Source organism: Eleutherodactylus coqui, chromosome 13 (genome assembly GCF_035609145.1).
Source record: "Eleutherodactylus coqui strain aEleCoq1 chromosome 13, aEleCoq1.hap1, whole genome shotgun sequence".
Classification (NCBI taxonomy): domain Eukaryota; kingdom Metazoa; phylum Chordata; class Amphibia; order Anura; family Eleutherodactylidae; genus Eleutherodactylus; species Eleutherodactylus coqui.
Window position 1 is genome coordinate 8716178 of NC_089849.1, and position 60948 is coordinate 8777125.

General features: G+C 51.6%; 3 protein-coding genes across 4 annotated transcripts; 2 read left to right on the forward strand and 1 right to left on the reverse strand.

Moving 5' to 3' along the window:
• Positions 1-8479: 8479 nt before the first annotated feature.
• Positions 8480-15548, forward strand: FAM210B (family with sequence similarity 210 member B). Its single transcript, XM_066586026.1, has 3 exons — positions 8480-8738; positions 13778-13941; positions 14977-15548. The coding sequence occupies exons 1-3, from the start codon at positions 8568-8570 to the stop codon at positions 15182-15184; spliced, it is 543 nt and encodes a 180-aa protein (XP_066442123.1). The 5' UTR covers positions 8480-8567; the 3' UTR covers positions 15185-15548.
• A 5783-nt stretch (positions 15549-21331) lies between these two features.
• AURKA (aurora kinase A) lies at positions 21332-43620 on the reverse strand. Its single transcript, XM_066587568.1, has 9 exons — positions 43478-43620; positions 38864-38926; positions 37407-37689; positions 35777-35831; positions 33572-33763; positions 30978-31116; positions 26664-26812; positions 23646-23820; positions 21332-21840 (listed from the first exon to the last, which is right to left on the reverse strand). The coding sequence occupies exons 2-9, from the start codon at positions 38918-38920 to the stop codon at positions 21661-21663; spliced, it is 1230 nt and encodes a 409-aa protein (XP_066443665.1). The 5' UTR covers positions 38921-38926; positions 43478-43620; the 3' UTR covers positions 21332-21660.
• CSTF1 (cleavage stimulation factor subunit 1) lies at positions 27755-60419 on the forward strand. Of its 2 annotated transcripts, none has more exons than XM_066587567.1 (6): positions 27755-27830; positions 45358-45576; positions 47557-47834; positions 48316-48513; positions 56588-56978; positions 59393-60419. In XM_066587567.1, exons 2-6 carry the CDS (start codon positions 45408-45410, stop codon positions 59650-59652), a joined length of 1296 nt encoding a protein of 431 aa, XP_066443664.1. In that variant the 5' UTR covers positions 27755-27830; positions 45358-45407; the 3' UTR covers positions 59653-60419. The 2 variants fall into 2 exon arrangements, with proteins under 2 accessions (XP_066443664.1, XP_066443663.1); XM_066587566.1 differs by lacking the exon at positions 27755-27830 and adding an exon at positions 43796-43831.
• Positions 60420-60948: the final 529 nt, after the last annotated feature.

Consider the following 60948-nt stretch of genomic DNA (forward strand, 5'->3'; position numbering starts at 1 on the left):
GCTTTTCTCATTTTTCTTGCCCAGATGTAGGACTTTGCATTTCTCCTTGTTAAATCCCATTCTGTTAGTCGCCGCCCACTGTGCAAGCTTTTCTAGATCTTTTTGAATCCTCTCCCTCTCTTCTCTAGTGTTAGCTATCCCTCCTAGCTTTGTGTCATCAGCAAATTTGATCAGTTTCCCATTAATTCCCTCCTCCAGATCATTTATAACAATGTTGGCCAACACTGGGCCTAGGACAGAGCCTTGTGGTTCCCCACTTGATACATTCTTCCACTTGGATGTGCAGCCATTTATGACCACTCTTTGAGTACGATCACTTAGCCAGTTGTGAATCCACCTAACAGTTGCCTTGTCGATCCATAATTGGTCATTTTTCCAATGAGTATAGTATGAGATACTTTGTCAAATGCGTTACTAAAGTCATGATATACTATATCCACCGCATTACCCTGATCAACCCAGTTGGTGATTTTGTTATAGAAGATTAGATTAGTCTGACATGACTTGTTTGTTATAAACCCATGCTGGCTCTGGTTAATTACTCCATTTTCATCCAAATACTTGCATACATGCTGTTTAATAATTTGTTCAAAGATCTTTCCCGGTATAGAAGTCAGGCTCACAGGCCTGTAGTTTCCTGGATTCACCTTTTTTCCTTTTTTGAAGATAGGGACAACATTTGTCCTTCTCCAATCTTCTGGGACTTCTCTTGTTCTCCAGGAATTTTCAAAGATTATGGTGAGTGGTTCAGCAATTACCTCCGCTGCTTCCTTGAGTATTCTAGGATGTAATTCATGTGGACCTTGGGACTCGGATTCATGTAGGTTAGCTAAGTGTTCGCTCACCATCTCTCTGCTTAGGGTGGCTTCACACAAGCGTGTTTATGTGTGTACATACGCACAAAAAAAACATGCGTCTATTACAACCACTGCATTCCCTATGGTGTGTTCATGTCTAGAGATGAGCGAATATACTCGTTTCGAGTAATTACTCGATCGAGCACCGCGATTTTCGAGTACTTCCGTACTCGGGTAAAAATATTCGTGGGGCGCCGGGGGCCGGCGTGGCGGAGCGGGGGGTAACAGCGGGGAACAGGGGGGAGCCCTCTCTCTCTCCCTCTCCCCCCCACTCCCCGCTGCAACCCCCCACTCACCCACGGCGCCCCCCGAATCTTTTCACCCGAGTATGGAAGTACTCGGAAATCGCGGCGCTCGGGTGAAAAAGGGGCGTGGCCGAGTAGGTTCGCTCATCTCTATTCATGTCCTTGTTTAACAGGCATGGGCCTGTACAGATAGGGCATGCGTGCACCGTAGGTCCTACACGCGTTGCCTTCACATTTTCTTCCATTTTTTCTCCACATATTTTTTTCAGTTTTTTATTACATTAACATTACCATTACAAAATACAATTTATCCCCAAAAAATAAGTCCTCATGCGGCTGCGAAGACAAAAAAATAAAACGGCTACGTATCCTGGAGGAAACGGCAACAAAAAATGGCTACAAGGGGTTTGAAGTAGCATCCTAAACAATAGTATAATAATATACAATGTAATATTAACCCCTTCCCTCCCCATGGCATAAGAATACGTCATGGGAGCGGGGTACTTCCTGCAAAATGACGTATTCTTACGTCATAGGGATAGCGCGAGATCATAGCAGATCCAGCAGTGGAAGCCGGCTGTCACTAGTAGCCGGCCTCCCGCTGCGACTGCAAGGGGCATCGGAGATGCGCCCACCCGCTGTTAACCCCTTCCCTGCTGCGATCTAAGTAGATTGCAGCAGGGAAAGGCTTCACAGAGGGAGCGCGCTCCCTCTGTGACTTCAGCCGGCTCTCGCGATAACATCACGACAGCCCGGCTGGTTGCTATGGCAACAGGACGCCAGATAGCGACGTCCTGTATTGCCATTGCCTAAGATCGCTATAATAAGCGATAAGGCGTGGCAGGAGAGAAGTCCTGCCATGCCTTATTGTAGCGATCATCAGTGTAAGTCCCTCAGAGGGATAAAAATGCTGTAAAACAAAAAGAAAAATAAAGTACAAAAAATGAAAATGTAAAAAATAAGTTAAAAAAAAAAACTTTTTTCATGCTTTTTCTCATATTAGCATTAAAAAAAATCCCACATATTTGGTATCGACGCGTACAATGAATTCAACATGCTTTTTATCCTGCACGGCAAAAAGCGTTAGCGTTAAAAAAATGCTAAAAAAACTGAGGCAAAATGCTAATTTTTAAAAAATATACGACTTTTGGTATTGTTGTAACCGTGCCGACCCGCAGAAAAAAATGGATTGTGTCATTTATGCTGCATGATTAACTCTTTACAAAAAAAAAAAATCTATGGCAGAATTGATACGTTTTCTCTCCCTACGATTATAAAAAAAATTAATAAGTCCTCATGTCCACGGGGAAAATCAGGCCCGCTGATTCTCCATGGAGAGTCCGTAGCGGGTCCCTCCTGCCCCGCGGACATGAGCGCTGAAAATAAGAATTAATGAGAATTAACTTACCCGCAGGGGGCCGGGCACCTCTTCTCTTCCTCACGCCCGGATCTTCTTTCTTCGGGCGGCGGAAGTACTCGGCATGCCGGCGCCGCGGCACATCCACCGAGCTGAAGCAAGAAGATCCGGCCGTGAGGAAGAGAAGAGGTGCCCGGCCCGCTGCGGGTGAGTTATTCTTATTTTAGGTCTCCCGTGGATCCAGACGGCTTCCATAGGCTTCAATAGAAGCCTGCGGGAGCCGACCCCGCGGGAGACCCGCACGAAAATGGAGCATGTTGCATTTTTTTACATGCTCCATTTTTTTTAAATTCCCTTTTATTGACCATCCGCGGGTATTTATCTACCCGCGGGTGGTCAAGGCATCCCTATGGGGTGCGGATCCGCAGGCGGGAGAAGAGTTAAAATCCGCTGCGGATTTTAATTCTTCTTTTGCCCGTGGACATGAGGCCTAAAAGGTTTTATAATATATATAATATTATATATATAATAATATTATATGATATACTCTATGTACCCAAAAATGGTACCAATAAAAACTACAGTTCGCCACGCAAAAAACAAGCCCTTATACGGCCGCGTCAACGGAAAAATAAAAAAGTTATGGCTTTTGAAAAATGGAGATGAAAAAATACCAAAAATCGTTTGGTCCTCAACGCCAAAATAGGCCGAGTCCTTAAGGGGTTAAACATCACTGCATGCAAACTATTCTATATTACATGGCTGTACAATATTATCCTATTACATGGCTGTTCATTATTATTCTACATATTGCATGGTTATACAGTATTATCCTACACACTATATGGCTGTACAGCATTCTCCAATATTACATGGCTGTTATATATTATATAGCTATACACCATTATCCTATATATTACATAGTTGTACACTATTATCCTATACATTACATGACTGAACACTATTCTGCTATATTGCATGGGTGTACGCTATTATGCAATATATTACATGGTGGTTATGTATTATATGGGTGCACACCATTATCCTATATATTACATGGTTGTACACTATTATGCTATACATTACATGGCTGTACAATATTCTCCTATATTGCATGGCTGTACACTATCATATATATTACATGGCTATATACTATTATCCTATAATATATGGATGTATACTATTCCCATATTACATGGCTGTTATGTATTACATGGCTGAACACTTATCTTATATTACATGGCTATGTACACTATTACTCTATATATTACATGGCTGTATACTATTATCCTATATTACATAGCTGTATACTATTATCGAATATATTGATGTACGATCCGACATCTGATGTGACACACAATGCTACACGGCTGTATACTATTATTCTACATAATACATGGCTGTACAGTATTATCCTATATATTACATGGCTGCACATTATGTTACATGGCTGTACACTATATATTACATGTCTATAGTCTATATATTACATGTCTATAGTCTATATGTTATATGGCTGTATACTATATATTACATGGCTGTAAAGTATTATCCTACATGTTACATGTCTGTACACTATCTATATATTACATGGCTGTATACTATATATTACATGGCTGTATACTATCTATACATTACATGTCTGTACACTATATATCACATGGTTGTACACTATATATTACATGGCTGTACAGTATTATCCTATATATCACATGGCAGTTATATACTACATGAATGTAAACTATATATCACATGGCTGTTATATACTACATCCCTGTGCACTATATATTACATGTATGTACACTATATATTACATGGCTGTACAGTATTATCCTATATATCACATGGCCATTATATACTGCATGTATGTACACTATATATCACATGGCTGTTATATATCACATCCCTGTACACTGTATATTACATGTATGTACACTATATTACATGGCTGTACAGTATTATCCTATATATCACATGGCTGTACACTATATATTACATGGCCGTTCTATACTGCATGTATGTACACTATATATCACATGGCAGTTATATATCATATCCCTGTACACTATACATTACATGGCTGTAATGTAATAATAATAATAAACTTTATTTGTATAGCGCCAACATATTCCGCAGCGCTTACATAGACAGGGGGAACAGAAAGACAAAAGTACAAACATTACAGAACCGCGGTTACATAGTAATCAGTTGATGGAAACAATAGGGGTGAGGGTCCTGCTCCAACGAGCTTACATACTACGAATAGTGGGGTGATACAGAAGGTAAAGGGGCTGGAGATGTGCGCGGTATGGCGGGGTGGAGATGGGCACGGTATGGCGAGGTGGAGATGTGCCCGGTATGGGGGGTGGAGAGTGAGCGATGTTATACACATAGACAATGGTCAGACAATAAGCCGTGTGATGGCAGAATCAGTATGACTGCAGGGGGGGTTTATGATGGCTAGCAGGGATTGCAGTCAGTGGGTCAGGGAGCATGTTATCAGGCGGAGTACAGAGGGGTTTGTTTAGGGAATTCGGTATGCCTCCCTGAAGAGGTGCGTTTTTAGAGCACACCTGAAGTTCTGCGAGTCCTGGATTGCCCGGATAGCCTTTGGTAGTGCGTTCCAGAGGACCGGTGCTGCTCTGGAGAAGTCTTGGAGGCGGGAATGAGAAGTTCGAATTAAAGGGGCGCTCAGTCTGGTTTCATTAGCAGAGCAGAGAGCCCGGGCTGGTTGATGGATTGAGATGAGGGAGGCGATATAGGGGGGCGCTGCACTGTGGATGAGGGATACAATATAGGGTGGCGCTGCATTGTGGATGAGGGAGGCAATATAGGGGGGCGCTGCGCTGTGGAGGGCTTTGTGGATTAGGGTAGTAAGTTTAAATTGAATTCTGTATTTAATGGGCAGCCAGTGCAGTGACCGGCACAGGGCAGAGGCCTCCGAGTAGCGGCTGGACAGGAAGATGAGCCTGGCTGCCGCATTCAGGATGGATTGGAGAGGGTAGAGTCTGGTGCAGGGGAGGCCGATCAGCAACGAGTTGCAATAATCCAGCCGGGAGTGGATGAGGGCAACAATAAGCGTTTTTAGCGTGTCTACAGTGAGAAAAGAGCGGATTCTTGTGATGTTCTTGAGGTGCAGCTGACATGTTCGGGCCAGAGATTGGCTGTAGGGGGCAAAAGAGAGATCAGAGTCAAATATGACCCCAAGGCAGCGGGCGTGCTGGGAGTTATGGTGCCACACACTGAGATGGAGATGTCAGGAGGAGGTCGGTTAGTGGAGGGTGGAAATACCAGCGGGTCCGTTTTAGAGAGGCTTAGTTTTAGGTAGAGAGGACATGGTGTTAGAGACAGCGGACAGACAGTTAGTGATGTTTTGGAGGAAAGTTGCAGAGATGTCACGGGAAGAGGTGTATAGCTGGGTGTCGTCAGCATAGAGGGGGTATTGGAGGCCAAATCTCCTGATGTATGTACACTATATATCACATGGCTGTTATATATTACATCTCTGTACACTATATATTACATGTATGTACACTAGATATTACATGGCTGTACAGTATTATCCTATATATCACATGGCTGTACACTATATATTACATGGCCGTTCTATACTGCATGTATGTACACTATATATCACATGACTGTTATATATCATATCCCTGTACACTATATATTACATGGCTGTAACCTATACATTACATGTCTATACACTATATATCACATGGTTGTACACTATATATTACATGGCTGTACAGTATTCTATATATCACATGGCAGTTATATACTACATGTATGTACACTATATATCACATGGCTGTTATATACTACATCCCTGTACACTATATATTACATGTATGTACACTATATATTACATGGCTGTAAAGTATCATTCCTATATATCACATGGCCGTTATATACTGCATGTATGTACACTATATATCACATAGCTGTTATATATCACATCCCTGTACACTGTATATTACATGACTGTACACTATATATTACATGTATGTACACTATATTACATGGCTGTACAGTATTATCCTATATATCACATGGCTGTACACTATATATTACATGGCCGTTCTATACTGCATGTATGTACACTATATATCACATGGCTGTTATATATCACATCCCTGTACATTGTATATTACATGACTGTACACTATATATTACATGTATGTACACTATATTACATGGCTGTACAGTATTATCCTATATATCACATGGCTGTACACTATATATTACATGGCCGTTCTATACTGCATGTATGTACACTATTTATCACATGGCAGTTATATATCATATCCCTGTACACTATACATTACATGGCTGTACACTATATACTGCCCCCCTGTACGCTATCTATATACTGCCTCCCTGTACGCTATCTATAAACTGCCTCCCTGTACGCTATCTATATACTGGCTCCCTGTATGCTATCTATATACTGCCTCCCTGTACGCTATCTATATACTACCTCCCCGTACACTATCTATATACTGGCTCCCCGTACACTATCTATATACTGCCTCCCTGTAAACTATCTATATACTGCCCCCCTGTACACCATCTATATACTGCCTCCCTTTACACTATCTATATACTGCCTCCCTGTACACTATCTGTATACTGCCTCCCAGTACACCATCTATATACTGCCTCCCTGTACACTATATACTGCCTCCCTGTACACTATATACTGCCTCCCTGTACACTATCTATATACCGCCTCCCTGTACACTATCTATATACCGCCTCCCTGTACACTATCTATATACTGCCCCCCTGTACACCATCTATATACTGCCCCCCTGTACACCATCTATATACTGCCCCCCTGTACACCATCTATATACTGCCCCCCTGTACACCATCTATATACTGCCCCCCTGTACACCATCTATATACTGCCCCCCTGTACACCATCTATATACTGCCCCCCTGTACACCATCTATATACTGCCCCCCTGTACACCATCTATATACTGCCCCCCTGTACACCATCTATATACTGCCCCCCTGTACACCATCTATATACTGCCCCCCTGTACACCATCTATATACTGCCCCCCTGTACACCATCTATATACTGCCCCCCTGTACACCATCTATATACTGCCCCCCTGTACACCATCTATATACTGCCCCCCTGTACACCATCTATATACTGCCCCCCTGTACACCATCTATATACTGCCTCCCTGTACACTATCTATATACTGCCTCCCTGTACACCACCTATATACTGCCCCCCCCCTGTACACTATCTATATACTGCCTTCCTGTACACCATCTATATACTGCCCCCCTGTACACCATCTATATACTGCCTCCCTGTACACCATCTATATACTGCCTCCCTGTACACCATCTATATACTGCCTCCCTGTACACCATCTATATACTGCCTCCCTGTACACCATCTATATACTGCCCCCCTGTACACTATCTATATACTGCCCCCCTGTACTATCTATATACTGCCCCCCTGTACTATCTATATACTGCCCCCCTGTACACCATCTATATACTGCCTCCCTGTACTATCTATATACTGCCCCCCTGTACACCATCTATATACTGCCTCCCTGTACTATCTATATACTGCCCCCTGTACACTATCTATATACTGCCTCCCTGTACACTATCTATATACTGCCCCCCTGTACACTATCTATATACTGCCTCCCTGTACTATCTATATACTGCCCCCCTGTACACTATCTATATACTGCCCCCCTGTACACTATCTATATACTGCCCCCCTGTACACTATCTATATACTGCCCCCCTGTACACTATCTATATACTGCCCCCCTGTACACTATCTATATACTGCCCCCCTGTACACTATCTATATACTGCCCCCCTGTACACTATCTATATACTGCCCCCCTGTACACTATCTATATACTGCCCCCCTGTACACCATCTATATACTGCCCCCCTGTACACTATCTATATACTGCCCCCCTGTACACCATCTATATACTGCCTCCCTGTACTCCGTATCTCGCGGGGCAGCGGCCTGTTATCAGCTCCTCGGGGCGGGGGGAGCTGCTGTGGTTTCTCCTGTATGGAGAGCTGAGGCCGCCGGTTGTTATGCTGCTTCTCCCGGGACTGCTCCTCCGCCGGGCCCCGGTGCTGCGGCCTGGACTCCGCGGCCTGTGTGTGCGGACTGATCTGCTGCAGCGTGTACGAGAGGTCGGGGCTCTGCGGCCTGCTGCTCCCAGCCTCCTGCCGGCCATGGCTGCCCGGACCTACGCATCACAGGTCGGTGTAACATCCCGTCAGCAGCTGGCGACCCCTGACAGCGGGAGGGTGGAGGGCCACGTGAGGGGCCTGACAGGAGGAGGGCAGGGGGAACCCTAACAGGGGGAGAGCGGAGGGTCATATGAGGGGCCTGACAGGAGGAGGGCAGGGGGAACCCTGACAGCGGTAGGGTGGAGGGCCATGTGAGGGGCCTGACAGGAGGAGGGCAGGAGGTTATGTGAAGGGGGAACCCTAACAGGAGGAGGGCAGGGGGTTATGTGAGGGGGGAACCCTAACAGGGGGAGACCTGGGGGTTATGTGAGGCGGGGATCCTAACAGGGGGAGAGCAGTGGGTCATATGAGGGGCCTGACAGGAGGAGGGCAGGAGGTTATGTGAAGGGGGAACCCTAACAGGAGGAGAGCGGAGGGTCATATGAGAGGCCTGACAGGAGGAGGGCAGGAGGTTATGTGAAGGGGGAACCCTAACAGGGGGAGAGCGGAGGGTCATATGAGGGGCCTGACAGGAGGAGGGCAGGGGGTTATGTGAAGGGGGAACACTAACAGGAGGAGGGCAGGGGGTTATGTGAGGGGCCTGACAGGAGGAGGGCAGGGGGTTATGTGAAGGGGGAACCCTAACAGGGGGAGAGCTGGGGGTCATATGAGGGGCCTGACAGGAGGAGGGCAGGGGGTTATGTGAAGGGGGAACCCTAACAGGGGGAGAGCTGGGGGTCATATGAGGGGCCTGACAAGAGGAGGGCAGGGGATTATGTGACGGGGGGAACCCTAACAGGGGAAGAGCAGAGGGTCATATGAGGGGCCTGACAGGAGGAGAGCTGGGGTACTCATATGAGGGGCCTGACAGGAGGAGAGCTGGGGGGTTATGTGAGGGGGGGGCTGACAGGAGGGGGGATATGTGAGGGGGGCCCTGACAGGAGGGGAGTTATGTGAGGGGGAAGGGAGCCCTGACAGGAGGAGAGCGGAGGGTCATATGAGGGGCCTGACAGGAGGGAGGTTATGTGAGGGGAGGGGGGATATGAGGGGCCTGACAGGAGGAGGGCACGGGGTTATGTGACGGGGAACCCTAACAGGGGAAGAGCGGAGGGTCATATGAGGGGCCTGACAGGAGGAGGGCAGGGGGTTATGTGAAGGGGGAACCCTAACAGGGGAAGAGCGGAGGGTCATATGAGGGGCCTGACAGGAGGAGGGCAGGGGGTTATGTGAAGGGGGAACCCTAACAGGGGAAGAGCGGAGGGTTATATGAGGGGCCTGACAGGAGGAGGGCAGGGGGTTATGTGAAGGGGGAACCCTAACAGGGGAAGAGCGGACGGTTATATGATGGGCCTGACAGGAGGAGGGCAGGGGGTTATGTGAAGGGGGAACCCTAACAGGGGAAGAGTGGACGGTTATATGAGGGGCCTGACAGGAGGAGGGCAGGGGGTTATGTGAAGGGGGAACCCTAACAGGGGAAGAGCGGAGGGTTATATGAGGGGCCTGACAGGAGGAGAGCGTGAGGGGTTATGTGAGGGGGGCTGACAGGAGGAGAGCTGGGGGTCATATGAGGGGGGCTGACAGGAGGAGAGCTGGGGGTCATATGAGGGGCCTGACAGGAGGAGAGCGTGGGGGGTTATGTGAGGGGGCCTGGCAGGAGGAGAGCTGGGGGTTATGTGAGGGGTGGCCTGACAGGAGGAGAGCTGGGGGTTATGTGAGGGGTGGCCTGACAGGAGGAGAGCTGGGGGTTATGTGAGGGGGGGCCTGACAGGAGGGGGGATATGTGACGGGGTGCCCTGACAGGAGGGGGGATATGTGAGGGGGTGCCCTGACAAGAGGGGGGATATGTGAGGGGGGGGGGGCTGACAGGAGGGGAGTTATGTGAGGGGGAAGGGAGCCCTGACAGGAGGAGAGCGGAGGGTCATATGAGGGGCCTGACAGGAGGGGGGTTATGTGAGGGGGGGGGCCTGACAGGAGGGGGGTTATGTGAGGGGGGGGGGGGTGACAGGAGGGGGGATATTTGAGGGGAGGCCCTCTCAGGAGGGGAGCCCTGTCAGGAGGAGAGCGTGGGGGTTATATGAGGGGGGGCCCTGACAGGAGGGGATGGGGTTATGTGAGGGGGGGCCTGACAGGAGGAGAGCAGGGGGTGATGTGGGGGGGGGCTGACAGGAGGAGAGCAGAGGGTCATATGAGGGGCCTGACAGGAGGAGGGCAGGGGGTTATGTGAAGGGGGAACCCCAACAGGGGAAGAGCAGAGGGTCATATGAGGGGCCTGACAGGAGGAGAGCGTGGAGGGCTATGTGAGGGGCCTGACAGGAGGAGGGCAGGGAGTTATGTGAAGGGGGAACCCTAACAGGGGGAGAGCAGAGGGTCATATGAGGGGCCTAACAGGGGGAGAGCAGAGGGTCATATGAGGGGCCTGACAGGAAGAGAGCGGAGGGTCATATGAGGGGCCTGACAGGAGGAGAGCGTGGGGGGTTATGTGAGGGGGGGCCTAACAGGAGGAGAGCAGAGGGTCATATGAGGGGCCAGACAGGAGGGGGGTTATGTGAGGGGGGGGGCTGACGGGGGGGGATATGTGAGGGGGGGCCCTGACAGGAGGGGAGTTATGTGAGGGGGAAGGGAACCTGACAGGAGGAGAGCGGAGGGTCATATGAGGGGCCTGACAGGAGGGGGGTTATGTGAGGGGGGGCCCTGACAGGAGGGGGGTTATGTGAGGGGGGGGCCCTGACGGGAGGGGGGATATTTGAGGGGAGGCCCTCTCAGGAGGGGAGCCCTGACAGGGGGAGAGCGGAGGATCATATGAGGGGGCCTGTCAGGAGGAGAGCGTGGGGGTTATATGAGGGGGGGCCCTGACAGGAGGGGATGGGGTTATGTGAGGGGGGGCCTGACAGGAGGAGAGCAAGGGGTGATGTGAGGGTGGGGGCTGACAGGAGGAGAGCGGAGGGTCATATGAGGGGCCTGTCAGGAGGAGAGCGTGGGGGTTATGTGAGGGGGGGGCCTGACAGGAGTAGAGCACGGGTCATATGAGGGAGGGGGGCCTGACAGCAGGAGAGTGGAGGGTCATATGAGGGGCCTAACAGGAGGAGAGTGGGAGGGCGGCTATGTTGGGGAGGGGGGGCCTGACAGGAGGAGAGCAGTGGATGATGTGAGGGGGGCCTGACAGGGAGGAGAGCAGGAGGGTTGTGTGAGAGGGGCGTGGCCTGACAGGAGAGCTAGGGCGATTATGTGATGGGGGGGCCTGACAGGGGAAGATGGGGGGGGGGGGGGGGGTCGGTGATGTGAGGAGGAGCCCTGACAGGAGGAGAGCGGGATGGGGGTTTATGTGAGGGCCCTGACAGGGGGGGGGGGGTATGTGAGGGTCGGCCCTGACAGGAGGAGAGCAGGAGGGTTATGTGAGGAGCCTGACAAGAGGAAAGCCAAAGGGTTATATGAGGAGCCTGACGGGAGGATTGCGGGGTGGGGGTTATGTAAGGGGCTTGATAAGAGGAAAGGAGTTATTAGGCCAGATAAGGGAAAGGGGGGATATGTGAGGGGGGGCCCTGACAGGAGGAGAGCGGAGGGCTATGTTAAAGGAGGAGGGGCTGACAGGAGGAGAGCGGAGGGCTATGTTAAAGGAGGGGGGGCCTGACAGGAGGAGAGCGGAGGGCTATGTTAAAGGAGGGGGGCCTGACAGGAGGAGAGCGGAGGGCTATGTTAAAGGAGGGGGGGCCTGACAGGAGGAGAGCGGAGGGCTATGTTAAAGGAGGGGGGGCCTGACAGGAGGAGAGCGGAGGGCTATGTTAAAAGAGGGGGGCCTGACAGGAGGAGAGCGGGGGCGATTATGTGATGGGGGGGCCTGACAGGGGAGAGCAGGAGGGTTATGTAAGGAGCCTGACCGGAGGAGAGCGGAGGGTTGTTAGAGGGGGGGTCCCTGACAGGAGGAGAGCGGAGGGTTATGTTAGAGGGGGGGTCCCTGACCGGAGGAGAGCGGAGGGTTATGTTAGAGGGGGGGTCCCTGACAGGAGGAGTGGAGGCGATTATGTGATGGGGGGCCTGGCGGGAAGAATGGGTTGTTATGTTAGAGGGGGCCCTGACAGGAGGAGAGCGGGGGGTTATTTCAGGGGGAGGGCCCTGACAGAGGAGAGTGGAGGGGGGGGGTTGATTTGAGGGGCCCAACCGGAGGAGAGCAGGGGTTTTTTGAGGGGGGCGGGGGGGGGGCCTGACAGGAGGAGAGGGGGGGGGTGGAGGGTGATGTGAGTGGGGCCCTAATAAGAGAAGAGCAGGAGGTTATGTGAGGGGCCGACAGAGGAGAGCAGGGGGTTATTTGAGGCAGGGGGCCCTGACAGGAGGACAGCAGAGGGTTATGTGAGGGGGCGTCCTGACAGGAGGAGAGCGGAGGGACGGTTCTGACAGGAGGGGGGCGGGGGGGGGGCTGCAGACCGGATGGTGATGTCCTCATCCATTAGGGCCTGTTCACATGTATCTTCTGTATTACATGTTTTACGGACGCCTCGCGCCGCGGCGATTTGTATCGGTGTGCTCGGGCGGCCGGTTTTCCCGCAGTCGGCCGCAGTGTGGTTGGTGTTGCGGACCGCCATCTCCCATTGGGGTTCATGTATAACCGCCGCCCTGCGGTTGTAGACGCGCTCGCTGCGGTTCTCTGCATGCTGTCAGGTGACATCCGTCCGTCCGTCCGTCCGTCCGTCCGTCCGTCTGGCTGTTTTTTGTTTTTACACATATGAAGAATGCGGTGAATGCCGATGCGCAAAATCAGCAGCATGCGACCAAAACCGCGCCTAATGCGCCCGCAGACACGCAGGGAGATGGTGCCATAGATATATATATTTTTGTCATGGTCCCGTCCGTAATACCCGTCTCATCTTTCGGGGTCTGGCGTGGTGACTGCAGTTGCTCCCCAGTATTAGCAGCCACCCCCTCCCCCACCCGTATCACCCGTCTCCCTCCGGGTGGCTCCTGTTATCTGCGGAGACCAGAGACGCCCTGCATGCCGGACAGGGAAGCGATAAATGGTTGTTATGGCCGCCTGTTCCTCTGCTCTGATTGGTCCGTTGTTCTCGCTTTCTCTGCAGGGCGCTGGCGATCCGACGGGCGTCTCCACGGATGACGACAAGCAGAAACTGGGAAAGACGCAGCAGCTGAAGCGCGTCTTCAAGGAGTACGGCGGCGTGGCGGTGGCGTTCCACGTGGGCATCTCGCTGGTGTCGCTGGGCGTGTTCTATGCGCTGGTCTCCAGGTGAGCGGATCCTCCGGCGCCGGCGGACACCTTGTGGATTTGGGTCATATTCAGCCGCTCTGGGAAAGCTGGGTGGTGACCAACATGACCGCCGCTACAGCAACGGAAGAGCGAGTCTGCCCGGCCGCACTGTTCAGGGGTCCCGGAAAGCTGGATTCTGGCAGCTCGCTACTAATGCTCCTAGTCAGGAAAGCTGGGTGGAGACCCCCATGCGAGCCGTTACGGCAGCCATATTGGTTGTCACCCAGCTTTTCCTGAGCTTTAGGGATTTCTTATATTTTAGGCAGTGATGGACTTTAGCTGCACCAACTGGTCGTACATTGGGGGGACTTGCCATTCAGGAAACTAGGAAAGCCGGGGGCTGTCATATGTGACTTATGATAGCCGCCATCCTGCCACTCGGCTTTCCTAGTCCTGAATGACGTCATTAGCGAATCTCGCAGCCCTTCCTCATGGAGATTCGCCATTCAGGACTCCGGTAAAGTAAAATACACCGACGGGAGCGCAAAACACACAACAATCCGCTTACATAGGAGTGAATCCGGGTTGAGGTCAGTTTCACTCGCGAATATGAAGCCGTTCCTTCGGATGGCGTCGCGCACACGAGCTCCTTGGGACCTTTACTCTAGTAGGCGTCCATCCATGGCCTACTAGAGTAAAGGTTGAGCGGCGTACGTGGTGTGTCAGGAAGGTCACTCAGCTTTCCTAGAGTCCGAAGCAGCAAATCTCGATCTGCAGGAGTCCGGAAGAGTTGGGTGACCGCTGTCTATGTACAGCAGAATCACGCAGGGCAATACCGAGAATAGGGTTCTCCGATAGCCACTGGCAGCCATATTGATTGTCACCCAACTTTCCCAGAGTCCTGAATGGCACTTGTGACAAAAGCTCTCTCCTCTGTAGAGCTGGTGACATCCGCAGTGGCAGCAGTATCAACCTCTGCACTGGTTGCCACCCAGCTTTCCCTGATCTAGATAAGTTGTACGTCTGTGTTGTGCGCCTGAGCCACCCTCTCACCATCTTGTTTCTCCTCCGCAGCGGCCTGGACGTCCCATCGCTGCTCCTCAAGGTCGGCTTCAGTGAAGCTCTGGTCCAGTCCAAGCTGGCGTCCGGCACCAGCACCTTCGTATTGGCGTACGCCGTTCATAAACTGTTCGCGCCCGTGCGGATCAGCATCACGGTGGTGTCTGTCCCCTTCCTCGTCAGGTACTTCAGGAGGATCGGCTTCTTCAAGCCTCCGGCGTAAAGGACTGCGTCCAACCAGGTGACCCGCGGGCCGCGGCCACCATGATAACCCGCGTCTCAGGAAGGTTGCACTAGAATCACCTTAGTTATAATGTATTAACCCTTTAGAAACACTGGAAGAAGGCTGCAGTCATCAATGGGTTAAACCTGAAGATCGGGCAGTAATCTCCTCTTACTCCAGTCACATCCAAAGCTGCATGAAAAATTCTCCTGCGCAGCCCTTCATCCTCCCAACCCACCTGGGAGCTGTAAGCAGCCCGGTGGTGGGCTGTGGCTGTATGCCCTACATCTCCCACAATGCAGTGCGGTGACCCTCCACAAACCCTGAAGCAGCAAAAAATAAAATTGGGTGTATTTACTTAGAATGCCATTTCTTGCCCCGGTCTCTGTAATCTTTGCGCCCTGGTGAGTGCGACAAATGTGCTAGGAGGTGGGCACTGCCGTGCGACAGACTGGGGTTTATGCCCGCTATAAACTGGCCGAGGTCGTAGATTCAATTTACACCGGTGTGTGGCTTCAGTTAGAGTAGATGCGACGGAGCGCCGTGCCCCCTAATGCCGCGGATATGACAGACCACCGCGCCCCGCTATTGTTGCACCCCCCTAGTGCCGCGGATGTGACAGACCACCGCGCCCCGCTATTGCTGCACTCCCTAGTGCCGCAGATATGACAGACCACCGCGCCCCGCTATTGTTGCACCCGCCTAGTGCCGTGGATGTGACAGACCACCGCGCCCCGCTATTGCTGCACTCCCTAGTGCCGCAGATATGACAGACCACCGCGCCCCGCTATTGCTGCACCCCCTAATGCCGCGGATATGACAGACCACCGCGCCCCGCTATTGTTGCACCCCCTAATCCTGCGGATATGACAGACCACCGCGCCCCGCTATTGCTGCACTCCCTAGTGCCGCAGATATGACAGACCACCGCGCCCCGCTATTGTTGCACCCCCCTAGTGCCGTGGATGTGACAGACCACCGCGCCCCGCTATTGTTGCACCCCCCTAGTGCCATGGATGTGACAGACCACCGCGCCCCGCTATTGCTGCACTCCCTAGTGCCGCAGATATGACAGACCACCGCGCCCCGCTATTGCTGCACCCCCTAATGCCGCGGATATGACAGACCACCACGCCCCGCTATTGTTGCACCCCCTAGTGCTCCGAATGTGACAGACCACCGCGCCCCGCTAGTGCTGGGTCGCATTCACATAAAGAAAAGTGGGTGGGGTCTTGTCTAACCAAACCAAAAAGTTGCCATTTTGACACTTGCACCAAAATTGCAACTTTTTCTGTCGCAGTGTCAGACTCCTGTGCCACGTAGTTCATTAGGGCGGACGCGCACATGGCGGGTTTTCCTGCCATGTGTGAGGCCACCGTTGGGTCAGCTGCACCCTTGCCATGTGTGCGAGTTGCGCCCGAGCAGATCGGCTGCAGCTGGCGTCGGATTGCCCGCACTGCCAGGTCCGTGATCTAAACAGAAGAGGCAATCGGTCCTGCCAGCGTGTACCGTGCCACAGGCACACGGATCCACACGTGGCAGCGGCCTCAGGCTGAGCTCACCTGGCAGCATCTGGCATGGATTTTCCCTTAAAAGCGCAGCAGAAATTCTCGGCTAAGGGCAGATCCATCAGATTTAACCCTGTGAAGGGGCGGATCCACAGTAAGGCCGCAGGTCCACGGGCGGATCCACAGTAAGGCCGCAGGTCCACGGGCGGATCCACAGTAAGGCCGCAGGTCCACGGGCGGATCCACAGTAAGGCCGCAGGTCCACGGGCGGATCCACAGTAAGGCCGCAGGTCCACGGGCGGATCCACAGTAAGGCCGCAGGTCCACGGGCGGATCCACAGTAAGGCCGCAGGTCCACGGGCGGATCCCATTCTGCATGCTGATCTCCGCAGCAGGAGACCTGTGGAAACTGTTTGTGGGAAGTCGCATTGCATTGCGTATCTTCTGCGCGGGTGCCCTGTGGCCATTGGGCCTAAGAAGGGACATTCTTACCACGGACCCTCTTCAGACATCCCAGCTGACTCTGTGAGCAGATCCACAGCACTAATGTGTGGCTTTAGGGGGTCACATGGTGGATTAGTGCATCAAAATCACGGCTTTCAACAGTTGATGCTGTTTTAGAGGTAAACGCTATGTGACACAATCCCCCCGTGTGAACCCCCTCTTAGAGGCGAGATCTGTGCTGACCCTCCGCTGGGTCCCACCCTGCGCACACAGTCTGTTTTCCATAGGTTTTGCTGTGACCTCATTGAGTTCAGCGGGGACCTGCGCCAAAGTTCACAGCGCACAGGTTTGCAGTCTGCTGCGGAGAGGGAACGCTAATTAACCCATCACGTCCCACAGACATGGATTTGCATCATACTCAGAGCGGAGGCTCAGCCTTAGATTGACGCAGCAGAATAGGAGACGAATCGTATTTTGGCGTTGTGGATTTTACATCACGTGGGGGGGGGGGGGTTGATCTAAATAAATGTTCACACACGTTTTTCACTCAAAACTTAGCCCGACAGACAGAGCGGAGACATACATCATCAATCAGTCCACTGAGCTCAGGACAGTTTTACGCTAGGTCTTATCTCTCCTTCAACCTGCACATGGAAGGAGATGCAGCACCATTACCCGGTCCTGCGCTCAGTGGACTGATTTACCATGGGTGTCTCCACTCAATTTGGTTTTTCACTTAAAGGCTCAAATTTCTGTGTGAACATTCAGATTGAGAGATGTGTCTCCCCCCCGCATCTGTATGTTATAATGATGTGCCATCCACACTCGTTTCATTCATTAGCCTGAGGCAGGGGGCGACATCCCCGACCGCTCGCTGTGACCTCATGTATTCCTGTTATCCATTACAAGGCCTCATAGCTACAGGCTGACTTGGTTTCTCGCTGAGATCACACATCGCTTTCTGGTGACACCGGACCAAATGGTTGTTTTTTTTCCCCTTTTACCCCATTTAAAGAAGGTGGTTCATGTTTGTGCGAGGTGCGTCTTGTAACGCACCAATCTCATTGTTTTCTCACCTGCATGAAGGCGGCCTTAGTGAAAGTGCAGAATTATTGTGTAACCAATGGTTTTCAATGGTTTCCTTCATATTTGCGACGTCTTCACTCATGCGATGGCGCAAGGATAACAAATCGCGGCATGCTCTTTCCGCGTTTTGCTTTTTTCCCTTATCGCCCACGTTCCCCTATGGCGCCTCCTTTTAATCGCACGCACGAACTTGTGATTTTCATGCAATACATTCTTAACATTAGGAGGGAAAAAAAAAAAAAACCCACAAGCGACACTGATGTTTTTGCAAGAAAAAAAAACAGCGCTGCGTCAAAAATCGTGAAAACAAAGATCTGATTGTCACAAATGTCGCGCAGCGATATCACAATAGTGTAAAACAAACTGCAGTCCGATTCTGAAATGGTTACATTGTTTGAGAGACAGATTTGCATCGGAATTGTGAATGCAGCTCTGGGGGTGACTGGAGTAAAATACAAGATGTCATTCCTGATTGTATGTGTTTGCAGTCCTGCGGGAGGGCAGTTACCATTTCCAGACCCGCCTTCATTCTGGGTAATGATGGGGGGGCTCCTTGGTCAGACCCCCCAGAAACTAACATTCCATTACAGCAGAGGCCACTTTCTGCAGTGGTAAACACTGTATATTTTGGCGCAGATCCGCATCACAATCTGTACCTGCATCACGTGACGCCGATTTCACACCCCTGTACTGCCCCCATGTGGCCGCCTGCAGAGACCTACTGTGCCTTGTCTTTTACAATCTATTAAACAGCCAAACAAGAAAATTGTTGGTTTGCCTTCCGGTCATCGACCAACCTTACAGCCGTAAAATGGCCTTTTCTTTTCTAACCTCAACTACTAATACTCCAGTCACAACCAAAGCTGCCCCCTAGCATCAGAACTGCACATATGGCTAACTGATGCACATGTATTGGGGGAGTCAAAACTAGTCCTTCAGCTGTAGCTCCTGTGTATAGGAGGACTGCTGGCCTGTAGCAGCTGAGACCCCCTGCTGTGTGGTGCTTGTTAGAACCAGCAGGTGGCAGCATGAGAGGAGCAGGGCAGTTTTGTTGCTGCAGCTTTGGATGTGACCAAGTGCTTCATTCCTTATTAAAGCCAGTTATAATCTGGAGTATGTGGCATCTTACTCTGGGGGGCAAATACTTATTCTGGGTCTCTGCACTACTCTAACACATCAGATCGATCACACAGTTCAGCAGCGGCATCCTCACCGTAGGCAAATAAGCTGTACGCCGTAGAGACGTCCGCACAGTCGCTGTGTTCTAACCTTCAGGATCGCAGCCACCACTCCTGCGCCAAACTACACCGACGGCCTCATACAAGAATTGCTTTGATTTACCACTTCAGGCTCATCCACACGGATTTATGCTGCACTTTCACCATTTGTGCACATTTGGTCATTTTTTGGCAGTTTCCATTCACATAAAAAGGGAAAGTTGAAAATAAAATAAAACCCAAAACCGCGCAAGGAACAACATTTGATGCAGCCGTGGAATACATACTGAGATCCCGCTGTGTGCAGTATATGGAGACAGCAGCAGGCTGCACCCACCAGCTCAGGGAAGACTGCAAACTGCATGCAGCGCCTCCATGGGTGAGCTAGTGATAAATGCAGGCTGTGGTGGCGGCCAATGAGGCGGAGAAGTGGAAGCGATTTCTCAGATCCAATTCATAAATCCAGGATGAACCCTTCAGATAAAACGGAAGGTCCGTGTCCTCCTGTCCCCAAACACGGTTTAGGATCTACTAGAGATCTCCTGCATGGAGGCTGGCAGTTTGCCGACGACCATGTACAAGGAGACTAGAGCTATATGATGGCAGCGGGACCCTCCGCCCAGCCGCCTGCTTACATTCATCTGTCCTAGAATCAGGTGACACTAGAGATCCACCCTGTGACTGACGGGCAGCGCCAGCTTCCATCACCCAACAGAACGCTGCAGCATTGCATCTGGGCCGCCTCCAGAAAGTGTCGGTATGGCCCAACATGGAGGTGGCTAGTAGGTTTTACCCCACTAAACCAAGTCACCCCCCAATCGGAAATCCTGTGGTCTGCAGCCGTATAGGCACAGGAAAGCAGCATATCGCTGGGAGAGACTTGGACCAATATCACTTAAAGGGGTTGTTTTTTTTTTTTCAAACCCCCCCCCCCCCGTTCGGCGCGAGACAACCCCGATGCAGGGGTTAAAAAAAAGAACACCGGAGAGTGCTTACCCGCGCTCCGGTGACTTCTTACTTACCTGCTGAAGATGGCCGCCGGGATCCTCTCCCTCGGTGGACCGCAGGGCTTCTGTGCGGTCCATTGCCGATTCCAGCCTCCTGATTGGCTGGAATCGGCACGTGACGGGGCGGAGCTACACGGAGCCGGCATCCTGCACGAGCGGCCCCATTGAGGAAAGACCCGGACTGCGCAAGCGCGGCTAATTTGGCCATTAGACGGCGAAAATTAGTCGGCTCCATGGGAACGAGGACGCCAGCGCAGGGAAGGTAAGTGAATAACTTCTTATAACTTCTGTATGGCTCATAATTAATGCACAATGTACATTACAAAGTGCATTAATATGGCCATACAGAAGTGTATAGACCCACTTGCTGCCGCGGGACAACCCCTTTAATGCTCCCAAGCACCTTGTAGGAGTGAAAGACGACAAGCCCCATAGGAGGCGCTGCGCAGGTTCTGTGGACTGGGACTTGCTGTGATTTTTCTATCGCCCGTGTACAGACTCGGGGTAAAATAGCGGATTTCCGTGCGCCTCACAGAACTTGTGCAATAGAATAGCGCGCGCCGGACAGCATACCCGACGCTGCAGATTTACACTTCACACCACCGACTGCGGATGAGATTTTGAAAGTCTCACTTGATGCTGCAGACTGCGCGGCCCGTGTGGACAAACCCTTCTAGATGTGGTAGAGCAAGTCTGGCAGACAGAAGACCCTCTCGTCCACATGGCTGGCCAATCCCAGGATTAGTGTCCGCAGGCTTTTTTGCCGCAGCAAATCCGCCCTGTGTGAACCCAGCCTTAAAGTTTCACAAGGCCCATCGTGTTCTAGACACACACACACCCCTTTGCAGCCGCTTGCAGTCAGTGAATTGGAACTTATTCAAATCTAAAGAATTATTTTATTATTTAAACTTTGCAAAACTCGCTTTTATGAACATTAAAAAGAGAGAAGACGTTAAAAGAGACAAAACCCAACTGGTATTTACAGGTAGATCAGGACGACCCATTCACAGACTCAAGCAGCTGGAGGACTGCGCCCGCAGCCTCAATAAATACATCCTGGCATCCCTGGGTGGTTATTGCACTGGTCGCCCCGATCCCCGCAGGCTCTTCAGTGTATTCACAGCACCGTACAGGCGATCCAGGGTCCAATGATGTAATGAACACGGATTGGTGTTGGGTACAGAACGCTTTGAAGAGCGCAGTGCCACCTTCACCTACTGCGTCTTGCCCGCATCGCTCGCTGTCTTTGTGGGGTGCTTGGTGGAGTTCTCAACAATCCAGGGGTGATCCAATATGTCCTTCAGAGGCAGCCTGTGGTTGGGGTTGTGCTTCAACAGTTTAGAAATTAGGTCTCTGGCGCCCTCAATCACATAAGGAGGGAACTGGTACTCCACCTGCAGAGAGAATGGTTAGGTTTACCACTGACATGTCAGTGCACCAGGCATTGTAGAATAGAGGACACCCCTCACCCCATCCTAGCACCAGGCAAGTCCCCTTTAGTCATTGCCTATTGCAGGGGTGCCGACGCATCACAGGACCCCCTGCAGAGTCGTAGCGGCAGAACTAAGGTTTGTGTAAAAGCAGCTTTTGATTTCCATTAGTTTGCCTGATCGGCGCAACACGGTGTAAAAAAGCTGTGGATTCCAATTACCGAAGTGCGCCAATTAAAGCCGTGACTAAACCTGCAGCATTTAAGGCAGCTTCCACGGTTCAAACTACAGCAACACAAGTCCGTGCTTATATGTCTTTACATTCTATGGGCAGAGTCACATCGAGACGATGGCGAATACTGCTGAGGAAGGGACTTCAGCCACAGCAGGGAAAAATCCACGCTTTTTGCAGCGACACGTGAACAGATCCGCTATAATCCCAATCACTGACTGAAGGCCTCGCTGCGGATTTTCTGCAACGTGTAAACGCACCCTAAGGCCTCATGTCCACTAGCAAAACTGAATTGCGGATTCCACCGGTGAAATTTTGTCCATAGGAAATCATTGGCATCTGCAGTCAATTAAATTGAATTTTGCACCCGCGGATGGCATTTTAATTGATTTGCGTTTCACGTGCGTAAAAAACCCAGCAGGCTCCATTTTAGGCCTCATGCCCACGGGGAAAGTCAGGCCTGCTACGGATTCTCCATGGAGAATCCGTAGTGGGTCCCTCCTGCCCCGCAGACATGAGGGCTGAAAAGAATAAACTTATCCGCAGGGGACCGGGCAGGTCTTCTCTTCTTCACGGCCAGATCTTTCTTCGGCCGGCGGATGTACTTGGCACGCCGGCAACGTGCCGCGTGCATGCGCCGGGCACATCCGCCAAGCCGAAGCAAGAAGACGCGGCCGTGAAGAAAAGACCTGCCCGGTCTGCTGCGGGTAAGTTATTCATTTTAGGTCTCCTGCAGATCCGGACGGCTTCCATAGGCTTCAATAGAAGCCCACGGGAGCCGTCCCCATGGGAGACCCGCACCTAAATGGAGCATGTCCATTTTTTTTAAATTCCCTTTTATCGACCATCCGGGGGTATTTATCTACCCGCGGGTGGTCAATGCATCCCTATGGGGTGCGGATCCGCGTGCAGGAGAAGAGTTCCAATCCGCTGCGGATTTTAACCCTTCTTCTCCCCATGGACATGAGGCTCTAGTGTGGATTCCGTGCAGATCGGCCACATTGCTATCAATAGGTGGAGATGTTTGCATGAAAAAAAATATATATACATATCATTTAAAGCAAATCCGCGCGGAATCTTGCAGAAATCTGCGCAGATTGTATTTTTCTAGTAGACATGAGGCCTTAAAGGGACCCATCAGCTATAAAGTTCTAGTTTACATGGGGAGTCCTGAGAACTGTCACTCACCGGCTCCACCGGCCCGGCAGTGACTGAGGGGAAACCCTGCAGGATCAGAGAGCCATGGGAGCACCAGACAGCTCCCCGGACTCTGCAGGAACTTAGTTTATGGTGCTTCTAGTTGCCAAGTTCCCTTTAAGGGGGTTGTCTAATAGTTTAGACAAAACGGTTTATAAAGAAGCAGCTGACCGCACCCCCTGATTGGCGGCCAATAAAACAGCCCTTTTGTCGGGGGATGTAGTCGCCGGCTCCCTGCAGCCAGAAGTGAAGAGCAGCAGAGACTGCGACGGGGAAAGAGACTGCCTGCCGACCGGTCCGCCGTCCCTCCATCTGATGGACGGGCGGCCGCTGATGTTACCTTTGAAATTCTGCGGTAAGTTTCCTGATGTGTTTCAGCCTCAAAGGGAGGTTTTCCAACCAAAAACTCGTAGCACAGGACGCCGAGGCTCCACAGGTCCACCTTCTCATCGTGCATCCGACCCTCGATCATCTCCGGCGGCAGGTAGTCCAGGGTGCCGCACAGCGTGGTCCTCCTGAGGAGACAAGTCTACAAGGTCACCGCCAGAAAGGCTGAAGATGGGAGTCGTCACACGCTATGGTAACACGGCCTCAAGTGAAGGCCACTACAATCACGTGCAGGACGCCGTATGCAGCAGTTACCATGGTTACAGGACTATGTAACGCACACTACATGTGATAGATGTACAGACCAGTGTGGCGTCATCTCATCCACATGTACTCCAGAGCTGCACTCACTATATGTAGACATTTACCCTGCAGAATAGCGAGTGCAGCTCTGGAGTAGAATGCATTATACTCAGCCTGTATTTATGAAGCAGCTCCTCGAGTGCAAATCATGAAAGTTCCAACTAAACAAGTGGAGATCTTGGCCTGATGAGTGGATCCGGAGGTTGTAGGCCCTTTAAGCTCCTTACTGTATAATTGGTTCTATATCTGGAGTGCTCCGAGAGCCTGCGGGCGTCGCTCAGGTACTGCAGAACTTCCGGCAGGGAAGATACTTACATTCTTGGTCAGGCTGACCCTCTACAGATATTGACATCCCACCCGTCATCTCCTGAACCCGCATCCCCCTTAATAGATGCACATTACTACCTCATGTCTCAGGACAGACCAGGGTGACCGCTGCAGGCAGGTGGGGCGAGCGCGGCTCTATTACACCCGCTCCTACTTGTGAATGACAGCAAATACAAGGAGGAACTTATGAATAGACCTGGTCCTGACACAAGGACAGTGAAGCAGCGCCACCTAGAGGCTTCAGTTCAAAGTGCAGCAACTTTAAGATTAAGGTTTGCGAGACCAGCGTCACACCGAAGCACATTCGATGCCCTTAACCCCTCGCAGTCCAGCAGCGCCGATCTATCAGCATTGTTTTTACAGACAGGTCATTGTTGCCACCACAGGCCCAAGGCGTCTTAGGCCTCCTGCCCACAGCCGGGTCGGATGCTGCCTGTGACATATCGCAAAAACAGACCCGGCGCCCCCTAGAGACCACATACTCACCTGTCCGAATCTGCCGTGAGCATGTGCAGTGCATAACGCAGTGACTCAGATTCCATGACCGTTCTGCAGTGTGAGCACAGTGGAAGTATCGCAGGACGGACGACTTCCATTGACTAAGGGAAGCAGTCAGTAAGTTTTTTAGAACATGCTGCGATTCTTTGCCCATGAGCGAAGGGGGACCAAAAAAATAAAAAAAATTTGATTTCCGCTCGTGGGCAGGAGAGAATCATTTAACACCGCATGTCTATGGATGGACATTGCTGCAGGTTTGGGGGAAGGGGTTATTCAGAAACTTCATATTCTGGTCATTAACCATTTAGATGCTGCCATCAGTCCTGACAGCAGCATTTAAAGGGAGCTCGTCAGTGTGAACACGACTGCAGGTTGTGGAGCGATACAAGTTATGGGAGAGATTCAGTGCAGCTTGTATGTTTGTAACCCTTCGCTCATCGAGTGGTCCAGTGGGAGGTCCTAGGACTGACTGGGCATAGAGGTACTGTCAAGCATGGCGCGGTCCAGAGGGACGGCCCCAGCGGCACGGTCCAGAGGGCACTGAAGCCTTCCCATAACTGTATAGCAATCCGCTCTCCCACACACCAATACTGCAGACAATGCTTGAGCTGACAGATTCCATGTAAATTGGCCAACAGGGGGAGGAGCCTGCGGTCACCTGAATGGACCACTCACAATGAGGCAGCCAGTTACCATGGTAACCTGGGCTTCGTGAAGGACCCCAGACCGGTCATTGATTTGTTTCTATGCAGCCCTGCCTGTGGTAGGACTTAATAGAATGACTTGTGAAGGCTCCCAAAGCCACCATGGAAGGGCTTAATAGGCAGCCTGTAAATGTACGATGTACTAGAATACTCAGGTACATTGTACATGCGGCCAGATGAGCGCTGGAGCGAGACCCCTGGGGGAACCAAATTATTACATATAACACACGTGATATTGTAAAGAGGTGAACATGAGGCTCTTGGCAGGAAAGGGTTAAAGGGGTTGTAACACAATTGCAAGTTCTTCCCCATCCACAGGGTAATGTATAACCGGCTGGTGGGGGTGCCACCGCTCCGTGTCCCTGAAGAGGGTAGCATGAGGGGAGTGCTGGCCGAGCCGTGTCCCCTCAGGGACCTATTCATTTCAATGGGGCTGCTGGAAATACCCCACGGTGCTGCCCGGGTATCTCTGCAGACCCATTAAAACTGAATGTGTGCCAATATACTCCCATAACCAACGTTCCCATTCAGTCTGAAGCAACCCCAGTGAGGGCAAGGGAGTCATGTCTAAGATCGTGGGGGGGTCTCAGCTGTGAGACCCCTGCACTAATCAGCAAGTTATCCCTCATCTTGCAGATAGGAAATAACTTGCAGTTGGTACTATCCCTTTAAAAGACTTGTTGCTGGAGACATCCGACAGCCAATAAGACCACCAGTGTGAAAACAGGGGCAACAGCTTCAGTAACCAGTCTGGTAGCCAGAGGAGCTGGGCGACCGCCTGCCGGGGTCTGGTCCTCAATGCTGCTTTTTAAGCCAATTCAACATGGAGGACAAAGTTGTGTCAGATGGCGATGTCTGACGTCACGCCTGCGGTTGATGTCCGGATCTACATCGCCGCCCCCAGCGGATCCGTAGAACTGCCGGCATCGCACCGTTCTTGACGCTATGAAGTCAGAACAGAAAGCGATGTCCTGAGATCTGAGTCGTTACTCTGGTAGGTGAAGCCATCGTGTCTATAGAGGGGCAGCTATACTCCTGCCATACAACAGGGGGCGCCAACAGTCCTGAATGTTACACAGATTCAGTTTCACATTCCTGGGGGGGAAAAAAAAAAAAAAGTGGGTGTAGCCGAGTCTGACCTGGAGGACGGGGCGTGCACAGACCAGCCAAAGTCTGCGATCTTCAGCTCCCCGCTGGAGCCCAGGAGGAGGTTCTCCGGCTTTATGTCCCTGTGGATGACCTTCTTGGAGTGACAATACAGGAGAGCGTCCGCCAGCTCCGTGATGTACTGCAAAGAGAGAACATGGCGGTCACCCGGAGCGCTCCTACCCGTCAGTACGGCCGCGGCACACAAGACTATACAAGGCAAAACTATCCGAACCACACAACACGGGGAAATACATCTGTTTAAAAGTAGCGCACATACACTGAGGGGAAATTACCGTACAGGGGGCGCCAATCATGAGGGACGGGGCTCTAATAAAGGGGCCATCAGTGTTTGTGCAGATTGCTGGCCTGCAGCAGGAAGGATCAGTTTCACGCTCCGGAACAAGTTACATGTAGGTTCCTGCACTGTGGAGTCGCACCCTGATAAACCAGACTGTCATTTGTGGTCTCACAGCGTATAAGTTTTATACACACACAGGATAAGGGGAGCTTGGCGCCACCTGCTGTAATAAGTCAGCCTTGCACTCACAATGCAAGTCTTTGAATCGAACCCAGACAAGGATCAACTTGAATTGCAATCAAGGACCGTCCGAAAACTTTACACGCCCCATGAATCACTACAGGTTTTAGCCAAGCGCCTCCAACAGGTGAAGCACATCAGCATTGTGTGATTCATCGTAGAAGCAGCTTGTGGAGCAGGCGTCGTTTTTGAAACTGCATCTTTAAGAGCAATTCAAAAGCACATTGAGAACACTGTAGAAAAACATGTAACCGCCGCCCGCGGGCACCAAGGGGCACCAAATGCAAAGTGGATCAACCCAGAGATAAACGGGACTTTTGTACTTACTGTAAAATCTCAAGTCATGCTCACTGGTGACACCACTGAAGACTGTGGAGGCGGGCACTGAGCAGAAAAAATGTTAGCTCCTCCCACTAGCTCCACCCCTTCTGCAGACATCAAGCTAATCCGTTTGTATGCAAGTAGTGGAAGAAGCCAAGTGAAACTGAAAATTCCATGACACCCCCCCCCCCCCCCCCCCCCCCCGGCTCGCCCCACCGCTGCACCGTCAGAAGTTATGAGGATACCTGCAAAGAGGGGTCACCGGACACCGAGAACTTCATCCTCTCCATTCATGGAGGTGAGGGGTTCTGGTGTTTGGGGAGGCCAATTACTCAAGAGCTCCGGCAGTGTGCGGCCCGGCCTTTGGCTAGACACAGGGTGCACTTTGGTTGCCAGGTCAAGGTCAATCAGCTGAGTGGGCCTCCTTGGCTTCTGTAGTTACAGCCTGCAATGCCAGTCTGTTTGTCCTCATTGGTGGGGTAAACAGGAAGCGCCCAGTGCCCGCTGTATCTGCAGATTTGGGAAGGTAATCTGAAGGCTGGAAAGCCAACAGGTCTGCCTCCTACAGACACCAAGCGAGAACTGGTTAACCTGGTACCTTAGGGGGGCACAGCTGGTGGGAGGAGCCAACACTTTAGCTTACATGGGGTTCTGTCAGGAAAAAAAAAAAAAAAAAAAAAAAAAAAAAAAAAACTCACCTGTGCCGTCGGTGGGGTGGTCACTGGGCAGCTGCTGCTCCTCTTTCTTTCCAGCAGCTGTCAGATTGCAGGGCAGAAACTGGCAGAGTGCTAGCTTATGCCCCTGCTCCAGCCATGCCAGTACTGCCGCCTGGGTCAGTGGTCGGCATGTCACAAGTGACGTGTCGCCCACTGATTGGCCTAGCCGCATCTAACTTCTGCCGTCCTCGGAGAATGGCAATTGCGCATGCGCCCGCTTCACAGTGCGCATGTGCCCTTGCCGTCAACTCTGGACAGCAGAGGTTAGACGCAGCCAGGACGGGGAGAGCGTGCAGGAGCCGCTGGAGCCGACGCCGCACACGGCAGGTAAACAGCAGAGAGAACGGGATTAGGAGAGTTATTTTTTCTCACTTATTTTTACAGGTTTTACCTCTGCAGGGCAGGAGGCATTTTTTTATTGTACTGACAGAACCCCTTTAATGTACTCCTTTTAGTGGCAGCAGCTCCCCTCAGTCTTCAGCTGGTCCCAGTGACAGAGGGGGAAGTGCAGATTAATCTGGAGGTTTAATCAAAATTGAGACTTCAGCATTAGTAGTGTGGTTGAATCACTATGTAATCCGGTTCCTCAGGGCGAGTTCACATGTAGGGCATTTTTTCACTGCAGATTTGGGCACATCCACACCAATGGGGCAGATTTTGAAACGATTTTTGTGCCAATTTCACAATATTTGAATGCACCCTTATAAGGGCTTTTATCATTAACACAAAACCCTGTCCTGCTGGGTGCTGCCCAAAATTAAGCTGTGACCCTGGACACAGCTGGTATTGGCTTCTGGGTAGAAGGTGTCCACTACAGAGGCTGCAGCATCAGTCAGCACTCCTGGCATCAGTGCCCATAGCCTAGGCTCTGTATCCGCAGATGATTTCAGCCTGCACAGCGCTCCTCTCCCCTCCCAGCATCACTGTACATAGAGCGTTGGGCGCAACGGCAACTGAGCAACGCCGCCAGTCACAACCCGAAAGTGACATGACGGCGCAGCACTCTGGCAGCTGCCGATGTGCTCCGGGTACAGCAGTACTGGGAGGAGAGGAGCGCTGGGTGGGCTGAAGTTAGCTGTAGATCTGCAACAGAGCAAGTGAAAACCTGCATTAAGGGGGCCAATTTTGATGAGGTTTTTGCCGCAGCGTTTTCTGCAACATGTGGACGTACCTAGTAGGGTTTTCCATGACTCCAGTATTCATGTGTGTCTTCTGGATAGGTCATCCATAGTAGTTCAGCAGCAGTCTGGGGTGGAGGGTCTGGTTTCAGTACAAGCAGACAGCTTTGTGCATTGCAGTGGCTCAGGTTGGAACTGCAGGCACAACCCTGACTGAGCTCATGCCATCTCGGACCACAGCAACGCACATGAAGCTGTCAGCGGGCCGATAACTGCTAATCATAGGGGCTGCTGAGTGACATACCCCTGGTTAACCATCAGAAGACGCCTTTAAGTTCAGCTTTAACACTTTGCCAATCGCTTACATGGCACAGGTAGTCATGGTGACAGTGTCACTAGGGAAAAGCAGTCATCGCGCATGCTCCCATGGACTGCCTGCATCTATTAGAGGTGTCAGCAGTAGTGGAATGGTTCAGGCCATCAAGTCCATACAACCTTATTCACCCGCCCGGGTATTGCCTGGAGACGATTTACAGGGAGCCGTCACAGCTCACCGTCAGCCATCATTAACTTAGGAAATGCGCTTTAAACCGTCTGTGCTGTATTCTAATCAGGCTGAACTGGCCGACCTGGCAGCTGCTTAAAGGCTTCTCCAGCCATCTACTACATCATCCACGTGGCTGCGCTAGTCTCATGCACCGGACATTCTGGGACTGGCAGACTCCACTTGTACTGCGCATGCAGCGCTCCACGTCTGACTCCCAGAACGGCCACATGATGTCAGGCAGAGGGACGAGGCATCAAAGCATCCTTACATGCGGGTCAGAGTACTCCAGACCGTTCAGCCTCAGAGTACGGCACAGAAGTTTTATAAAGTACATCCTGATGCGGATGTTACTGGCAAAAGTCAGACAGACTAAGAAATGTGGCCGACAGGATGGCTTAATGGGTGGCAGACTGGTCCTTTAGGCTGGGACACCATTTCAGACATGTTTATTTGCATCTGTAATAGACGTCCATCCCGGCCCGGCCTCAGCTCTCCGGACCCAAACTGATCATCCTAGGAATCTATGATGCTCGGAGTTGAGGTCAGGAGGCACACGGCGAGGCTGACGCACCTCCATATTGGAGGAACAAACATGTTGGGGTGTCACTGACCTTCACCTGTGACTCCTTGCTAATGGAAGGGGCGCTATAAGCCCTCAGCTGTATAAAGCTCAACCCCCTTCTCAGTGCCAGTCAGTCTGTAGTCTACGAAGTAGCAGACTAACCGAACCATTAGGAGTCTGCAGGCAGGAGAGGCAATACTCCTCAGCTAGCGGCAGTTTATGGTCGCACACGCTTGTAAGGCCTCTGGCACACTTGTCTACTTGGGGCCGTATGTTGTCAGGGTTAATCCAGACAGCATTTGGCCCCGAACCATCGTACTATGTCCAATTCCTGTCCATTTCACAAAATAGAAAAAGCCAATGCACATCAGAGTGTCACCCATGTGCCGTCCGAGTAGCTCAGATGCACCTTACATTATGGCTAGTGTGCCCACAGCCCAAGGCTTTAGCTGAAGGGCTTCCTTTAGTGTTTGTGGGGTCTCAGAGCCGTCCGTGTACTTACAGTGGCAGATCTCTGGTCATCAAATTGTCTGCACCTCTGAAGTTCCCTGTAGAGCTCCCCACGGGGGGCATAATCCAGGATGAGGTAAACTCGAGTGGCATCATGAAAATAGCCATAGAGCCGGAGGATGTTGGGATGCCTGAAACAAGGTATACAGAGAACACTTATTCTTGGGTTGAACTTAAAGTATTAGGGACCAAATCAGTCCCACCCCACAATTGTCAGTGTTTATCATCAGGCACTGAAGATGTTTACAGCGTTATTAAAGGGGGTTGTGCTAAAAACAGGTCAACTACGGGACTCGTGCCAGTCGCAAGAGTCCCCAAGGTCCCTGCATGAACGCAGCAGATGGAGCATGTATGCGCGGTCACTCCATTTGTTTCAATGGAAGAGTCAGATTGTTGAGCTCTTGAACTCCATTTCCAACGCTCCCATTAAAGTAGGTCATTCATCCAGGGACCCCCATTATCAGGATGCCCGTTGTCAGAGTCCTGCTGATAAGAAAGTGGTCCCTTATGGCACCAATCCATTAGAGGGTTATTCCCACCTCAAAGTGATGCGAGTCCCAGATATACTGATGTCAAGGACCCTGAACAGGAAGAGGCCAGTGCAGATGTCATCACTTGTCCCTGCACAGCGGTGTCCTAGACATGCAGGACAGGGGTTATACCACAACTAAGTCACTCCCCAGCCACAGGATAGAGGATAACTTGCTGAAGGAGGGGGGAAGGGGAAGCTCACCGCTGATCCAGAGAATGGGGTTTGTGTCCCCAGACCTTATTGCAGCTCCTGACACGACTGAAGGAGCGCTGGTTGTACAAGTGCACCAGTACATGTACCCTATTCCTTTTTAATGGGACTGTGGAGATCCTCATGTGGCATCCGCTCAGGCATTTGTCAGCTTCATTGAAATGAATGGCTGAGCATGTGCAGTCAGCGAGCCAGCGCCCCCTTCATGCTGAGGTCACTGAAGGGGGAGAAGAACGGGACACTGGGGGTCCTATTCTGCAGATCAGTGAGTCTCAGCATTGAGACCCTCACAAATCAGCAAGTTATCCTCTAGCGGTAGGAAATAAAGAGGTTGTACCACAATTGCAAGTTAAATGGGGTCGGCTGCAAAGTCAGGAAGCCACTGTGCATCGAGAGACTTAAGTCTCGGGATCAGTGGGGGGGTCCAAGAAGTTAGACCCCCACCAGTCAGAGGGATGATATAGTGACATCCTCTTCCGGAGGCAATAACGCCCTTAACCTCTTCCCGCCCCATGAACGTAAGGGTACGTCATGGGAGCGGGGTACTTTCAACAAATCCCGCAGCAGGAGTCGGCTGTCACTATTAGCCAGCATCCCACTGCAATCGGAGATGCGCACGGAAAATCCCTGTTAACCCCGCTGTGCTCCCTCTGACTCCAGCTGGCTCTCATGATGTTATCGCAAGAGCCCAGCTGGTTGCTATGGCAACAGGACACCAGATACCAGCGTCCTGTATTGCCATAGCCTGTGATCGCTATAGTAAGCGATAAGGCATGGCAGGAGAGAAGTCCGGCAATGCCTTATCGTAGCGATCTGCAGTGCTGCAGTAAAAGTCCCTCAGAGGGACACAAATGGTGTAAAAATAAGAGCACAATAAAGTACAAAAAATAAAAATGGAAAGTTACCTTTTTTTATGCTCTCTCATTAGCATAAAAAAATTTTTTAATTAAAAACCCCACATATTTGGTATTGACGCATCCATAACGACACGTACAATACAATTAACGTGATTATCCTGCACGGCAAAAAGCGTTAAAAAAACTGAGGCAAAATGCTGATTTTTAGCATTTTGCCTCCCCAAAAACGCAATAAAAGTGATTTTAAAAAAAAGTGTGCCCCAAAATGGTACCAATAGAAACTACAGCTCGTCTTGCAAAAAATAAGCCCTCACAGAGCTCCGTCCATGGAAGAATAAAAAAGCTATAGGACTTCGAATGCAGCGATTTAGAAAAAAAAAAAATTTCCAAAAAGGGCTTTTATTGTGGAAAAACCTAAAAAAAAAAAAATAAGAATTTGGTATCCTTGTAACCGTACCGACCTGCAGAAGAAAAAAAAAATGCAGTGTGTCATTTATGCTGTATAATTAACGCTTTAAAATAAAAAAAATCTGGCAAAATTGATTTTTTTCTCCCTGCGATCATAAAAAAAAAAAAATTTAAAAGTTTTACAATATAATCTATGTACCCAAAATGGTACCAATAAAAGCTACAGGTCGCTATGCAAAAAACAAGCCCTCATACGGCCGCGACGACGGAAAAATAAAAGTTATGGCTTTTGAAAAATGGAGATGAAAAAAAAAAAAAATACCCAAAATGGTTTGTCCTTAATGCCAAAATAGGCCGCGTCCTTAAGGGGTTAAAGCGGGTTGTCACCTGAATGTGCTGCCGTTTCTAAGATATTGAGCTTTGGCCTAGTGAGATAGTCTCACGGTTACATGTTTGCCATTCTGGGAGTAGAGCTGAGCCCACAGCCATCAGTGACTGGTGAGTGGGGTGAAGACTTGGGTAACCCAGACGCAGGCAGGGATTGGGTCCTGCATCACCTTCATGCATCTACGCCCCCACCTTAAGTGAGACTGGATCTCCACCTCGCGGCGCAGCTGATGCTCCACTCCCGCCTTCTCCAGCTGCGACTTGAACAGAACTTTCAGCGCCAGGATGAATTTACTCTGTTTCTCGCGGGCCAAGTACACATTGCCAAACTTTCCTTTTCCTAAAGGACGGCCAATCTCAAAGTCATCGAGGCACCACTGCTTCCTGCGAGAGCCAAAGACAGAAGGTGAGTCCACAACATCCTCAGGTATTCAGTCACCGGGTGCCCACAGGAGCTCCTCAAGAACAGTGAAGGCTAAGATTTAGCTTGTAACACATTAAAACCCCTCCAGCACCCGCTGGGCACCCCTACATGGGAACAGCTCAGTCATACATTAGATTACGCTGTCATCTGTGCCCATACACTACCTGTAAGGATGCAGGGAGAGCCCTCCTCCAGCCGCCCCCAACACTGCGGGCCACGGGGTAGGAAAATACTGACTATTTAGATTCCATTTCATTTTAATCCCTGCGGTCAGGAATATGCTGAGGTGCCTAAACCCGTCACATGTGAATAAGAAATGGCCCCTCTTCATGTGGAAGTTCGATCTACTTGGACACGAGTGTGAAGTCAACACAATGGACCTATGGGCTCTTATCTTGGGTACAAAGTACAGGCTGGTTTACACGGAGCGATGATCGCTCACAGGACAGTGAGTGACAGCTGAGTGATCATTTTGCATAAAGTATTAAGTAGCTACTCAGCTACTTAAATGCCAATTATGTATGCAAATGAAGCCTTTAGCTGAATGCAGTTAATAGCCAGAGGGCTCTTATCTGCGCTCAGATCCTTTGTTCTCCACGGGGAAACAATGCTATCTCCCTGTGGAGAACTACTGATAAGGCTGAAAGATGATTTTTAGGTTGGACTGAATTTAATGATCAGCTAGCAGTACCCAAAAAGCGGACGATGGGCGCACGTTTACACACAACGATTATTGCTAAAACGATCGCCGATTCGCGATCAGCTGCTGTAAATGGGCCTTATGTTTATCTCTAGCAAGAGGCGTAATTAGTCAACATTTATGACTTTAAGAGCAATTGTGAGTCCCTGTTAAGTGCTTTACAATGCATACAGCAGGTCTGATCTCCACGTCAGATCTGCTGCACCTTTCTGTTAGAAGGCTTTGGTATGCAGGCATAGGGTCGCCTGTTGGAGTGAGGACTTGGGTCAGCTGTATTAGAATATACCAGGTCAGATCTTCTCAAGAGAAGAGTAGTATGGAAGTTGGAGCCAGGGTGAGGATGTGTCATGCCCGGTCTACTGGAGAAGAGCCTCCCAATGGTGTGTCTGGTAGTCTGTAGCCAATGATGTGATGTAACTTGCCATCCTGATACTTCGTAGTGTGATGTAAGCTGCTACCTTTATGCTTTGTATAGATCTAATAGTTTACAATAGAAAGGCAATCCTTCACCGCTAGGCTTGGTCATTTAGCTTGAATACATCCTTATTGTTAAACCTTCCATAGCATCTCACTCCCTTTAAAGCGTAATCTGAGCTTAGTCTTGCTCCAATACACTGCGCTGTGAGCGATCCAGCGATATTCACTCCTGTGTAACCAGAGCGAGGATACACTGGGACGAGCGCTGGACATAGTTTGCCTGACACTCGTCCCGTGTAAAAGGGCCTTCAGAGTACATCGCTTCCAGGCGTGACTCAGAACGGTGCATGTGGATGGAGGCAGTCCAGTGTTCTAGGCTGCTGCTCCGTATGCTCTGTGCTTGAACCTATGTGATGCTGGTCCTGCTGCAGGAACATGTGCCGCAACACAATATGGACGGCTGAGAAGTCAGCACTAGTGTAAGAGCGGATGCAGGGAAGGAGGGGTGAACAGACACCACGACCTTTAGCTGCTTTAAGACTGGAGGCGTACAGAACCCATTGCATTTTTTTTCCCCTGTTAATTGATGACCTTCCCTCAGGATCCACAATGGTTCGGTCCTGCAGGCACAGCTGATGGGATTCAATAGGAGCTGCATCTGCCACACAGTCAGCATAATCTACTTTCGGTGCCATTCAAAGTTAGTGGTGCCGGGAATCAGCCAATTGGCAGGGATCCTTAGTGATGGATTCATAATGGGGGAGGGATCCATGAGGTCCAGGACATCCCTTTAATTCCATTTCTCTAATTATGTAGGTTTTGGTAGAGGAATTTGTCAGGATGTGGATCTACTCACTTTTTGCCCTCCTCTTTGATGGCAGCTGTGGCCGGATGGTCAGTCTTTTCTACAACTAAAGCAGGAACAGAACATAAAAAGATCAAAAACGCAGACAATCATTTCTCATCACATCTTCCTGTAGCCGCTGTTGGATTAGAAGGGGGTTTAGGTACAAGTTAATCTAGAGAGACTCACTACAAAGTGTCCTCACTGACAATACAATAATACAGGCGGGAACAAGAGATCCGCTGACAGGAGCAAAAACACTCATCAGCTGAGAGCGACAGATCACATTAACAAATCCCCTGCTCCAATAACGCTGATCTGCCTTGTGGACGAGGGACAAGCAGTCAGTCGGCACTAGTTACAGCAGGCCAGCTCCCGGCTTGTGTAAATTAGCCCCAAATCTAGACTTCCTGGTGAGAAGCATCTCGCTTGTCCGTTTCTGCAGCATTTACACCCCGAGTGAACGGAGACTTGTAGGGAGGATTGTCTGAAGACCTGCAGCATTGTTAATATGAGCCGTAGGGGTGCGTTCAGATGTGCAGGTTTTAGTTGTGTGGTTTTTGAAGGCAAAACCCAGTGACAAAATCACAAAGAAAAAAAAAGTGAAAAAACAAAGAATTTAACTTTTGTATCAGATCGGCCCCAAAATCCCCTACGTGTGAACATACAAGGGCGATTCACATTTAGAAGATTCGGTGCAGATTTTTCACCGTGCGAAAGCAGGAATTAACAGCAGATTTCATTCCTTCAATTAAAGTGGTGAATTTTGCTGTAAATCAGTTAAAATCCACAGCAGATTGTGCAGAAAGTCAGCGCCATGTGATCTCCTAAGGACGCATGTACTCTGGTAGAGCCGCTGTACCCAGATGCAGATCACTGCCTAATGTCAGGCAGCACCCAGTCTTGTCACCTGAAACAATCGGGTTCTTTTGCAGAATGGGCACATGAGGGGTAACACATCCCGTCAGCTCTGCATTAAGATGGCGCCTCCAGCTGAAGATTAACCACCTCTAGTTATAAGGGGTAATCTGGGCCTTAATAGACATCCTTCCTGGATAGGTCAGCCGTTGGAGAGGGGTCCACCGCTCGGTTCCTCCACCTATTAACTGATTATCGAGCCATGGTCATCGGTGGTCAGATGATGTTGGAGCGCCGGCTTCACTACCATTGAGAGCAGTGAAGTGCTGCTCCTACACCTTGTGCTCAGGACGTGACACAGCGTCCTCACCAGGAATGGTAGGAGCAGCACAGCGACTACCTCCTCTAACCACATTCAGCTCATTGTCAGTCCAGTGAGCTGGATAAGAAGTCCCGAGCGGCGGACCCCCATCCAACTGCTGATGGCCCATCTAGTGGATAGGTCATCAGTTAAAAGCCCAGAATACCCCTTCAGGGTCAATTTCAGACAACCACACACGGGGTTGTGCCCAAGAATCTCAGGCACAATCATGGCCATCTGAATTACCTGCAGGCGCACTGCATAGCCTAGTCTCAGGCGCAACACAGCTAGTAGGACCCCCAGCAGTATTTTCCCATAGTGAGATAGATGGATGTAGAATACACCTCTGAATTAGCCCCAAGAACCGCCCAATCCATACATGCTCCAGGAGTGCACAGATTCTACCCTGGCAGGACGGCTTACCCACTGAGCTGCTGCCGGTCAGGGCCGGATTTTTGTTCTCATTCCCCTCTCTTGGTCTGCACTGCGGTTGGACTGGCACAGATGGCTTGCTCTGATTGGTTGTCTGTGCAGTGTTTTTCTTCTGATTGGGTATGACAGGCTTCTGTGTGAGGACTCTCTGCGGCTGGCTGGAAGAGCACAGGACCCTCTGTGCCGACGTGCTGTTCCCCGCTGGCTTGGCCTGGGCCGTGTGCTGCTGCGTCACCGGGACCCGTCTGGGCCCGTCAGCCATGGAGGTCAGGCTCTGCAGGACAAACACACAAGACTCAAGTTATAAGAACCGTAACGAATCATGTGACCTCATAAGGACCTATAGAAAGATGGGACGTCTGACATGACACCACGGCTCCTCTCCCACAGTCGGGGAGGTGGGGGGATGTTAGCCAGCCGACTGCTATCCTCCAAGGACCATTGGCATCCAAGCTTTATATGGATACGCTGATCCCAGGCAGTAGTAGGGTTGGCAAATATAGCTGACCATTGTGTAGCAAATAGATTAATCCTTAAAGGGGTTGTCCCGCGCCGAAACGGGTTTTTTTTTTTTTTTTAAACCCCCCCCCCGTTCGGCGCGAGACAACCCCGATGCAGGGGTTAAAAAAACCACCCGCACAGCGCTTACCTGAATCCCGGCGGTCCGGCGTCTTCATACTCACCTGCTGAAGATGGCCGCCGGGATCCTCTGTCTTCATGGACCGCAGCGCTTCTGTGCGGTCCATTGCCGATTCCAGCCTCCTGATTGGCTGGAATCGGCACGTGACGGGGCGGAGCTACATGGAGCCCCATTCAGAAAAGAAGATGACCTGGACTGCGCAAGCGCGGCTAATTTGGCCATCGGAGGGCGAAAATTAGTCGGCACCATGGAGACGAGGACGCCAGCAACGGAGCAGGTAAGTATAAAACTTTTTATAACTTCTGTATGGCTCATAATTAATGCACAATGTACATTACAAAGTGCATTAATATGGCCATACAGAAGTGTATAGACCCACTTGCTGCCGCGGGACAACCCCTTTAATATACCCAAGCTACTCACGTAAATGCAGCCTATTGCCCTCTGAGATCAGCCATGCCAGCCCGGCAAGAGGCTATAATATAATAAAGTCAGTAATAAGATGTTCGTAAGGAGTCGGTTTCACTGGAAAACCTGCTGGACACTTATTACTAGAGATGAGCAAGCATGCTCGGTAAGGTGAGAAGCCCCCCCCCCCCCCAGAGCACGCTCAGAGGGGAAGGCAGTTACCCAAGATGAGCGGGGCTTGCTCAAGTAACTGACCTTATCGAACATGCTCGCCCATCTCTACTTATTACCCTTCAGAGGACCAATAAGGAAACGGCACCGTGAAGAGTCCCTGTGATAAGGGATTCCAGCTGCATGATAAGGCCGGACGCGTCACCGCCATCACAGGACCACCACCTACCTTCAAACTGCCACCAGGAAGTCCGACGCGGTTCTCTTTGGCCGATCGCAGCTCCATTGTGTCCTGCAGAAAATATTAAAAAGGTCAAATTCCTGCAAGGAGAAAGTCCAGAAGTGAACCGCTGAAGGGGAACCCAGCCAAAAACGACCAACACCAATCAACATCGCCATCTGCCACAGGATCCTACTAGATCACTAGCGATCGGGCGGTAATCCAGTCCATGAACCGCTGCTCTGAAGGCTCCCTGACATTAGTCCAGGTTCTATAGCAGGTCACAGCGGTGGTCCGATGCCATAGCCGAGGGGGGGGGGGGGGGGGGGGGGGGTAAGATTCTCCATGGAATTTGTGAGCCCCCTCCGCATTTACAGCAGCAGTAAAGCAGATGAGATTCTGATAATTATCTACACTGCAGGGAAAATCTAAATAAATCTGCATAAAACTCGCATGGAATTTAATCAGTAGAACGTCAATTTTATTGCTGTTTCTGCTGCAGAATTCACCTCAACGAGGAGCGATGCTGCATAAAAGTACGCGATAAAATCCACAGCAAGTGGTGCAGGCTTACAGACGGCGATCCCGCAGCGAGTCAGCCCCGTGCCGATCCGGCCTCAGCGTTTGCAGCATTTCCACATTAGACAGTAAAAGCATGCGCCATCCGGGTGGATTGTGACACGTAGTCAGCCGCACGACTGCAGCCGCTATCGGGGGATCCTGCAGTCTTATCAGCGCCGCTTTCACTGTGCAGCCGGCGGCCTCGCACGAGTGCAGGTCAGGTGATGCAGAAGCAGCCAGCGGTGCTGCGCTCATTGGAGGCCGCCGGGTGCCTGGAATATAAGATGTAACAATCACACATTACAAGCCACGCCCCTAACCACATCCCTTTTTGGTAGGCCGTAATTAACTCCCATCGCCTCGGTCGTATCAGGCCTGTCATGTGACGAGCTGAAGCAGGTTGGTTCTATTTTGGGGTCCAAATAAATGCAGAACTTCTCTGCGGTTGCTATGGTTACAGCCAGAGTTAGATTTGGGGTTTTCCTGCTTTATTACACAATAAAACCATTTTTTTTAATTAGTTTATCATCGCTGCATTCAGACGGATCTGCAGATTTACTGGCAGAATTTTGGGGTGCAGAAAGCGTCATCACCTTTATGGTATGTGAAAGGAGCAAAGAAAAAGCATCTTTGTTTATATAGCGCCAACATATTCCGCAGCGCTTATTAGACAGGGAACAGAAATGACACCACGGCTACATGTAGGGATCAGCTGATGGAGAGAGCAGGGGTGGGGGGCTCTACTGAGCTTACATGCTACAGATAACCGGGGGGGGGGGGATGCAGAAGGTACAGGGGCTGGAGATGTGCCCCCGGTATGGGGAGGGGGGGTGGGGGTGGAGATGTGCCCCCGGTATGGGGAGGGGGGGGGGGGGGTGGAGATGTGCCCCCGGTATGGGGAGGGGGGGGGGGGGTGGAGATGTGCCCCCGGTATGGGGAGGGGGGGGGGGGGTGGAGATGTGCCCCCGGTATGGGGAGGGGGGGGGTGGGGGTGGAGATGTGCCCCCGGTATGGGGAGGGGGGGGGGGGGGTGGAGATGTGCCCCCGGTATGGGGAGGGGGGGGGGGGTGGAGATGTGCCCCCGGTATGGGGAGGGGGGGGGGGGGGGGGTGTAGATGTGCCCCCGGTATGGGGAGGGGGGGGGGGTGGAGATGTGCCCCCGGTATGGGGAGGGGGGGGGGGTGGAGATGTGCCCCCGGTATGGGGAGGGGGGGGGGGGGGTGGAGATGTGCCCCCGGTATGGGGAGGGGGGGGGGGGGTGGAGATGTGCCCCCGGTATGGGGAGGGGGGGGGGGGGTGGAGATGTGCCCCCGGTATGGGGAGGGGGGGGGGGGGGGGTGGAGATGTGCCCCCGGTATGGGGAGGGGGGGGGGGTGGAGATGTGCCCCCGGTATGGGGAGGGGGGGGGGGGGGGGGTGGAGATGTGCCCCCGGTATGGGGAAGGGGGGGGGGGTGGAGATGTGCCCCCGGTATGGGGAAGGGGGGGGGGGTGGAGATGTGCCCCCGGTATGGGGAAGGGGGGGGGGGGGTGGAGATGTGCCCCCGGTATGGGGAAGGGGGGGGGGGGTGGAGATGTGCCCCCGGTATGGGGAAGGGGGGGGGGGGGTGGAGATGTGCCCCCGGTATGGGGAAGGGGGGGGGTGGAGATGTGCCCCCGGTATGGGGAAGGGGGGGGGTGGAGATGTGCCCCCGGTATGGGGAAGGGGGGGGGTGGAGATGTGCCCCCGGTATGGGGAAGGGGGGGGGTGGAGATGTGCCCCCGGTATGGGGAAGGGGGGGGGTGGAGATGTGCCCCCGGTATGGGGAAGGGGGGGGGGTGGAGATGTGCCCCCGGTATGGGGAAGGGGGGGGGTGGAGATGTGCCCCCGGTATGGGGAAGGGGGGGGGTGGAGATGTGCCCCCGGTATGGGGAAGGGGGGGGTGGAGATGTGCCCCCGGTATGGGGAAGGGGGGGGGTGGAGATGTGCCCCCGGTATGGGGAAGGGGGGGGTGGGGGTGGAGATGTGCCCCCGGTATGGGGAAGGGGGGGGGGGGTGGGTGGAGATGTGCCCCCGGTATGGGGAAGGGGGGGGGGGGGGGGTGGAGATGTGCCCCCGGTATGGGGAAGGGGGGGGGGGGTGGAGATGTGCCCCCGGTATGGGGAAGGGGGGGGGGTGGAGATGTGCCCCCGGTATGGGGAAGGGGGGGGTGGGGGTGGAGATGTGCCCCCGGTATGGGGAAGGGGGGGGGGGGGGGTGGAGATGTGCCCCCGGTATGGGGAAGGGGGGGGGGTGGAGATGTGCCCCCGGTATGGGGAAGGGGGGGGGGGTAGAGAGGTGCCCCCCGTATGGGGAAGGGGGGGGTGGAGATGTGCCCCCGGTATGGGGAAGGGGGGGGGGGTGGAGATGTGCCCCCGGTATGGGGAAGGGGGGGGGGGGTGGAGATGTGCCCCCGGTATGGGGAAGGAGGGGGGGGGTGGAGATGTGCCCCCGGTATGGGGAAGGGGGGGGTGGAGAGTGAGGGGTGATATACACAGACAATGGTCAGGCCGTATAGTGATGGAGTCGGTGTGACTGCAGCAGGTACATTGTGGGAAGAGATGAGCACCTACATCTCCCCCTCGCCTGTCATTCGGTCTCGGGGTCTGGGACAACTGCAGGCCGTTATAAGGCCGTGCAGCAGGGGGCGCCGTGGCAGACAGCTGCAGCCAGGTTTCTGTTAGAGCGAGCAGATTTCGCCGTGTAAAAGTCATGCATGGTGGGGAGCTTGTTGCCTGCTGACTGGCAGGTCCAGAGCGCACATCATGGGGGGGGCGGGGGAGGGTATGCATGGGCTAGTAGTTGGGCTTGAGGGGTGTCTTAGTGAGGCAGCAGAGGGGGAGGGGGGCACCACACAACAGCTGAAACATGAGGCAGGAGGCGGCGCTGCTGACAGTTTTGACTTTACCCTGTTTGTGGAATATAAGAAGGTTAATATATTTGTACCCCCCCCCCCCCAGTGAGCTGCGTTACAGATGCGGGGATACCGAGCAGGTTTTACAATGCCCCCCCCCCCCCCCTCACTTTGGCCCCCTGCAGACGGTTGGGTCGGATCCCGCTGACCCGCGCCCCTGCAGGGACCAGTGCAGCGCTCACCTCTCCCGGCGGCGGGGGAGTGACATACTACGATTTGTTTGCTGCGCGTTATTTCGCACAAACCGCGGCCGTCTGCCTAGGACTGTTTTCGAACGCAATCCTATGGCAGCTTCCACGAGCAAAAATTCTGCGGGGAATCCCGTTGGGGAGTTTCCGCCCGTCTGCAGGGGGCTTCAATGTTTCTGCAGGGGACTTGAAACTGCAGCCTTGATTCATCCCATAATACACTGCAGTACTTCTATATTGCAGTTTATTATGCAGTTTCCTGCCAGTACCGGCGATGGCAGACCTGAGGGCCACGGTTGGACCTCCAGTTGTCATGGCAACCCATCACACCTCTACGATTTCACTCCAGAACCCCAATAATGCCCCAAATAGCACCCTGCGCCAAAACCCACCACCAGGTGTGACTGCGCCCCTCGGCCATGCTGACACGGGCGGATCTTCATGCGGAGCACCGCCGATCCAGCGCTAACATCATCACGCAGGTGATTAACCCCTACAGAACCCCCAGTAGCATCACGGAGGGGGGAGATCCGACCCCGGGCAGCTCAGCCACCTGTCTGATGTGAGCGCTGATTGTGCCCGTTAACCCGTCAGTCGCTGCCCTTAGTGCTGACCATGGCAGCCTGGTATCCGTACGCATGAGAACGGCTGATCGGGGGTGAACGAGCCGGGAACGGGTGTTATGGCGGCGTGAAACACGGATTGTTGGTGGTTGCGGTCACACGGAGGGAGTCACATCCATCAGGGAGAGCCTGAAGACTTCTGGGAACCGCTGGCCAGCAGTAATGTCCCCGCTCTACAGCGCCCCCTAGAGGCACCCTGTGGCGGCCACCCTCTTAATCCTGCACCAACAGCCCCTCCCCCACCGGAGCTCCCGGGCGGCTGCAGATGGGTTAGCAGAGCCGGGGATGGTAGAGCGCCACCTCTCGGGCTCCTCACCCACCTCCTCACAGAGCCTGGGTCCCCGGGATGCCTCCGCTCACAGCCCCGACAAGCAGTCCGTCCGCCGGCCTTGTCCTCCCCGCAGCACCAACAGCTCGTCTCCTCTCACGTTCAAACCGCCCGCTTTTAAAGCGCTTCAGACCGCTCTCGGCGCTGATTGGCTGCAGCCTCCTATCCGCTCGAAGAGGATTGGTTGACGGAAAGAAAAGCCGTTGAAGTGAGTCGTAAACGCATGACGCAATGACGTAGAAGAGAAAGCGGAGGCGGGGCGCAGACAGCGCAGGCGCAGTTAGCAGAGCGTGACGTCATTACTTGCTGACCGGCGCTCGGCTGTGACGTGTTCCACAATTCGGCTGTAAGTACGTGCGACCTGCGGGGCTGCGAGTTTATGCTTATAACGACATTCTGTGTCTAGTGCGAACCTCCTTATATAGGGCGGCGTGCACGGGGGAGGGGCTGCTGGCCGTCCAATCAGAATCCAGCTTTCATTTTCTAAACTGGACTGAATGAATGAAAGATGGAATCTGATTGGTTGTTGAGGTGGAGAATGGTTACTTAAAGGGGCCTTCCACCACTGGTGTTTCTGCACCGAGTCACTCTCTAAGTAGTTTTGAGTTATTGACTTTGCCTCAATTTGCAAGTTATTTGATGTTTCACATCTGGTGGTTTACTGTTATTAGGAAGCAATGCATTGTGGGAACGTAACTGTTAGGTCACATGATGGGGAAAGGGGCGGAGCTCAGCTACAGAGAGCAACTGACCAACTTCATGAAACAACTCCAAATTAATGTAAAAGTTGCTGGACGGCGTGTGACGGTTTAGTCTGCCGCTTGGAGCCCCCTCCCCTCCCCCTCCGGCCCCTCCGGCCTCGTGCCCAGCTTTACCAAAAGGCCTTAAAAGGGTTTTCAAGAACCTTAAGGGGAAAACCGGTTAAACAGCCTTCGGGCGTCTTCACACGCCTGCTGTGGGGTCCGCAGTAAAACGCGCGCATTGAATGGATCGGAAAGCCGTTTTTTCGCTCACACTCGCAGATAGGAATTGCGTATTCCGCAAGCGGAGGGAAAATCGCGGCATGCTCTGTTTTGCTGCGGACGGCCTCCATTGAAGTCAGTGCAGGCCGTCCAACCCGCAGCCAATACGCAGTTAACATCACCCATGTGCCACGGCTGCCCACGTGATCGCCAATGACGGCGCGGCAAATACAATTTTTTTTAAACTACTGCATTACAGAAGAATTGCGGTCCGCGGGGTCACCGACCAGACGCCCGCCCGCGATCTGAGGGCCTCCTGCATGCGGAATAGAGTGAGCCCGCCCTAAAAATAATGAATATATTGATGCTCGCCAAGTCCTGCGGCTCCCCGTCCAGCGCTGCCGCCCGACGCACGCAACCCAGATGAAGCGGCAGGCGGTGACGTATTGCATGTAACCGTACAGCCGTCAGCAGCCATAGAAGAGTCCCCACCGAAGGCTGAGCGTCGCCTACACGGGGTCCGCGCATCGGGCTGGGGGGGCAGCGCTGCACGGGGGGGGGGGGGGGTTACAGTTCACCTTCATTTTAAGCTTATAACCCTTCTTTTAATGCGCCAGAAAACCCTTTAAAGGAGCTCGGGGAGCGTTGCTGCAGTGTAAAGCATGGGGGAGTGCAGAGCCGCAGGCTAAGCTTCGGATGAGACGGGAGGTGGAGTTCATCTACAGTGTCTGAGATAGTTTGATGTATGATGGAACCTCCCGACGGTCCTGATGTTTGCATGAGTGGGCGGGGCTTATGTAAATCTGCCATTAAAGTGGGCGTTCCGAGTTGAGCTGCAGGCAGACCCGGATGTCCTGCTGTCTGTACAGCCTTGGTAGGACACTGACGCTTCTTCCCTCTTCTCTTCTAGTTGCCCCTCATCTTGTGACTCGTCCTGTTGCTCGCAGCGGCTCTGGTACAATGTACAGGTATAAGGTAACCCTGAAGGATCGCCACCAGCTCTACAAGCTGATCATCAGCCAGCTGCTGTACGACGGCCACATAAACATCGCCAACGGCCTCATCAGCGAGATCAAGATGAACTCCGTGTGCGCGCCCTCCGAGCAGCTGCTGCACCTCATCAAAGTGGGTGAGTGAGACGGACGGAGGGGCCGCAGAGCCCCCATGTGGACGCAGGAGTTGTGTGGCTCATCTGCACCTCTGTCACCTTGGACTTAAAGGGGACCTCCATGCAAAACACCATTGATGATCTAACCTCTGAATGTCCTCAATAGTTGATCAGGCACCCGCTGTCAGCGCTGGGATACACAGCGAAAGCCACAGCTCTGACTCCTGTGTAGTGGCCAACGCTTGTAACTGCAGGCACAGCTCCCATTGATTTCAATGAATCCCCTGCCTGCAGTTATAAGCAATGACCATTACACAGGGGCCAGGGTACAGAGCACAGGACCCAAGCTGATTAACTATTGATGACCCGTCCTGAGGGTACGTCGTCCATAGTATTCTGCGTGGAAAAACCCTTTAAGGGTACGTTCACACGGGGCAGAATTGGTGTGGATTTTCCGCAGCAGAATCCATGTCCACGTCTGACAAAATCTGCACCAGAATTCAGCTCTTCAACTGAAAGGGTGAAAACTGCTATGGATCCGCCCCAAGAACCACAGTCAAATCTGGAACTTGTGAACCTTAAGGCTGGGTTCTCGCAGTTTAGCCGCAGCAAAAAAACGCGAGATTTCCGCTGGGAGAAGTGCTGCTTCAAAACCCGCAGCACTTAGCCGCGGGTTTTGAAGTGGCCCGGCCGCTCGCTCTTCCGCTGCGGCCGCAGCAGAGGAAGAAAAAGAATGAGCATGCTGTGGCCGGCTAATCCGCGCTGCAGTGTCAGCTTTGCCGGGGCGGATTTGCCGTCCCGTGTGGATGAGATTGTTCGGGGGTCCTGCCCCCCCCCCCCCCCCCTGCAGTGAGATCGGGGGAGCCGTGCAGGTGTCATGGTAGCCGGGGGCCTTTTGAAAAGCCCCAGGGCTGCCTTAGCAGACTATCAAGCCATCCCCGTGGGGTGGCTTGATAGACTGCCTGTCAAATGGCAGTATGACGTAATGCTATAGCATTACGTCATACTGCAGGAGCGATCACAGCATCGCATGTTAAAGTCCCCCAGGGGGACTTCAAAGTTATGTAAAAAAAATTTTTTTTTACAGTTAATAAAAGTTATAAAAGTTTAAATCACCCCCCTTTTGCCATATCTATTATTAAAAAATCTAAATAATAAAATAAAAATACATGTTTGGTATCACCGCGTCCGTAAAAGTCCGATCTATCAAAGTAGCACATTATTTACCCTCCACGGTGAACGTCGTCCGAAAAAAAAAAAAATAACGCCAGAAATGCACTTTTTAGTCACCCTGTCTCCCAGAAAAAAACGCAATAAAAAGCGATTAAAAAGTCGTATGTATTCCGAATTGGTACTAACGGAAACCACAGGAGATCCCGCAAAACATGAGCCGTCGCTCAACTACGTCAACGGAAAAATAAAAAAGTTATTGTGCACACAAAATAATTGAAAAAAAATTAAATGTCTTTGAAAAAATAGAGTAGTATAGTAAAAAAAAAACCCTATACAAGTTTGGTATCGCAGTAATCGTACCGACCCACAGAATAAAGTTATCATGTCGCTTTTGTTTTATTTTGTGCGTCGTAGAAACAAGACGCACTAAAAGATGGCGAAATGTCGTTATTTTCATTTTACTCCACTTATAATTTTTTTAAAGTTTTTCAGTACATTATATGGTACATTAAAAACTACAACTCGTCCCACAAAAAACAAGCCCTCATACAGCGACGTCGATGGGTTAATAAACGAGTTATGATTTTTTTTAAAGAGGGAGGAAAAAACGAAAATGGAAAAAAAAGGGGGGGGGGGCGCGTCATGAAGGGGTTAATTGTTTTACAAAGGGAAGTTTCTTATATACTTTGTATCAGTTTCTCCCCATTTGAAGACTCTTGCTTGCTGCAAGTGAATGGCAACATTAGGAAGCTTAAACGTATTCTAGTCCTGCTCGCCATGTACGCCGAACGGCCCCTCTATTATGGTATATATGTGTTTTCTCTGCAGGCATGGAGAATGATGACAGTGCCGTCCAGTACGCCATTGGCCGCTCTGATACCGTGGCTCCCGGCACAGGAATCGACCTGGAGTTTGACGCTGACGTGCAGACCATGTCCCCGGAGGCGTCGGAGTACGAGACCTGCTATGTGACCTCGCACAAGGGCCCCTGCCGTGTAGCCACGTACAGCAGGGACGGACAGCTGATCGCCACCGGATCCGCCGACGCCTCCATAAAGATTCTCGACACAGAGCGTATGCTGGCCAAGAGCGCCATGCCGATAGAGGTAACCGCCCCTTTGTGCGGCCGGTAACTTGGGGGATTACTGCAGCAGCGCTCACTTGTATGAACACCTCCAATAGTCACTTCAGCGAGGCAGTAAATGGCGCAGTAAAGGTTGTTACCAACTACGGCAGCACAAAGTAAAGGCCTGTGCGACAGCCGCTAATGGCTGCCATTACCGTGCCCATGGTGGGTGTAAATAGTTGGCGCTCTGCCTGTCTTCACTGCATTTCTAGGAACTAGGATCCTTTTTCTCTCGGTACGGCCTGGCACAGCGGCAGGGCTGGTCAGATGGTAACGAGACTGAGAAGTCTGAGAATTTGCTAAATCTCGGTCCCGTTGGCGACTGTTTTGGTCCCCATCCATGGTCCTGAGGGGAGTCCTGCCGCGGGGCCTCCAGGAATCGGCGCTTCATTGCATTTTTTGCCCTTATTACTGGACGATCGTTAACATCCATCTTTTTCTTCCTCCTTCTTCTCTCTCAGGTCATGATGAACGAGACGGCGCAGCAGAACATGGAGAACCACCCTGTCATCCGCACTCTGTACGACCACGTTGACGAGGTCACATGTTTGGCTTTCCACCCCACGGAACAGATCCTGGCATCCGGCTCCAAAGATTACACCCTGAAACTCTTCGACTACTCAAAGCCGTCGGCCAAGAGAGCCTTCAAGTACATCCAGGTCGGTGATCACCCCCATCCTGCACACTAACGTGATGGTCACGCTTGATTAACCCCTTCCTGATACCCTGGCACCGAACATATACAGCGCACATCAGGTGTCTATGTATGGAGCGGGTTTTGACAGCAGAGACCCACCCGTAACAGCTGCGATCAGCATTCACGCCAATTGCGGCTATTAATTCTGATAGTGGCATTTAAATGCCCTGATCAATATTCAGGGGTCTCAAATGGCCCCTCCTGAATGAGATGCTGTCTTGTGTCATAGCAGCTAGGGGCTTGTGGGTAAATCCCTCTCAGAATACAGTATGATGCAAAGCTGTAGTACAGTGTTATACCACATAAGCGGCATTCTCAAGTCCCGCATGGCGTGCGTCATAAGAAAAAACTGCAATGTCTAATCGGACTTTTTTGGTCACCCTAACTCCAAGAAAAAACAGATTATAAAGTCGTAAGTACCCAAAAATAAAAACGGGTCTCTTGCAAACAACAAGTCCTCAAACAGCACCATCGACAGAAAAATAAAAAATGGTGACAAATGGCAATAAATAAATATATATATATATATATATATATATATATATATATATATATATATATATATATACAGTATAGTGTGTCTATATATATATATATATATATATATATATATATATATATGGTATTGCCGTAAATCCACTGACCCACAAACTAAAGCTAACATCACTTTTATTGCACCCTGAACGTTTTTAAAGCGTTCTCCTGACCTACACCCCCACCCCCTAAAAATGGCGCAGTTGCAGGGTTTTTGCCATTTCCTCCCACTTCGAAATTTTTAAAAGCTTTTCCGATACATCATATTGTGCGTTAAATGGTATCACGGAAAGACAGCAGGCGCTCCTGTAGCGAGGTCACCGGAGAAATAAAGGAGTGCTGATATTTTTGAAAGTGGGGAGTTAAAAATGAAAACTGAAATGGTCTGAAGGGGTTAAAAGGGTTGTACAAACTTAAAGTAACAATTTCCGCAGGATTGTCTGATCGGTGGGTGTCCGACCCCCTGGGACCCCCTGCAATCCTGAGAACAGGAGTCCTGAACATCCGTGCAGGACTGTCGCGTTGGTGGAACGCGGGCGCCGCTGCTCCATTCCAGTAGGTCTGCCGGCGATGGCCAAGGGCGTGACTCTGATTGAATGGAGTGGCAGTTCAGGACCCCTGTTCTCAGGATTGTGGGGGTCCCACTAGGCAGACCATCATTGATCAGGAAGTAATCACCTACCCTAGGAGTATCTTTTAAAGTTGGCACAGCCCCTTTAACAAGTGGAGTTGCTTCACCCTAATTTAACCCTGTGTGGACTGAAAGGGAACCCGTCAGCAGGTTTGATTCATATAGACAAATGGTAGCGTGTTATCAGTCAGTAGCTTTCTAGAGATGGATACTTTACGCCCCTTTAGCCCATCACACCTCTGGATCCCACACATCTGAAAATCAGGTTCGAACGTTCCAGTAGTCGCACCCGGACCGTTGCTGCCACCCACAGTCTTCAGGTTAATCGTCCCTCCTGCCTCTGAGTGAGGTGGATGAGGCCTTCTCCAGCGTCCACGGGCCGGTATAGAAGTCCGAGCGGCACCGGAGCATGCGCCGGTGAGTCTGATGGGTCGGCCCACGACAGGTCAGGCTTCTAGGCACAGGCGCCAGTTCCCCTGGCTTCGGCTGGCCTGTGGATGATGCAAGTGATTCACCTCACTCAGATGTAGAAGGGATTACACTGAAGACTGCGGGCAGCTGGGACGGCCGGAGTACAACCCACTGGACCGCTAAGAAGAAAATAAAACATGTTGCGGGGTGTTTAAAGGAAGTCTGGCGCTGCCCTCCTCCCAGCTGTGCCCGCGCTCTGGTCGTGAGTGGCATCATACCTCCTCTATAGGACCGCAGCCATCCGGGAGTTATCAGCATTTACAAGTTTACCATACTGTATGCAATCCATTGGACGGGCGACTTACAGCTCATGGTGTCCGGGCGTCTGCCGCTGCGTCCTCCTCAGCCCCTCCCCTAATGCGTTGGCTGGGGCTGTAGACCTCAATCGTTACACAACGGGAGGGGCTGAAGAGGACGCAGAGCAGACGGACCAGAGGAAGCTGCAGATCCTTAATTGGTTGGATTGTAGCCGATTTGCATTCAGCGCAGGGAACCTGTAAACGTTGCGCTACGACAAAGAGCTGCGGCACGATGCTGCTCACGACCAGAGCGTTGATGCGCGGTAAAGAAGGAGCTCGCTGTCCGTTTTCTGGTGACTGACCTCTCTTAAAAATAACTTCTAAAGTTATGCGGGCCACGAGCGGAAATCAACTGAGGTTTTTATTTATTGATTGAGGCATTTAAATGCCGCTGTCAGTATTGACATCATTTAAAGGGTTAACGGCTGTAATCGGCATGCGGGCTGATCGCGGCTGTTGTGGATGGCGGCTGTCAAAGACATCCAGCACCCACTTTGTATGGCCTCACATCATACAAACTCCGCACGCCCAAGACATAAATGGACGTCCTAGGGCCTGAAGAGGTTAAATACTCGTTGTGGCGGTATTGTGGCGGTGGAGGAGACTGTCCCGGCGCTCATCGGCACAATGAAGAGTTAATATTACGTTTTTGTATGTAAAAGGGGCCATTCTGCCGCTCCTGTAGTACAGCGATCATCTGGCACCACGGCGACATATTACTGCAGCGGCGGCGCCTCGCTAGACATGCTTGAGTTTTGGGCCGAATGTATGAGACTGACGGTCTCTGGAGTAATGGCCCTTCACACATATAGACTGGGGCCGAATGTATGAGACTGACGGTCTCTGGAGTAATGGCCCTTCACAGATATAGACTGGGGCCGAATGTATGAGACTGGCGGTCTCTGGAGTAATGGCCCTTCACACATATAGACTGGGGCCGAATGTATGAGACTGACGGTCTCTGGAGTAATGGCCCTTCACAGATATAGACTGGGGCCGAATGTATGAGACTGACGGTCTCTGGAGTAATGGCCCTTCACAGATATAGACTGGGGCCGAATGTATGAGACTGACGGCCTCCGGAGTAATGGCCCTTCACACATATAGACTGGGGCCGAATGTATGAGACTGACGGTCTCTGGAGTAATGGCCCTTCACAGATATAGACTGGGGCCGAATGTATGAGACTGACGGCCTCTGGAGTAATGGCCCTTCACACATATAGACTGGGGCCGAATGTATGAGACTGACGGTCTCTGGAGTAATGGCCCTTCACAGATATAGACTGGGGCCGAATGTATGAGACTGACGGCCTCTGGAGTAATGGCCCTTCACACATATAGACTGGGGCCGAATGTATGAGACTGACGGTCTCTGGAGTAATGGCCCTTCACAGATCTAGACTGGAGCCGAATGTATGAGACTGACGGTCTCTGGAGTAATGGCCCTTCACAGATATAGACTGGGGCCGAATGTATGAGACTGACGGCCTCCGGAGTAATGGCCCTTCACAGATATAGACTGGGGCCGAATGTATGAGACTGACGGTCTCTGGAGTAATGGCCCTTCACACACATAGACTGGGGCCGAATGTATGAGACTGACGGTCTCTGGAGTAATGGCCCTTCACAGATATAGACTGGAGCCGAATGTATGAGACTGACGGTCTCTGGAGTAATGGCCCTTCACACATATAGACTGGGGCCGAATGTATGAGACTGACGGTCTCTGGAGTAATGGCCCTTCACAGATATAGACTGGGGCCGAATGTATGAGACTGACGGTCTCTGGAGTAATGGCCCTTCACAGATATAGACTGGGGCCGAATGTATGAGACTGGCGGTCTCTGGAGTAATGGCCCTTCACAGATGTAGACTGGGGCCGAATGTATGAGACTGGCGGTCTCTGGAGTAATGGCCCTTCACAGATGTAGACTGGGGCCGAATGTATGAGACTGGCGGTCTCTGGAGTAATGGCCCTTCACAGATATAGACTGGGGCTGAATGTATGAGACTGACGGTCTCTGGAGTAATGGCCCTTCACAGATATAGACTGGGGCCGAATGTATGAGACTGACGGTCTCTGGAGTAATGGCCCTTCACAGATATAGACTGGGGCCGAATGTATGAGACTGACGGTCTCCGGAGTAATGGCCCTTCACAAATATAGACTGGGGCCGAATGTATGAGACTGACGGTCTCTGGAGTAATGGCCCTTCACAGATATAGACTGGGGCCGAATGTATGAGACTGGCGGTCTCTGGAGTAATGGCCCTTCACAGATGTAGACTGGGGCCGAATGTATGAGACTGGCGGTCTCTGGAGTAATGGCCCTTCACAGATATAGACTGGGGCCGAATGTATGAGACTGACGGTCTCTGGAGTAATGGCCCTTCACAGATATAGACTGGGGCCGAATGTATGAGACTGACGGTCTCTGGAGTAATGGCCCTTCACAGATAGAGACTGGGGCCGAATGTATGAGACTGGCGGCCTCCGGAGTAATGGCCCTTCACAGATATAGACTGGGGCCGAATGTATGAGACTGGCGGCCTCCGGAGTAATGGCCCTTCACAGATAGAGACTGGGGCCGAATGTATGAGACTGGCGGCCTCCGGAGTAATGGCCCTTCACAGATATAGACTGGGGCCGAATGTATGAGACTGGCGGCCTCCGGAGTAATGGCCCTTCACAGATAGAGACTGAAAATACCAATTTTATTAGAATCCTTTAAAGACATATATGGGCCAACAGACAGACGTCAGCACTAAAGACGGGAATCCATGGTGAGCGACACGAAAAACCGCCGTCCGACAGCAAGAGATTTTAGCCCTTCCCCTTTGGATTATCTGGATCGTACTGATTGGCTTGTTGGATCACGTTCCCTCCCAGGGGAGGTCCAATTAGGGTAAATCATTGACAAGGTCTGGGTCCATACTCAGAAGCCTGGGCTTCACCATCAGAGCCACGGGCCTTATCATATGATTTCTATCATTGATTTCTTTTTGCTGTTTGGCGCTCTTTGGTCACAGTTAGGGCTACGTCTAAGCTAACTTCTATCAGTCCTAGGGAGAGCATTGCTCTATTATTTTCTATGACCCCACTCACTGGAGCGCTATGGCGAGTGCTGCGACACACTGACCTTACTACATTAGAGTGTATGACCCACTCACTCACTATGCCGAGTGCTGCGACACACTGACCTCACTACATTAGAGTGTATGACCCACTCACTCACTATGCCGAGTGGTGCGACACACTGACCTTACTACATTGGAGTGTATGACCCACTGACTCACTATGCCGAGTGCTGCGACACACTGACCTCACTACATTGGAGTGTATGACCCACTCACTCACTATGCCGAGTGCTGCGACACACTGACCTCACTACATTAGAGTGTATGACCCACTGACTCACTATGGCGACTGCTGCGACACACTGACCTTACTACATTGGAGTGTATGACCCACTCACTCCCTATGCCGAGTGCTGCGACACACTGACCTTACTACATTGGAGTGTCGGTGATTTCCAAGACACCAAATGACATTGGTTCGTCTGACCAGGGCTGATTATCTAGTATCCACCTGCCCGTAATAAGCCTGGTATTCAGCAGCTCCTGCCTGTATCTCCTGATGAACTGCTGCTAACAGCAGGGAAGCGCGTTGGGCCGATCTATCTTTTGGGCCTCTTTGAAGCCTGCGGATACGCATTAGCGTTTTGTGACATCGATGAATCTAAATCACGGGGCTGCTATGCGCTATTCTTTATAAGCCAGGTGGATGTTGGGATTCGTATATATAGACCCATCATCTATAGTCTCTGCGCCCTATATCTCCATATAGAGCCCACACAGTTATCGTATCACGGACCATCCCTTGCTGTAGGACGGCGGCTTTTCGTGTCGTTCACCATGGATTCCCGTCTTTAGTGCTGACGTCCGTCGCCCAGGTATGTTTTTAGAGGATTCTAATAAAATGGATATTTTCAGTCTGTGAAGGACAGTTGTATTATAAATATATAGACTGTTTTTGCCTCTGCGAAGCCTCTGGAATAATGGGTTGAACTCAGGCCGTCGCATTGGGGCCCGGCACCTCGGAGCGACTCATCCAATGATCCTTCAGCACCAGGGATAGTGACGCCAACGGCGATGCTGCGGGCTACTCGTGAGGGTGAGCGGTCTCCGGCACGTCGGGCCCATTGTTACTTCTCTGCTGTATTGATTCCCCGCTGATCTCATCCAAGGCCATTAACTGCGCCATTCAGTAACTTCACTTGAATGGTGACTGCATAGAACAGTCCTGAAAGTGTACAGTAGTACAAAGGCAGCAGCCTCGTATACTGCCCCTAGTGGTCAATCCAGTAGTAATAATACAGTAATAATACAACAAGCAGATATATCGGACAATGGGATTTTTTTTTCACATTTCATACAAATGGTTAACTGAATCAATATAAACTGGAGGCAATGTGTACATACACAACTTATCCTGTATTATACTCCAGAGCTGCACTCACTATTCTGCTGGTGGAGTCACTGTGTACATACATTACTTACCTGTAAAGATCCTGAGTTACATCCTATATTATACCCCAGAGCTGCACTCACTATTCTGCTGGGGGAGTCACTGTGTGCATACATTACTTACCCTGTACTGATCCTGAGTTACATCCTGTATTATACTCCAGAGCTGCACTCACTATTCTGATGGTGGAGTCACTGTGTACATACATTACTTATCCTGTACTGCTCCTGACTTACATCCTGTATTATACTGCAGAGCTGCACTCACTATTCTGCTGGTGGAGTCACTGTGTACATACATTACTTATCCTGTACTGATCCTGAGTTACATCCTGTATTATACCCCAGAGCTGCACTCACTATTCTGCTGGTGGAGTCATTGTGTACATACATTACTTATCCTGTACTGCTCCTGAGTTACATCTTGTATTATACTCCAGAGCTGCACTCACTATTCTGATGGTGGAGTCACTGTGTACATACATTACTTATCCTGTACTGCTCCTGACTTACATCCTGTATTATACTGCAGAGCTGCACTCACTATTCTGCTGGTGGAGTCACTGTGTACATACATTACTTATCCTGTACTGATCCTGAGTTACATCCTGTATTATACCCCAGAGCTGCACTCACTATTCTGCTGGTGGAGTCACTGTGTACATACATTACTTATCCTGTACTGCTCCTGACTTACATCCTGTATTATACTGCAGAGCTGCACTCACTATTCTGCTGGTGGAGTCACTGTGTACATACATTACTTATCCTGTACTGCTCCTGAGTTACATCCTGTATTATACTGCAGAGCTGCACTCACTATTCTGCTGGTGGAGTCACTGTGTAGATACATTACTTATCCTGTACTGATCCTGTGTTACATCCTGTATTGTCCTCCAGAGCTGCACTCACTATTCTGCTGGTGGAGTCACTGTGTACATACATTACTTATCCTGTACTGATCCTGAGTTACATCCTGTATTATACTCCAGAGCTGTACTCACTATTCTGCTGGTGGAGTCACTGTGTACATACATTACTTATCCTGTACTGACCCTGAGTTACAGCCTGTATTATACCCCAGAGCTGCACTCACTATTCTGCTGGTGGAGTCACTGTGTACATACATTACTTATCCTGTACTGCTCCTGAGTTACATCCTGTATTATACTCCAGAGCTGCACTCACTATTCTGCTGGTGGAGTCACTGTATACATACATTACTTATCCTGTACTATCTAGCAGAATAGCGAGTGCAGCTCTGGAGGATATCGGTGGAAACGGTCAGTAATTTTGTGGGCACTCCCTAACAACTTAGCTGAACCCCTGTATAGCACGGTGGGGGGGGGAGTTAGGTTTTCCTATGACTGCATAGTTTTTGTATTTAGAGGACATTACCCAGAATGCAATGCAGCAGCTCTGTGTGGTGTTACATCCATCACCTTTACCATGTCTACAATGGCTGATACCAGGGAGCAGTAGTTTGTATTTGCAGCCCCTTGTAGTGGATACACGGGACGCTCAGACGGATCCACGGCCGGGGAGGTAACCTTCTCATTGTGTAACTCTGCAGGAAGCGGAAATGCTGCGCTCCATCTCCTTCCACCCGTCGGGAGACTTCATCATCGTGGGCACTCAGCACCCCACGCTGCGGCTCTACGACGTCAACACCTTCCAGTGCTTCGTCTCCTGCAACCCACAAGACCAGCACAAGGACGCCATCTGCTCCGTCAGCTACAACCCCACCGCCAACACCTACGTCACCTGCAGCAAGGACGGCAGCATCAAGCTGTGGGACGGCGTCTCCAACCGCTGCATCACCACCTACGAGAAGGCGCACGACGGGGCCGAGGTCTGCTCCGCCATCTTCTCCAAGAACTCCAAGTACATCCTGTCCAACGGCAAGGACTCCGTGGCCAAACTGTGGGAGATCTCCACCGGCCGCATGCTGGTCAAGTACACAGGTGAGGAGAGGGGCGCCTGATGCCCTCCGTATGGAAAGTACTCAACCCATCTTCAATGTACCCAACCCCATCCCCCACAGAGGTCTAACGCCCAAAACCCCCATCGATCAGCTGTTCGCCGCAGCCACTATCGGGCTCTTCACTCTGCCACGGCTGGGGGTAGTACTGAAGCTCTCTTCCAGAACGGCGCCGGTCCGGTCGTCTACTGGGAAGCCCCTTATATAGAGAATGGCTGCCATCTGCACGGCCTGTGAGAAGCCAATCGTAGAATGTCACTAGGAGGGGTAATGAGACCTGAGGGGAGGGGTGGAGCCTAACCACACTGTTACAGTCTGGCTAACAAGCTCCACCCACCTCTCTGCCCCACCCCCCTCATACATCTTCATTCCTAGTTATGTTCTCAAACACTATCTTTTCTCCTTAGGGAGAGCATCTAGAAGGTGAGTGAGGAGACTTACGGTCATTCATGTCCCTCTGGGTAATATGCAAATAAGGGAGATGGAGCAATACCTCCGCAGCGCCACCTATTGGAAGGCAATGTTAGCATTGGCTTGAAGGAATGCTGCCTTCCAGTAGGTGGCGCTGTGGAGTTATTGTTCCATCTCCCTAATTTAGTCATGTTCTAGGGCGGACTTCTCACAGGCTGCAGGAAAACCGAATCCACAAGCCGAGCAGATTCATCTTATGGCGGCGCTGAATGTTCATCACGGACTAGAATGGCGTCCGGTCAGTTTCTGACATTCTGTACAAAATGGCGCAGAATGCTACGCTGCTTCATGCGGGAATTCAGAGGATCCCAATGTAGCCTCCAATACGGATGTCAGCTAAGCCGAAGGGCTCGTTCACATCAGCACCTCCGGAGCTGAATCTCCTTAACCCTTGGATGCATTTAGGTATACATATACGCCCCCTGGTGTCGAGGTTTGTATGAAGCAGAATTGGAAGCCGATCCCACTCCATACACGGTGGATGTCAGCTGTCATTGACAGCTGCACCTGACAGCAACAGCTGATCACGGCTTTTAGCCCTTTAAATGCCCTGATCAGATGAAGGCTGCCTGTCCACGGGCGTTGTGGTATCACAGGGCAGATCTCCGCCGCGAGAGCCACCGCCCAGGAGCCGCAGACGGATCTCCGCAGTGAGCTTATCTGACAGATACGCTCACTGCGGAGAATTGCAGTGATTCGCAGCATGCTGCGAATTGCTGGCTGCGAGCGGAGAATCGCTGAGATTCTCCGCTCGCGGGCGGGGGGGGCTGCGCTTTCCATAGCAACGCTATGGAAAGCGTCCACTGCATTACCTGTGGACGGATAATCGCCGCGGGGAACACAGTGAAAATTCGCCCGTGGACAGGAGCCCTTAGTTCAGGGATCTTAAATGCCTCCCCACCCCTCCTAGGCTGCCTGTGGTCCATGCTAATAGAATGGCAACAGAGATGCCATACACTGCAGTACCATAGTGTTACAGTATGATATAAGCAATCAGATGATCGTAAGTGAGCGCTCCCTCTCGGGGCTAAAAAAGACTGATTAAAAATTATTATAAAATGTTAAAAGTAAAACAAACAAAAAAACAACCTTTTTTATATTCATAATGGAAAAAAATCACAACAAGAAAACCCCCAAACATATTTGGCATCGCTGCGTCCGTAAGAAACCAGTCCAGCTAAATAATGGGTTATCACCCCGCACGGCGAATGTCGACAGGAAATAGAAATGCACAACGCAGAATCGGGTTTCCAAGAAAAAGTGTAATAAAAAGCAATTAAAAAGTTGTATGTAGTTCAGAATGGCGCCCATAGATCCTACGGGGGGAGGGGGGGCGCACACAACGGCGCCAGCAGACGGGGAGGAAGATGGCGGCAGAAAATGTATCTTTTTAAAGGATTTTTTTTCTTAAAACTAGTACAGCAAATCAATGACATCCGGCCGGCGCCCGTCTGCTGCCCACAGCGCCCGTCTGCTGCCCACAGCGCCCCTCTGCTGCCCACAGCGCCCCTCTGCTGCCCCCTTTTATTGTGTTACCATTGAGGTAAATGGGTGAGTTGTCTACGGATCGGATCAGAATAGCACACGCTGTGAACCCCCCCCCCCCCCCCCCCTCCCCACACGCACGTACCCACCCACCCCCCTTCTCTTCCCCGTCGGTCATGTGAATAGTCACACTGACTACTGCGGCTCCGGCGCGGTCAGTCTGGTCAGTTGTAGACACGGGCAGCCTGATAACCCGCTCGTGTGAATAAGACCTATCCCTGTTTGATGTGAGTGTGTTACCATTTGTGTCCAGCAGGGGGTAAAGTTGTATCGATGATCTAGCAGTCAGACGGGGCGGGAGGGAAGTCCTTTGTGTCCGGCGGTTGTCAGTATTGCGGCGCGGTGGTCTGAGCCCCTCTAACGCCTCTTCTCTGTGTGCAGGTGCCGGGCTCAGCGGCAGGCAGGTGCACCGGACGCAAGCTGTATTCAACCACACGGAAGATTACGTCCTCCTCCCCGATGAACGGACAATCAGCCTGTGCTGCTGGGATTCGCGGACGGCCGAGCGCCGCAACCTCCTGTCCCTGGGACACAATAACATCGTCCGCTGCATCGTCCACTCCCCCACCAACCCGGGCTTCATGACCTGCAGCGACGATTTCCGTGCCAGGTTCTGGTACCGAAGGTCAACAACGGACTAAGCGAATCCCGCACCCCTGAGACGTAGCGCCCCCTGGTGCGTAGAACACGGACATCTCTGTGCGTTATCCGACAAGTGCTTTGTATTCAGCATCGCTGTCTCCTCGAACCCCCAGAAAAAAGTACACCCCAGAGGGATGCTGACCCTTCCCCCCACACCCCCATCCCCCCCCCAATTGCTGTGCTCCGCCCACAAAGTGAAATACAATGTATTCCCATGCTCTATTGGTTCAGTATAGGGCTAGATCATTGGAGGGTCCGACCTCTGGGACACGAGGGGCCGTTCCCCGCACAGCAGCACTCCCAGTTGGTTACAGGAGCGCTGCTCTGAAGGGAAGGCTGATGGAACTCTTAGGGTCCCAGCAGGTGATCTGCCATTGTGTCATTGGCTCCGCCTCTTTAAATCCAGACCGGTACAACGCCGCGGCGGGATCATTATTATTTTTTTAACCTTTTAAGTTCAGTGGAGTCTGCGCTGACACATTTTGCAGTTTATATCCATAGATGTTCCCAGAATGCACTGCAGGATCCATCACAACTTCTGTGTTCTACTTTAGGCCAGGACCTCAGGAGGCGAGCAGGACTTGTGGCTGTCGGGCTCCGCCCCCTAGGGTCCTGCATGAGGTATAACATGCTATCTGGTTCCCTTCATCCCCGCCAGCCCTCATTACATGGGGGTTCTTGATATTGTCAGGGGCTGCAGATATGGATCGTATCAGCGGAAAGCAGAACATTTTCTAACACTTTTTTTGTAAAATAAAATGGATAAACAGCAGATAATAGTCGTCGTATGTGAGAGCGCCGCCCTGCTGGATACTGCAGGTTGTACACGACTCAAGCCAGGTAGGTCCATACACAGAAAGTCCTTTCACATATACACACTGAAGGGCCTCTTTATTAGAGCCTCTGAACCCTTTGTATGAACCCCCAGCACTTTATTAGAGCCTCCCTACTCTCATGATTGGCGCCCCCTGTATGGTAATTCCCCCCCGTGACCCTGGAGTGCGGCATAAAATCACATGACAAGTTTTCTGTCGATCCGTTTCTGTGTGAATCCACATTAGATGGAAAATCCAGCGATCGGAGCGACTTTCAACGAGGCCGGTCATCAGTGCTGGACTAGCCGGGGTCTCACTGCCAACCGCAGGGGGTCTACTCGTGTAACAGTGTGGAGAGTATACAGAGAATGGCGCGATCGAGGAAAACATTTAGCGAAAGGGGATCCTGCGGACGGAAACAACTCATCATGAAAGGGGTCAGAGGAGGATGTCAGGAATCGTTCTGCCCAACAGGCTGCA

Coding starts and splice junctions, on each gene's coding strand:
- FAM210B (XM_066586026.1), top strand. CDS start 8,568: ATGCTGCTTCTCCCGGGACTGCTCCTCCGCCGGGCCCCGGTGCTGCGG. Junction 8,739..13,777: donor CCCGGACCTACGCATCACAG/GTCGGTGTAACA, acceptor CTTTCTCTGCAG/GGCGCTGGCGATCCGACGGG. Junction 13,942..14,976: donor TTCTATGCGCTGGTCTCCAG/GTGAGCGGATCC, acceptor TCTCCTCCGCAG/CGGCCTGGACGTCCCATCGC.
- AURKA (XM_066587568.1), bottom strand. CDS start 38,920: ATGGAGCTGCGATCGGCCAAAGAGAACCGCGTCGGACTTCCTGGTGGC. Junction 37,690..38,863: donor TTCCTGGTGGCAGTTTGAAG/GTAGGTGGTGGT, acceptor TTTGTCCTGCAG/AGCCTGACCTCCATGGCTGA. Junction 33,764..35,776: donor ATCAAAGAGGAGGGCAAAAA/GTGAGTAGATCC, acceptor TGGCTCTCGCAG/GAAGCAGTGGTGCCTCGATG.
- CSTF1 (XM_066587567.1), top strand. CDS start 45,408: ATGTACAGGTATAAGGTAACCCTGAAGGATCGCCACCAGCTCTACAAG. Junction 47,835..48,315: donor AGAGCGCCATGCCGATAGAG/GTAACCGCCCCT, acceptor CTTCTCTCTCAG/GTCATGATGAACGAGACGGC. Junction 48,514..56,587: donor GAGCCTTCAAGTACATCCAG/GTCGGTGATCAC, acceptor GTAACTCTGCAG/GAAGCGGAAATGCTGCGCTC.